At 34.3% G+C, this 72,089-nt stretch overlaps 1 long non-coding RNA gene across 1 annotated transcript; it reads left to right on the forward strand.

The window, feature by feature from the left end:
- The first annotated feature begins 8,568 nt into the window (after nt 1–8,568).
- Nucleotides 8,569–56,815, forward strand: LOC121489231. The gene is made up of 5 exons (XR_005987301.1): nt 8,569–8,614; nt 26,719–26,869; nt 47,685–47,845; nt 56,395–56,476; nt 56,778–56,815. It is a non-coding gene; the product is annotated as an uncharacterized LOC121489231 (long non-coding RNA).
- The last annotated feature ends 15,274 nt before the right edge of the window (nt 56,816–72,089 follow it).

The following is a 72,089-nucleotide window of genomic DNA, read 5'->3' on the forward strand; positions in this document are numbered from 1 at the left end:
GCCCATACTAAAGTATCAGCAGATCTCTAGCATATGCTCTGAAAAGCATAGACACGTAAGAATAAGTGTGTATGCCCACACACATTAAGTGGCTTTTTGCTTCACAAATTAGTTTTCTCATGTGTTCCATCAGACGTCTACACCTGCTGTTCTAGTGATCTAATATGATCTACCTCCAGATAGTTTCCTGCAGTCTCCTTTGTCCCTCCAACCAGTTGTTTGTTGTTTGTTTGTTTTTTGTTTGTTCCAAGCTATTATTTAAATTCTAGTTAATTAACATATAGTGCAATATTGGTTTCAGGAGCAGAATTAAGTGATTCATTGCTTACGTATAACCCAGTGGTCATCCCAACAAATGCCCTGCTTAATGCCCATCACCCAATTACCCCATCCCCTCACCCACCTCTCCTCCAGCAACCCTCAGTTTGTTTTCTATAATTAAGAGTCTCTTATGATTTGCCTTCCTCTCTTTTCCCCCTTCCCCTATGTTTATTTGTTTTGTTTCTTAAATTCTACATACGAGTAAAATTGTATGGTATTTATCTTTCTCTGACTGATTTATTTTGCTTACCTTAATACTCTGTAGCTCCATACACATCATTGCCAATGGCAAGATTCCATTCCCTTTTATGGCTGAGTAAACTCCATTGTACATATATACTTCTTTATCCAGTCATCAGTCAATGGACATTGGACTGTTTCTATAACATGGCTATTGTCAATAAACATCAGGTTGCATGTGCCACTTTGAATCAGTATTTGGAATCCTTTTAAAAAATAATTTTAATTAGTTAAATTGGTTAACATACAGTGCAATATTGGTTTCTGGGATAGAATCCAGTGATTCATCACTTACATACAATACCCAGTGCTCATCACAAGAGCCCTCTTTAGTACCCATCACTCATCTAGCTTATCACCCACCCACCTCCCTTTATTAACCTTAAGTTTGTTCTCTATCATTTAGAGTCTCTTAGGTGTGTTTTGCTCTCTCCTTTTATTTTTCTTTTCATATATATATATATATATATATATATATATATATATATTCTTCAATTGATAGACATTTGGACTCTCTCTATAGTTTGGCTATTGTTCATAATGCTGATATTAGGGTGCATGTACCCTTTGGAATCTATATTTTTGGTATCCTTTGGATAAATACTTAGAAGTGAAATTGCTGTATCTTAGGGTAATTCTATTATTGACTTTTTGAGGAATCTCCAAATGGTCCTCCATAATGGCTACACCAGTTTGTATTTCCACCAACAATCAACAGCACAAGAGGGTTCCCCCTTCTCCACATTCTCACCACCTGTTGTTTCTTATGTTGTCAATTTTAGCCATTCTGACAAGTATGAGATAGTATCTCATCATGGTTTTGACTCGTATTTCCCTGATGAGTGATGTTGAGCATTTTTTCATGTGTCTGTAAGCCAATTGGATGTGTTCTTTGGAAAAGTTGTCTATTCATGCCTTCTGCCCATTTTTTTAACTGGATTATTTGTTCTTTGGGCATTGATTTTGATCCAAAAGTTCTTTCTAAGATTTTGGATATTAATCCTTTATCAAATATGTCATTTGCAAATATCTTCTCCCACCCTGTAGGGTGTCTTTTAGTTTTGTTGATTATTTCCTTAGCTGTGCAAAAGCTTTTTTATCTTGATGAAGCCCCAATTGTTCATTTTTGCTTTTGTTCCCTTGCCTCAGGGGATCTATCTAGTAAGAAGTTGCTATGGCCAATATAAAAAAGGTTGCCACGTGTGTGTTCTCCTCTAGGATTTTGATGGTTTCCTGTCTCACAATTCGGTCTTTCACCATTTTGAATTTATTTTTGTATATGGTATATGAAAGTGATCCAGTTTCACTCCTTTGTGTGTCACTGTCCAGTTTTTGTAAAATCATTCTTTGAAAAGACTGTCACTTTTCCACTGCATATTCTTTCCTACTTTTTTGAAGAATGGTTGATAATTTATCTCTGAGTCCATTTCTGGGTTTTCTTTTCTGTTCCATTTATCTATGTGTATGTTTTTGTACTAGTACCACACTGCCTTGATGACTACAGCTTTGTAATATAGCTTGAAAGGTGGAATCATGATGCCTCCAGTTTTGTTTTTCTTCTTTGGGATTGCTTTGGTTATTTGGAGTCTTTTGTAGTTCCATTCAAATTTTAGGATTTTCTATTCTAGCTTCTTAAAAAATGTTGGTGGTATTTTGATGAGATTACTTTGGGTAGTATAGATATTTTAACAATGTTTGTTCTTCCAATCTATGAGCATGGAATCTTTTTTTTCCATTTCTTTGTGTCCTGTTCATGTCTTTCATAAGTGTTCTAGAGTTTTCAGAGGATAGAACTTTTACCTCTTTAATTAAGTTTATACCTAGGTATCTTACTGTTTTGTGTGCAATTGCAAATGGGATTGATTTCTTGATTTCTTTTTCTGCTGCTTCATTATTGGTGTATAGATATGCAAAAACTTCTGCACATTGATTTTATATCCTGCACCTGTGCTGAACTCACAAATTAGTTCTAGCAATTTCTTGGTGGAGTCTCCCTGGGTTTCTACATAGAATATCATGTTGTCTGTAAAGAGTGAAAATTTGGCTTCTTCCTTGACAATTTGGTTGCTTTTTTTTCTTCTTGTTGTCTGATTGCTGAGGCTAAGATATCCAGTCCTGTGTTAAACAGTAATGGTGAGAGTGGACATCCTTGTCTTGTTCCTGACCATAGTGAAATGCTCTCAATTTTTCCCCATTGAAGAAGATATAACCTGTAGGTTTTTTGTGTATGCCCTTTATGACGTTGAGCTACATTCTGCATATTTCTACTTTGTTGGGAGTCTTTTATCAAAAAGGGATGCTGTATTTTGTCAAGTATTTTTTTCTGGATCTATTGAGAGGAACATGTTTATTATCGTTTCTTTTATTTATGTGGTGTATCACATTAATTGACTAGTGAATATTGAACCACTGCTGCAGCCCAGGAATAAATACCACTTGTTTTTAGTGAATAATTATTTTATTTTAATGTACTTTTGAATTATATTTGCAAGTATTTTATTAAAATTTTTTGCACCCATGTTCATCAGGGGTATTGGCCTGTGATTCTTGTTTTTAGTGGTATTTTTGTCTGGTTTTGGAATCAAGGTAAGACTAACTTTGTAGAATGATTTTGGAAGTTTTCCTTCCACCTCTATTTTTTGGAACTGTTTGAGGAGAATAGGCAGTAACTCCTCTTTAAAAATTTGGTAGAATTCTCCTGGGACTCCCGCTGGCACTGAACATTTGTTTGTTGGAGATTTTAGATTACTGATTCAATTTCTTTGTTTGTTATGGGTCTGTTCAAATTTTCTCTTTGAGGAGGGCACTTGATGGGATGAGCACTGGGTGTTATACTATATATTGGCAAATCAAACTTCACTAAAAATAAAAAAAAATTGGGAAATAGTACAACAAAAATAATGAACGATAATAAACAATTTAAAAGAGTAAGAGTCAAAAAAATTTTCTCTTCCTATTTCAGTTTTGGTAGCTTCTAGTTTCTAGAAATTTGTCCATTTCTTCCAGGTCATGCAGTTTGTTAGCATATAATTTTTCATAACATTCTCTTATAATTGCTTGGATTTCTGTGGTGTTGGTTGTGATCTCTCTTATTTGCAATTTTATCTGTTTAGGTCCTTTCTCTGTTTTCTGGTTTTTGTTTTTTTTTTTTTTTTTTGGATATATATAGCTAGGGGTTTGTCAGTTTTATTAATTCTTTCAAAGAACTAGATTTTAATTTCATTATTCTGTTCTATTGTTTTTGTTTGTTTCTTATCATTTATTTCTGGCCTAATATTTATTATTTCCCTTCTTCTGCTGGCTAAAGCATAAAGACATTATTTACTGCTCCTTTTCAGCTCTTTTAGGTGGTACATTAGGTTGTGTATTTGAGACTTTTCTTGCTTCTGGAGGTAGGTCTGTATTGCAATATACTTCCCTCCTAGGACTGCTTTTACTGCATCCCAAAGGTATTGAACATTCATGTTTTCATTTTCATTTGCTTCCATGTATTTTTTTAATTTCTTCTTTAATTTCCTGATTAACCTATTCATTCTTTAGTAAGATGTTCTTTAATCTCCATGCATTTGTGGACTTGACAAATTTTTTCTTGTTTGACTTAAAGTTTCATAATGTTGTGGGGTCAAAATATGCATGATAGGATCTTCATCTTTTTGTATTTGTTGAGGACTGATCTGTGACCAGGTACGTGATCTACTCTGGAAATGTTCCAAGTACATTTGAAAGATTGAATCTTCTGCTGCTTTGGGGATGAAATGTTCTGAATATGTCTAAAGTCCATCGGATCAGGGTGTCATTCGAAGACATTGTTTCCTTGTTTATTTTCTGCTTAGATAATCTGTCCATTGCTGTAAGTGAAGTGTTAAAGTCCCTTATATTATAGTATTATTATCAATGAGCTTATGTTTATTATTGATGAACTTATTTGTTTGGATGCTCCCAAGTTGAGAGAATAAATATTTATAATTGTTAGGTCTTCTTGATGGATAGACCTCTTAATTAAAATATAATGCCCTTTTTCATCTCTTAATACACTCTTCTTTTTAATTTAGTTTATCTGATATAAGTATGGCTACCCTGTCTTTCTTTGATGTCTATTAACTAGTTAGATGGTTATTCATTCGTTCATTTTCAAACTTCAGTTGTCCTTAGGTCTAAAATGAATCTCTTGTAGGCAGCATATAGATGAACCTTGTTTTGGTTTTTTGTTTGTTTGTTGTACTTGTATTTTATCCATTCACATACCCTGTGCTTTTTATTGGAGCATGTCATCCACTTACATTCAGATTGATTATTGAAAGATAAGAATTTAGTGCCATTGTGTTCCCTGTAGAGCTGATGTTTCTGGTGATGTTCTCTTATCCTTTCTAGTCTTCATTACCTTGGGTCTTTTTTCTATCCTTAAAGACTTCCCCTTAAAATTTCATGAAGGGCTGGTTAGTGGTCAGATACTCCTTCAAGTTTTGTTTGGAAAATTCTATTATGAGTGACTGCCTTGCTGGAAAAAGAATTCTTGGCTGCATATTTTTCCCATTCAGCACATTGAATATTTCTTGCCCCTTCTTCTGGTTTGCCACATTTCTGTGGACAGACTTGCTGCAAATTTAGTTTATCTTCCCATGTAGGTTAAAGACTTTTGCCCTTGCTGCTTTCAGGATTCTTTCTTCGAATACTTTCTGAATTTGTCTATGATATGCCTTGGTGATGGCTGGCTTTTGTGAATTTAATGGAAGTTCTCCATGCTTCTTGAATTTTGATGTCTGTGTCCTTCCCCAGATTATGGAAGTTTTAAGCTATAATTTGTTTGAATAAACCTTCAGTCCCTTTTTTCTCTCTCTTCATCTTCTGGGACTCCTATGATATGAATAGTATTATGTTTTAATAAGTCACTGAGTTCCCTAGGTCTAGCTTCGTGGTACATTACCTCCTTTTAAGCTTCATTATTTTCCATAATTTTATCTTCTATATCACTATTCTCTCCTCTGCTTCATCCTGTCTCATTTTTATGGCCTCCACTTGGGATTGCATCTCAGTTATAGTGTTTTTAATTTCAGCCTGAGTAGAGTTTAGTTCTTTTATCTCTGCAGTAAGAGATTCTCTAGAGTCTTCTATGCTTTTTTCAAGCTCAACTAGCATCCTTATAATTGTCATTTTAAATTCCAGTTTAGACATATTACTTATATTTATATTGATTAAATCTTTGGCTGTGAGTTCTAATTTCCCATTCTTTCTTTGATGTGAATTTGTCTATCTCATCATTTTATCCAGAAAAGAAAGGAAAAAACAAAACACATACACACACACACACACACACACACACACACCAAACATGAAAATAAAAAACAGAAAAACAACAACAACAAAAAGATCTTGGATATGTTTTAATCTGCTTGTTAAAAGAATTTAGATCCCATAGTAATAGTAGTAGTAGGAAGAAGAAGAGGAAGAAGAAGAAGAAGAAGAAGAAGAAGAAGAAGAAGAAGAAGAAGGAAGAAGAAGAAGAAGAAGAAAGAAGAAGAAGAAGAAGAAGAAGAAGAAGAAGAAGAAGAAGAAGAAGAAGAAGGTAAAAAATAAATATATATAAAATACATACATTTTTTAAAATAATAAAAAAGAAAAAGGGAATTGAAAAAAGACAAACAAAAAAGTAATAATAAAAAACAAAGAATAATAGTAAAAAGGCAACTAGATCCTGTTTTCTCCTAGAGCTAAAGCTTTGCAGCTCTTTGTGGTCAGTAAAATTGGCGTGAGTTGTTCATGCTGGTCTTCTTGGGGAGGAGCCTGTTGTGCTGATTCTCAGGTGGACCTGGCCTAGTGGAAATGTGCCTCCAGAGTGCAGGAGATTTGATCAAGCATCCCAGCATCCACTACTGGCACTGACAGATGGGATGAATGTGGCAGCACCCTGCTCTCTAGTCAGCTGAAAGTTCACCCCCCCACACACTCCTCAAGTAAGCTCTCACAGAAGGCAGATCAATCACCCTATTTGAGTACCCTGTTTCCATTTGAACCCTGCATTCATTCACCTTTCCTGTGTCTAAGCTTTTTAATCTCAGGCACAAGACTGAATTTTAAAACTCCAAATTTTAGGGACTCCTGTGGTGTGGCCCAGACTATTCCTCCTCTGGGGAAGGATCTTGCCATGCTTTTGCTGTTTGCTAGCTTTTCCCAAGAAAGTGGTCACACAATCATGCAGCAGTTTGCAGTTTATGGCACCACAGTAGTGAGCTAGCACCAACATTCACTTTTCTCAGCTGGCTTGCATGCTCCTATGCTTGGGAATAATATAGCTCTTAGGTGCCACTCATTCTTTTTATGACCTGGGGGACCCCGGGACCATGGTGTCACACCTGGGATCCTGTCTGGCTTTGCCACCTAAGCACCTTTAAGTCAGGCATGTTCTACACTGTAGCAAACTTCTAAAACTTCAGATTTTGTGCCCTCCTGCTTATAATACTTTGTGGTAGCCTCCAAAAGCAGGCTCCCTCCTCACCACCGTATTAACTTCTGTATCTCCCCCAATGCAATTTTCCATGCCTCCTACCTTCAAAAAGGATGATAAATTTTTTACTTGTAGACTTGAAGCTTTTGTTCTCTCAGAGCTCCAATTGATTTGTTGGGTGTTTAGAAAGATTTGATAACTATCTAGCTGTGTTCAAGGGATCAGACAAATTTAGCATCCCCCTAATCCTCTGCCATCTTAACTCCTCTCCCAAATCAGTATTTTTTTATATCTTTTGGGTAAATATCTAATAGTCCAATTGCTGGGTCATAAGGTCTTTATAACTTTATAACTTGCTGGGTCATATTGCTCTTTATAACTTTTTGAGGAAACTCCATATTGTTTCCCAGAGTCACTACACCAATTTGTATTCCTATTAACAGTGCAAGATAGTTCTCTTCTCCACATCCTCACTAACATCTGTTGTTTCCTGTGTGCTCATTTTAGCCATTCTGACAGATGTGAGATGGGTATCTCATCATAATTTTGATATGTATTTCTCTGATGATAAGTTATGATGAGCATATTTTCATGTGTCTATTATCCATTTGCATGTCTTCTGTCTCCCCCAGTTCTTAAATGAAATGTCATCTTCTCAGAGATACCTCCCTTGACTCTCCACTCCTCCAATCCACTCTTTACTATATCCTCCAATTTTATTTTATTCCTACAATGTAAGCATCTGAACTTGTCCTATTGTATGCTTTATTTTAAAGCTAAGATTATTTTGTTGAGGTATAATTTACATAAGTTGAAATTTGCAATTTACATAAGTTAAAATGTGCAAATCTCAAGGGTCTACACTTAATTTTGAGAAATGTAAAAATACATGTAACAATCACAAAGAATAAGACAAATATTTCCGTAGCCTCAGAAAATTCTTTGTGCCTTTTCTAAGCAATTTAGCCCACTGGAGGCCTCCAAGCATCTGATTTCTATCACTGTAGATCCATTTTGTCTACCTTTTAACTTCATATAACTGAAATCACACAGTATGCATTATTCTGTAATCAGCTTTTCCTAAATATAATGCTTTGGGCAGAAGCTTATAGAGCAATTTTAGTTTTTCCCATCAATTTTTAACATCAGTTTGCACAGTTTCAGCTTATAAAATCAGGACTGTCTTTTATTCACATGATTCCCCACCACCACCAAATTCTGTGCTATTGTTTTCATATATCTTATTTTTGTGTATATTATATACATCGGAGTACATTGTAATTATTTTTTAAATATTTAGTACTATTTAAAAAATATTTACTATTTGGGATTCTCTTGGTTTTCTTGATATTTCAACTTCTACCTTGATTATTTCTTTTTAACCCTTAAACTGACTTTTTCTATACCGTTTAAAAATTTAATTTTAAATTAAAAAGAGAAAAGAAAAATGTAAATTAGTGCTTCAATTCTTATTTATCAAAAAATGTATATTTATTTTACTGAAATTTTGAAGTAGATTTTCACTGAATATGGCTTTCTAAATTGACTTTTCTTTTGGCACTTACAGATGTCATTTATTATTGTCTCCTGGCTTCCACCGTTTTAGAGAAGGTGAGAGTTATTATTCATAGTATTTTCCCCTTGATTATTTATGAATTTTTTAAAAGAAGTTTCTTAGAATATTTTTATCTTAATTTTTAGCAATTTATTTTGTGCCTGGGTGTGATATCCATATTTATCCTTTGGGATTGTAATGAGCTTCATAGATCTGTGGGATTGTATTTATTAACTTGGAAAAAAAGAACTAAATGGCCATTATATTTTCATGTTTATTTTGATCCATTCAGAATATTTCCTCTGTTTATTTTTCACAATCTACTGTCCAGTGCCTGAAAATAATTCCTTTGCATATTTTTCCCACTATTACACACATTTATGTATATGGTGTATGTCTGATGCCAACTCTTCCATCATGGCCAGAAATAGTGCTTATTATGTGTTAATGGGTTTATTTTTCTTTTATTCTACCAGGGGAAAGAGTTTATTTATTTTGTTTTTGTGTATTTTCTTGGCATCAATATAAGTGAACATATTTATTTTTTAATTTTTATTTTTTTAAGATTTTATTTTATCTATTCATGAGAGACATGGAGAGAGAGGCAGAGACATAGGCAGAGGGAGAAGCAGGCTCCATACAGGGAGCCAGATGTGGGACTCCATCCCAGGACCCCTGGATGAGGAACTGAGCCGAAGGCAGAAGCTCAATCACTGAGCCACCCAGGCATCCCACTGAACATATTTATTGAAGAAGAAATTATACTATTATTTGAAGACATTATCTCATGCACCTGTTTTCAGATGACTCAAAGCATTATAAGCGTAGGTGTTGGAAAATATATCAAAATTCTCTAAATCCCAGGACTGGAATACAATTAGTATACACTGATACATATATGATCTTTAGAGTTCTATCCTCCTTTAAATTACTGTTTCTTTCATATTGTTTATGTAAGAAAAATAATTCCATATAAATTTGCATTATTTATTCTTTATTTCCAATTTTTAATAGGACATATTTTCCAATAGTGTACACTTATTTTTTTACACTGTTAATTATATTATATTCATTCATATTCACAGTAAAATTAATTCCAATTAATTATAGTATTTTGTTATATAGCACTTATAATTTTAATAATTACCAAGCTTCACTACTGAGAAGATAATAAAGCTCTTTTTATAGATGAGTATTAATGAAATAATTATACAAAATATGTATTTGAAATCCTCCATACTACATGCAAAATTGCCAATTTCTGTAATAATCATCACACTCTTCATTATTAAAATTTTGAATCACTTCAATTTTTTCCATGCTTGTTTTGATTTATTGTTCATTCTCAAGTTTCAAGTAGCTTTGCATTCACTGTTCTGATTATAGAATTGTTGTATCATTGAAAACAAATAGTATTACATCGTTCAGAGGGAAGAGAGAAGAAAGACAAAAATGCCTTATTTCTCACACATCTTATTGGCTTATAGTATCTTTTCTTCCTTTATTTTTGGAAAGTCTTGATATCAGAGTTAAACTAACTTGATAAGTAGAAAAGCTGTCTTTCTTTTATATTCTAAAACTGTTCAAAACATTAGAAAAATATTTCCTTTTGATGAGTTGAAAATACTCATCTGCCTGTTAAATGATCTCTTTTGTTATCTTTTATATCTTTTATATATGTTATAGTGTAAAAATATCTTCCAATTTTTATTCAGAAAAGTTAACTCAACTGTGACTTACCTATACATAATAGGTGGTCAGTAATAAATTAGGAGTCTAATCAATAGTTATCTCAGTAAAATCCATGAACTCATTATTCTTATCTTTACTATAGAGCCAGAAACACATTCTTAACATTTTGTCTTATTAATGCACATACGTCAATCATTTTCTTAAAATATATTCTGTAATTCAGACTTTTCATCATTTCAGCACTACAGGAGTTCCCATTTCTCTTCCTCTACTCACAGCTTTCTTGGATACATTACTGAGCCTTTACAGTAAATAAATGTGGTAATATCTATTTTGGACTTCCAGAATGTAATCACCACAGCTGTGTTTTATTTTTGAGAGGATTTCATTTTTCAGCTTATGAAATTGTAGGGAAGATGATGAGATAAGTAGAAAGCAAGTAAAAGCTCCAACTTAAGGATGGGAAACATTTTGCTCTTGCTCCCTAAAGATAATGATAAAGAAAATTTGTTTTACTCCTGATGGAATGAAATTTTAAGATAGAAACAATAACAAAGGTATTTATTGATAACCTCCTTCATGCATATTCCTTGAAATCATTTCAATAGCCATCCCCTAACCATGATGTTCAGGGATATATGGATCCCTAAAAATAGATTAGAGAAAGAGATGATAGAGATAGAGATAGAGATAGAGATATATAAAGATAGAGATAGAGATGATAGAGATAGAGATAGATAGAGATAGAGATAGAGACAGAGACAGAGACAGAGACAGAGATAGAGATAGATCTTTTTAACAACTTTGTGAATTTGGGGACAACACATAATGACGTGTATGCAAATTTAAATTAATAATACAAAATTATATAGAAAATATAGATTAAATAAGTGCAGAGAATTTATGCTTTATTTTCCAGAAGCAAAATAAACTGTGTACTAGAAAGTATATATTTATAAAAATGTTATCACATCTATCTTACACCTTTCATATCTGTTTATTTTTTATTATTGAATCTCTGTTTCCTTACCCATATTTTCTCCTGTCAATGTCTTTGGGACATGATTACTCATGTTTAATTTTTAATTAATCAAACAAGTCATAAAAATATTTTAGATCTTATAGGATCCTTTGGAAACTTGTCATTCCATAATCAAGAGGTGGAGCATATGTCCCTTCCCCTTGAGCCTAGGCTGCTCTTTGTGATTATCCTAATAAGAGTGGCAGAGGTGAAGGTGTATAATTTCCAAGGCCAGTTTATTAAAATCAATTGAGCTCCCACCTGCCTGTCTCTCTTTCTTGGGATAACTGCCCTTGGAATATAACCATCATACCTAGGAAGTCCAAACTATGTGAATTGGAACCAAGGCCCCAGGCCTTCAGCTTCATTTTAGATCCCAGCCAATGGCCAACACCACCTTGCCAGTCCTGTGGGCAAGCCATCTTGGAAGTAGATCCTCAATCCTTCGTCAAGTTGCCTCAGCTGACACTGCATGAAGTAGACAAGCCTTTCCCCCATGTTGTGTCCAAATTGCAGATTTGCAAGCCAAATAATTAACTGTTGTTTCAAGCCACTAAGCATTGAGGTGGTTTGTTGTTCAGCAAAAGATAACAAAAATCACTGAAATGAGAAAAGTAATAGTTGCTAACTTTCAGCAAGATGTACAAATAAAGACACAAATAAAAGATGTTTTGAACTCTGCCATAACTTCATTAAATCTCAGCTTTGTCTTCAAGAATCTAATTACCATTTTTGTGAACAGTCTACCATTTGCCTAGTTTATATGTAAAAAAATGTGGGTTTTGTGAGACATTTCACATTAAATTTGAAATATCAAACTCTGTAAGTCAACAATAAAAGTTTTGACTCCAAATTCGTAAAAATGGAACTGACAATGTTTAACTTTACCTGAGACCTGTATTCCTCTAAAAACATGCACTGTCACCAAACTTTCCACTTCCTAATTTTTTCTACAAACATTTTTATCACAAAGAACCACTCTTCTCACATAACTTGATAAGATATTCTTGAATTACTCCTTGTTTGTGACAAGACCAGACAGAGACCCTCCAAATATTCACTTTGTGTTTCATAAATGATTAAATGCCTTGTTTGACTTCACCAACTAATCAGGACATAATTCTTTCCATGAACAACCTTTCCTCAAAAGGGCCTCCCTGAGAATCTGCTGACAGCAGAGAAAAATATTTTCTGATCAGCTGTCCAATCACACCATTCCTGCTTCCCCAAATCCAGTTCTTTCTAGCTTTGTTTGCTCCTCCTCAAAAAATAAAAATATTTTTCTGCTTTACTTTTGATGCTTGTGCAGAACTTTGGGTAAGCTGGAACTTTCTTCTGCTGCATGAGTTCCTTTCCTCTATTACAATAATCTTTTTAAATAAATTCTCTCATTACCCACATCTGGATTTGCTTTTACTTGACAGAATCAGTAGTGATAATTTGAGAATCTTTGAGTTTTATATCAAGAGACATCAAAAAATTATCACTTCTATCTAGTACTACATTCCACCTCATTCTATCTAATCTCTACATTGCAATAGACTGTGATCTTAAAGGAAAAAGGTTGATGTTTTTAACTTCTGTAACTGAATGTTGTGATAATTAAATTCAAATAAAATCATTCTTATGATATTGAAGAAATAATAATGTAAAAGATATATGTGGAAACTCTCTGGATTTTCTCAGCACCACTGATCTGGAATAATCCTGCCCATGCTTAAAAGTGCTTTGTATTCAATAGAATAATTTCGCCTTAAAAAAAAAAAAAACTCATAAACTTGAAAAGAAGGTAACATTGTATACCAGGAATAATCTGTGAGGATCTAAATATCCTAATCAGAAAGAGAGAATTAATGCCTTAGATAATTTCTGTGGAATATGTAACCTACCAAGCATAATGGTCTCCTCTGAAAGAATTCCTAATAAACGACCAATGGCCACTGACATGTGAATTGGGGATGTGTAAGTTGCTCTTCAATAGAAGGCAGCTCAGCATAGAAGTCACACCACCTACTACACGCTGAACAAAGGATTTGAGCCCAGGACCTGGAGCCACCACTTGCTAGATGTTTGACATCAGAAAAGTACTAAATTCACTAATTATTTCATGAAATAGTTAATATTTGTGATCAAAAATATACATATTAGTTTCAAATAAATTCAAACAAAATTCTATGTATACAGTGGCAAACTAATAATGTCTAACTACTAGCTTTCTGAGAAAAAAGAAGAAAATAAATAAAAGCCCACAACCCTGATTTTTAATGTTTTCCAATTTGTGTGATGTAAATACTCCTATCATTGCTAGTTTTAAAATACCAACTGGAGGGATCCCTGGGTGGCGCAGCGGTTTGGCGCCTGCCTTTGGCCCGGGGCGCGATCCTGGAGACCCGGGATCGAATCCCACATCAGGCTCCCGGTGCATGGAGCCTGCTTCTCCCTCTGCCTGTGTCTCTGCGCCTCTCTCTCTCTCTCTCTCTGTGACTATCATAAATAAATAAAAAAAAAAAAATTAAAAAATAAAAAAAATAAAATAAAATAAAATACCAACTGGAGTTTGATTGAACCTAGCATTCCACTCAATATATATGTGCATTTTTATATATGTCAGTGTGTATGTGTTTACCTACACATATCTATGTCTACTCACATATATATTCAGTTCATATATTCTATATTCTGTATACATGTTCAGTATATGTATATATTTTATATATACTGAAAATTAATAAAAAAAAACAAAAATCTATCTAAAGTTGGAAATATAGTGATACATTTTGAATAAAAGATTAGGCATGACATTGAAATGCAGAACCTCAGGGAACTAATAACCTTTAAGAAAACTTAGAAAATAACAATACAAAAAGTTTTGTAATTACCATACTTCTTTAATATTTAACATATATAAATGCTGAAAATATTTTAAATATTCTATTATTTATATTTCTAAATACCTAGATACAAATAGTTTGATCTCCTGCTTAAATGTCTCACAAATTCCATGTTCTATATAAATCCATTGTTATTTTGGCCTAGATTATTGTAGTAAATTTAACTACCTTTAATGGCAACATAATCAGACAGTGATAAAAAATGGCCCTTTTGCATTTGCCTTCCAGACAAAAACATGCAGAACTTATAAAACCAGGCAACAGGTTGTGGCCAATAGAGCTTTACTGCATGTAATTAAATCAGCATTGCCATTATGATAGCCAAGTGCTTTGGAAAATTGAGTGGATTTTTTTTTTAAGAGAGGGAAATCGATAAATCTTTGGAAAGAGTATGGTAATCAGTACTATAATAAAACATATTCATCCAGATGATTGATTTCAAATGGATTTACAAAGAATGGCTATAATTCCATTGCATGAAATCTGAGCAGATGTATAGAGTTAATATGGCTCATGAAAAATCTACACTTACCATGCAAAAAGCAAGGAAATGCTTTTTTCTACTCTGTATCTTCAAGTAAATTAGGAAAATATCATTATGTCTTTTTTGTCTCTCTCAATCTCTCTCAATCTAAAGGATACCTTTAAAAAAAAAGAGTTGAGATCAATCTGAACTAGAAAATGAAAAAAAAAAGGTGATCTGAATTAAATATTTTTTTAATCACTAAAAAATCACTTTTAAGTGATTTAAGGGATACATAAGCCCCCTTGTTTATAGCAGCATTATCAATAATATTCAAATTATGGAAAGAGCCCAAATGTCCACCCACTGATGAATGGATAAAGATGTGGTATGTGTGTATACATTATAACTTTAAATATATATTTATATATAATGTGCATATATGAGATTATATATATTATATATGTTTGTATTACTCAGCCATAAAAAAAGAATGAAATCTGGCCATTTGCAAGCATGGTGGACCAAGAGAGTATTATGCTAAGTGAAATAAGTCAGAGAATATATATATATATATAGATATATATATGTCCAAAATGATGAGATTTCCTTGTTTCTCATGACTGAATACTCATACTGAATATATATATATATATATATATAACCTCTAACATAGAAGAATATTGGAGTAACCTGTCCTGTGCTCATTACAAATTTGTAGGAATGTCTCATTAACTTTCTTCCACAAACCAGCTTTAATACTAGCGAAATAATTTGATTATTACAAAATATGGCATAGATGGAAGATTATGTTTTTTCTTCCTTTTAACTTAGAGGTAATTAATACTTAATTTTTTTCACATTCAAATGCTTAATGAAAATTATTCATTCACTAAAATGTAGCATAAGATAATTAATGAACATCTTAAGTGCCAGAATTCCTAGGTTTTAATCTAGATTGGGCACTAAGTAACAGTTTCACCTTGGGCTGTTTGGTTAAATTTTCTCTTTTATTTTTTTGAATATATAAATCATACATTAATGTTATCCTCTTTAAAAAGGAAAATTCAAATATTATATATGAAGCTCAATTTCCTTTTGACAATCATCCACAATTTTTTTTTCTTCCCAGAATTAGCAGCTTTGGTTTATCTCCATCCAGATAAATATATGTAGATAGATGATAGGTAGGTAGATAAATATGTATTAATACAGATGAATATACATATGCAAATATGCAAATGCATAATTACATTGTATGCTTTACAGAGGGCATATTACTGTACCCTTTGCCTATAATTTTATTTTTCCATTGAACCCTATATAACCTCAATTTTTCTATTTTAGTCCATTGAAAAAATACTCATATTCTTTAACTGTTGTATAATATGCTATAACACGGATATCATAGAAGTTATTTGTTCATTTCATTTCTGACAGCACTTAGAATCTCTGTATTTTCCTTTGTTTTGTTTTTACTTTTTGTTGTCATTATTAATATAACTCCTATTTCATATAATATTCTTGTATGAACTTCCTTGTTAACATAGATAATGCTCCTCCAAGGTATACATCACAATCTGGAAAGTAATTCCAGCTATGTATCAAAAAAGTACATGCATTTCATTTTTCCCCAACTTTATTGAGATAATAACTGACATATAACATGGTTTAAGTTTATGTTGTGCAATAAGTTGACTTGATACATTTATATCTTGCAAAATGATTACCACAGTACTATTAGTCAACCACTTCATCTCTTTCATAACGCACATAATTACCAGTAATGGGTGAGAATGTTTAAGATGTACTCTCTCGGCAGCATTCAAATATACAATATAGTATTGTTAAGTGTAATCATCATATTGTACGTTAAATATCCAGAACTTACTCATCTTCTAACTGTAGGTTTGTACCCTTTGACCAATATCTCCTCACTTCAGTCACCTCCAAGCCCCTGGCAACCTCATCCTATTCTTTTTATGAGTTTAGCTTTAGTTTTCTTTTTTTTTTTTTTTTTTCTCCTCTCTCTGACTCATTTCACCTAGAGCAATGCCTTCAGGGTCCATCCAAGTTGTCCAAAATGATGAGATTTCCTTCTTTCTCATGACTGAATAATACTCCATTATATACCGCATCTTCTTTATTTATTCATCCATTGATGAACACTTAGGCTATTTCCCTATCTTGTCTATTGTGAATAATGCTGCAATTAACATGGGTGTGCAGATATTTCTTTGATATCCTATTTTTGTCTCCTTTGGAAATATACACAGAAGTGGAATCATTGAATCATATAGAACTATTTTTACTTTTTGAAACAACTCCATATTATTTTCTATAGTGGCTACACCAATTTACATTCCCAGCAACAGTGCACTAGAATACCCTTTTCTCCACATTCTTTGCCAACTCTTTGTATTTCTTGCGTTCTTAATGATAGCCATTCTAATATGTTTGAGGTGATATTTCATTTTGATTGGATCTGCATTTCCCTAGTGATTCGTGATATTGAGCATCTTTTCATGTACCTGCTGGCTATTTGGATATCTTCTTTGCAAAAATGTCTATTCAGTTCTCTGGCCATTTTTAAAAATAAGACTATTTGAAATTTTTTTTGTTATTGAGTTTTATACAGTCTTTACATATTTGGGATACTAACCCCTTATCCAACAAATGTTTTGCAAATATTTTCTCCCATTCCATTGGTTATCTTTTTGTTTTGTTGATTATTTCTTTTGCTAAGGAGAAGCCTTGTCATTTCATGTAGCTCCACTTGTTTATTTTTGCTTTTGTCACTTCTAATTTTTGTGTCATATCCAAAACATTGTTGCCAGGACCAATATCAAGGAGATTTTTCCCCTATGTTTTCTTCCAAGAGTTTTATGGTTTCAGGGCTTATGATTAAGTCCTCAATATATCTCATTAACTTTTATGAGTGATGTAAAATAAGGGTATGATTTTATTATTCTAAATGTAGTTATCCAGTTTCTCCAATACACTTTATCGAAAAGAATATACTTTCCCCATTGAGTATTCTTGATTCCTTTGTCAAATATTAATTAAGTTATAAGTAGGATGTTACTTCTGGGCTCTCCATTGTGTTCCATTGCTCTTCCTGTCTGTTTTTATTGCTACAGCTTTGTATTTTTGTTTCAAATCAGGGCATATAGTGCCCCCAGCTTTGTTCTTCCTCATGATTGTCTTGGTTATTCCAGACCTTTTGTGGTTCTATACAAGTTTTAGGGTTGTTCTTTCTAGTTCAGTTAAAAAAATAAAAAATGCCTTCAGAGTTTTGATAGTTTACAGATAGCTTTAGGTACAATGGAATAACAATAACATATTTTAACAATATTAGATCCCCCAATCCATGAACACATGGTATCTTTCGACTTGTGTCTTGTCACTTTCTTTCATTAAAGTATTATGGTTTACAGTGCACAAAACTTTCACTTCCTAAATTTATTTCTAAGTATTGTATTGTTTTTACTGATACTGTGAATGGTACTGGTTTCTTTCTTAGATATTTTGTCTTTAGTGTATAGAAACAGAGCTGTTTTTTTTTATATGTTGATTTTGTATCCTGTAACTCTACTGAATTCATTGAAAAGTTCTAACAGTTGTTTGGTGGATTCTGTAAGATATTTTATAAACACTGTCATATAGGATCTGCAAACAAAGACTTTACTTCTTCTTAGATGAAAAAGTCATTTTTTTCCCAATGTTACTTTAAACAGATTTAGCTCCCGGAATCTTAACTGTACAACAATGCACTCAGCTTGTTCTTAACTGGATCAGCAGCAAAAATTATTCCAAAACAGTTACATAATTCTTACTTAGAAATTTCACTAGTAGCTTCTGAACATTTTGTATGATTGATTTCCAATTCACTGGCATGTATATGTTTACAATGTCAGGTTGTGTACCTGCTACTTCATACTTTCCATATTCAATATTAAGCACTATGTCATCAACTCAGTGAATCAATATGGTATCTTTTGAATTTGGAATAAATTATGGTCAAGAGTTAAGAGAGCTCATGCATGTCTAAGGTAACATTATAGGTTACACATTAGAGATGTAAACTATCTGGGCCTGATGAAAACAAAATTATGTAGGATATTTTTAGTCTAGCTAAGTGTAGTGGAAAAATAATTTCCCTGTTACTATCTGCATTCCAATTCTCATAACCTGAATTGACTGAGTACAATAAAGACACCACGTTTGAAATAACAGCAAACTATTCTTATTGTATTTATTACTCCATTACTTATTTGCATTGGTCAGCTAAGAGAATGAAAGGTGGATGTGAAGGCAATCACCTTCCCAGCATTATTAAAACTTTCCAATTTGGCATTAACTTAGCCATGGCAATGTTTTTCTTCTTGCAAGCCTCACTCAAAATTCAATTTCTTAGAAGTATTTTTGTTGTTGTTGTTGTTGTTGAGTTGAAGTTACATAATTGACTGCTGGCAGATCTAAGGAAGTAAGAGCAGGAATCCATCCCATCTTCTAACCTAGTTGGAGGCACACCCCTGGATATATCATTCCAAAATGAAAAATGACATGCTATCAAAAGGAGGAATGGAGGCTTTTGACTATGAAATCAACAAAGTCAACTACCAACTTCTCTTCATGGCATTCTCTTCACATCAAAACTTGTGAAATAATGATTATATACCTACTTTTGTACATGAAGCCCATGCTATATTATCAAGCAGATGTGAGTTTTGAAGACAAAAGAGAAAGGATGTACAGTTGAGGCTTGTTCTCTTACCCATTTTTACTGAGAAAGAGAAGTAATGGATTGAGATTTAATCATTTGGAGAATAAAACCTATTTTAAGAACTTTTCCCATCAAATTTTGACCTATAGCTACTGAAATGTTGACCTGTCTATAAGTAAAGGAAGCAATAACGTGCTGTCACCTTAGAAGATAGGGTGATGAAATGTGTTACCTCTAAAGCCAGCAGGAGGGCAGCCCGGCGGGGGGGGGGGGGGGGGGGGGGGGGAGGAGGCTCAGCGGTTTAGCGCCCTCTTGAGCCCAGGGCCTGATTCTGGAGACCCGGGATCGAGTCCCATGTCAGGCTCCCTGAATAGAGCCTGCTTCTCCCTCTGCCTGTGTCTCTGTCTCTCTCTCATGAATAAATAAATATAATCTTTTAAAAAATTAAAACTAAAGCTAGCAGGAGAATAACATTTTTTTTTTCATTAGAGTACCAACTCACCTTCAACCAGTGAGTGGAAAGAATGTTGCTTTTCTAAGTAAATAGTGTCTATCCTTCATATACATATTAGTCATATATTCTTGTATCGATTTTACACAACTGCATTTTTATGCCGGATTAAATAAAATATGTTTAGCTATGGATTTCTGAAGAATAAAATTTCATGTCAGCATTCATTTTCTTCCTTTCCTTCAAACACTGGAAGTTACTCTATTAGAATATACTGAAAAGAGTCTTGAGATGAAGGAAACTATACCAATTACAATTGCTGCATAAAATTAAGCATATTGAAGACAATTAAAACCACATATTTTCATGATAGTAGACTTCTTTAAATTAGCATTTGAGTCTGATTTGAACAAAAGGCTCTTCCTATTTTGTGAATATATATTGCTGTTGTAAATAAAAATATACTTTTTATTATATAAACAATATATTGTGGAAAATTATGAAATTGAAATAAGCCAACATTTTAAAAAATACAACCATGTATAAAATTCTACATATTTAACATCCTATAGTGTATGGATCCCATCAATCATAATGGACACTGTAAATAACATCACACCATTATTATCTGGCTAGATTCAGCTGTGTCCAGAATATCCTCCTGGCATACCTGGCTTTAAACTATGGTTGCAAATCTCATGAGACTCATGGGTATTGGGTAATTCTGAATATTATATTATTTTAGAATATGTCAAAAGCCCTCAAATTTGTTTCTTTTTTTCTTATGCAGGGAGATTCTATTAGATGCAAAACAACAAATAACTATAATAAAATATAACAGCTTATTTTTCCTGTTAATAACATACAGATATATAAATAATAGGTAATTATTAATATTTCTATCATAATATACCACTATATGGAATTACTTAAACAATCCCTCATTCCTCAAATTTTAATTCTTAAAAATATTTTGGTCTTATAAACAGTTTTATGAATATTGTTGTTAAGTCATAGTCAGACTTGTTTACATATTTTCATAAGGACATTTCACCAGAGTAAATTTACTTTGTCAAAAAGTATTTAGTTCAACATTGTGAATTGGGTGCATTGCATCTATAACAAAGCATATGACGCTTTAGTGTCTTTTGTAGTATTATTTTCAAATGTCCTTCCAGTAACATTACACCATTTTCCCCATCATTACAAAAAAAAAAAAAAAAAAAAAAGTCATTTCTCCAAACCCTTGCTCCATTAGTGGTGTTATTGGTGCTCTGTATGGACTCCCACCAACAGACAGTCAGATGCACACATTACCCAGCTGCTATGACTGTTAGTACTGAAGGCTCATAACCACCACTTTCTCTGGAGAATTGACACCAGAGCCATCTCACCCAGATTATGATTACCCTCTTCTTCAGACAGGCAGGCTAATGACTTATTGAACTGAAAGCGTGGTAGAAATTTTACCTCTCTCTCTTTAAGGTGAGGCTAACTCTGTAGTGAAGTTTGTGCAACAGAAATTTTCATGAAATCAGACTGAAGCCAGTCTCCAGCTGAGATCATTTACCTCTTTCAACTGTTTTCCCTTGTTCTCCCCTGCTTCTTACATTCCCCGTCTTATGAGAGAATTTCTTCAACACTTCCTCCAAGAACTCCTGTCTTAAGCTCTGCTTCTAGAGAACTTAACCTCATATAGTTGGGGCCATGATGATTCTATGAAGCAGTGTCTAACAATGGTATTCTGAAAAAGGCCATTCAGTGGCCATATGGCAATGAAGACTCCTTTATTGATGGTAGGTTGATTACTGATAGTTCTTGGAAAGTTGTAACAGTGGTACTTCTAAAATTCTTACCTGTGGTGAGTGGAGATGGGAAGCAATGAGAGTGATGTATAAAGTGGAATACCATTGTTAACACTTGAGATTTAAAAGGAAATTGTAAAAAAAAAAAAAAGGAAATTGTAACCTAAATGACTATGAAATTAGGTGGCTATTATTAAGTAATGTTGGGACACCTGGGTGGCTCAGCGGTTGAGCATCTGCTTTTGGCTCAGGGTGTGATCCCAGTTCCGGGATGGAGTCCCACATAGGGCTCCCTGAAAGGAACTTTGCTTCTCCCTCTGTCTGTGTCTCTGCATCTCTCTCTATGTCCCTCGTGAATGAATAAATAAAATATTTTTAAAACAACTAAGTAATGCTAATGCATGAAGCAATCTATTAATTAGGAAAATGCAATGCCAGAAAGCCTCTTATCAAGTTAAGGAGGCACTCATCTTCTACAGATGGAACTGAAGACCTAAGTGTTAAATGTAGTGAGCACATCAAATAAGGTTGAAATCTCAGAGGAAAGTAATCTCCTAGGCCAAAGTCAGAGCACTCATGAGTCATGATTTCTTTTTTTTTTTTTTTTTTTTTTTATGAGTCATGATTTCAATTTAGTTTCTTTCTTTCTTTTTTTTGGTTTATATAAATTTTATAATTTTTCCACAGTATAGTATTAGGTCATAAAAAGTTTCCTTTAATTTTTATTTATTTGTTGTTATTATTATTATTTTATTTTTTATTTAAATTCAATTAATTTACATATAATGTATTATTAGTTTCAGAGGTAAAGTTCAGTGACTTATCAACTGTACATAATACCCAGTGCTCATTTGCCTGTCATTTGGTTACCCTATTCCACCATTCTCCTCCCCTCCAGCAACCCTCAGTTTGTTTCCTATGATTAAGAGTCTCTTAATTATTTGTCTCCCTCTATGATTTTTGTTGTTTTATTTTTCTCTCTCGTCCCCTATGCTCTTGTTTTGTTTCTTAAATTCCACATATGAGTGCGATCATATGATAATTTTCTTTCTCTTATTGACTTATTTGTAGCTGAAATACATGTCTTTATATCAAAATAAGGAGGAAGCTTTTTTCTCTAATCAGAATCATATGTTTAATTGCTTAAATAAATATTTATTATTGTAAAAAAAGGTCCTAATTCTACTTAACATAATACCACTGTCTTTCATACAACCAAAAGTGTACTAACCCTCCCTCAGCAAAAGAGATAAAGTTCAAGAAAGATGATCGGTTACACTACTACATATCTTGTAGCTTAAAACTATGATGTAAATTAGCTAAAATACTATTTAGAAAGTAAGTGCATCTTGTATTACATGATCAGGGAAAAATAGAATAAGGAAAATAAATATTTGCTATACACACATGTGCAAGTGCACCAACACATTTAAAATGAGAAATAATCATGACATCACCATTCTTAATTCTGTAGCTGGTCACGTGATCATAGTCAATATTTATAACTTCATTTTTCCACTACCCATTCTTGTTTTCAACAAGCACCTCAGCTGGTCATTGTCCCTTACCAATCTTCATTCTTGAAGGGCCTGGGCCATTGGTAGTTGTGCCTAGATTGGTTTGTTTTTATTTTTCATTGACCTTAATCACAAGGTATGGTAATACTCAGAGACATTTTAAGGGATATTCTGTATTCTACATATAATCTTCTTTACCTCCATTGTGGAGTAAGAGTTCAATTTCTCCTTGATAGTCAGGATCAATCACCCCAGCCAACACTGCAATGCCCTCCTATGCCTGTTGATTCAGTGGCATGAAGACTTTTAAGTGGCTGAGAAGCAATCTTAACTTACAGTGCAGTGGCAGAATCACTGTTTATATCTCCTGATGTAAGTATTCCTCCCTCTGGAACTAAGACATCTAGGCCAGCATAACATAAGATCATGCGAACAGGAAGCAAAAATTTTGTGAGTGGTGTCACTCTCACTTCTACCCCTAGATTCCTATGCCTATGAATTCTGGCTACTGGAGAAGCACCATATATTAGACACTTATTTAGAACATTTGCAGTTTCCTAGAAAACCTGGCACCAGCCCTGCAAAGTATTGCCACCCACTTGGCTCTGTAACTAAGTCTCCAAAAACTCATTCCACTCTTCTATCAGAAGGACTGCTTTAGGGTGGTGGAGAAAATGGTAAGATCAGGGAAAATTCTATAAGCATGGATCCATTGTTGTACTTCTTTTCACTGTGGGGTTCCTTGATCAGAAGCAATGTTGTATGAATAAACATGACTATGGATAAGGCATTCTGTAAGTCCATGGATAGTAGTTTGGCAGAAGCATCACATTCATGGAAAAAAAAAAAAAAAACATAGCCAGAGTAAGACTCTATTCTAGTATGAAAAAATGCTACCCTTTGCATGATGGAAGCAATCCAATGTAATCTATTTGCCACCAGGTAGCTGGCTGAATATCCAGGGAATGATGCCATATTGGGAGCTCAGTGTTGATCTCTGATGCTGGCAGATTGGGTGCTCAGCAGTGGCAATAGCCAGGAGTCCATATTGCTGTGCCCAAGCATAATGTCCTTTGCCACCATGACCACTTTGCTCGTGAGCCCATTTGGCACGACAGAGGTGGCTGGAGAAAGAAGAGTGACTAGCCACAAAACAGGACATCCTATCTACTTGGTTATTAAAATCATGGTTATTAAAATGTTACACTGTTGAAGTTACCCTTCCTTTGACATTCACATGGGACAGAAGTTCCTTCATGTTATTGTCTATTCAGAGAGGTCTCACCCCATACTTCTCACCCAAACTTCCTTGTTAACAATTTTACAACCATGTTCCTTCCAAGTCCCTGACCAACTAGCCAAACCATTAGCTAGATCCCATATATCAGCACATAATCACATGTCTGGCTATTTCACCTTCTAAGCAAAGTGAATAATCAGATACACTGCTTAAAACATCTGTCAGTTGGAAGATGTTCATTCACCAGTTTCCTTCCAGGATGTTCTAAAGGGGGCTGTAATGCTGTATCTGCTCACTTGCAGGTGGTGCCTGTATATCATGTGGAATCTGTGTAAACTGGGTTTGAGTCTTCTCTTCCACTGTCAGTTGATCACCAAGAACTTCCCATGAGGCCATAGGTACAAGCTGAGAGATAGAAAACACTGTAGCAGGAGCAGAGACCATAGGTATTTTGGCACTTCTTTAACTTTTTTGTGCTTAAGGGCCTATTTGGGCTCAAACAAGGATATAACACCCCCATCTGATAATGGACTGTTGCTGTGAAATTTATGATTTTATGGGTTAGATAACACTCAGCTTATGATTTAAAGTTCAGGTTGCATGGCAACTTGGTGGCCATGATTAAGCATTTGATCCATTCAGTTCCTACTAAGGCATAGTAGCAGGCCAAGAGCTATTTCTTAAAAGAAAAGTATTTATCTGTGGAGGACAGCAAGGCTTTGCTTGCTGTTGTAATTCACAAACTGGGTCTGCAAAAGACTGCAATGAGAATTTCTGTCTGCCACTGTCCCTTTAACCATCATTGCATTTGCTGGATCATATGCCCTAAACAGAAGAGCAGCAGAGGAACTTATACAGCAGCCTGGACCTATCACAGAGCCTTCTCTTGTTCATGGTCCCACTCAAATTCAGCAGCTTTTGAAGTCATCTGGTAAATAGACTGAAGTAACACCCTCAAATGAAGAGCATGATGCCTCCAAAATCCAAAGATGTGCCTACTAGGCATCGTACCTCTTTTTTGTTTGTAGAAGGGCCAGGTCTAACAACTTATCCTTCACCGTTGAAAGGATATCTCAAAATAAAAATGACCCACATTACTTGACCCTTAGAAATATCACTGAGGTCAGCCCCTAAATTTTAGTCAGATTTATTTCCCACCATCTGGCATATAAATGTCTTATCAATAAGTCTAGAGTAGTTACTACTGATTGCTCTTTTGATCCAATTATGATAATGTCAGCAATATAATAAACCAGTGTGATTTCTTTGTGGAAGAGAAAGGCAATCAAGGCCCCTGCAAACTGAATTATGACATAGGGCTAAAGAGTTGATGTACTACTCCGAAGGTAGAACAGTGAAGTGTATTTTTGGCCTTGCCAGCTTGAAGCAAGCTACTTCTGGTGGATCTTTTGACAGGAATAGAGAAAAATATATTTGCCAGATTAGTAGCCACATACATGGAATGTGTTAATTCACTTAACAATAAAGCCACATCTGTTATAGCAACAGAGATTGTGATTACCATGTGGTTGCATTGGTGGAAATGTACTGTTATTCTCCAAATTCAACCATCTTTTATAAAGGCCAAACAGGTAAGTTCAATAGAGATGTGGTAGGAATCATTACTTCTGTATCCTTTATGTCCTTGGTGGTAGCATTAATCTTTGCAATCCATTCTGAAATGTGGTATTGCTTCTGGAAGTAGGTTCAGGACAACTTTGGACCCACTGTGAGAGGAACCTGAGCAAAAACTCCATTGATCACCTGGCCTCCATAAGCCCCTACCTTCACTGTGGACCACAGTGCATTTCAAGACTCCCAGAATTACTGTCAGATCAGAGCCAGTATCCAGTAGTGCCTGTAAAGTCTGACTATTTCCTTTTCATCAATGTACCACTACTCAAGTAAAAGGCCAGAGATCTTCCTTTGGGGAAGGCTAGGAGAAAGGATAATAGCATAGAATTTTGGAAGCGTACCACAATCCTTCCTCAAGAGAAACCTTCCCTTCATTTAAGGGGGTTCTGAATCTGTAAATTGGCTCAAGTCTAGCAATTGATTGAAGGATTAGGACTCTCTGTTTTTATGACTCAAGTTTGACTTTCATTTGCTTCACTTAGAATTTTTATGCTTATACAGATTGGTAAGAATTTAGTAGGTTTCTTACCTAATTTACTACTAGGTACATCATGAACAAAGAGCAATGCCAAACATAAGTCTGTGGGAGTCAGATTATTCTGATTGCTGCTTTGGCTACACTGCCCATCACACTAATCATACATGCTTTGCCTTTGGTAGTTGAGTAATCCCATTAGACCCCTGCTATCCTCAGATCCAGTTGTTTCTATTGCACTTAGAATTCCCCATTTGTGGCTGCTGTTCCCCCTATAAAGTATGGCCAACGGAGAAGTACAGTCATGAAGATCTTCAAGGATGACTGGAAAGAACTAAAAAAGTACATCTCATAATACTGGTGAAAGATATGCCCTCTGGACACCCCGAGTGCTGGTGAGTAGGTCTTAAATGACAAATCCACTCTAACATTCTGGTCTCTCTAAGCCTTTGAATTCTTTCCTTTAGATTAAACTATGGCAGATCTGATATTCCAATTTATTTTCTGTGTGCCAGCTTTTGGCCCGTGTTTCAGCTAGCCAAACAAATTTTAGATCTAACTCCCCAAGCTGCAGCATTAAATGTAAAACCTCTGCTTAGTAAGCCCAAATAAATAAATTTGGCCTGATCTAACTTTATTTCCTTTCTACTATTATTCCATACCCACTCCCACATGTTTTCCAGATTTCTGTTTGAACAAATTAGTTCTTTTGGAGTATAGCGCACCTTCTCATGGGTTCCACTTTGTACCTTACCTTAAGTGCCTGCTGGAATTTATTCCAATTATAGATCTAGAAACAGGTGGGGATAGGTCCTGAGGAAAGAATCAGCACCTCTTGCAATTGCTGTCAGGTAAAGATATTCCAGTCTCCTCAGGCCAGGCAGATTTAATCCTTTCAGATGGGTTTGGAAAGATAATATTTCTGGGGCTGGGGAGGCCACTTCCATTCACCAAGAAGACACAACAATACTTAGGGGCTCAACATCCCCAGCTTTATCAAAGTCTTCCCTCATGCTGCTATACTAACTTAGGACATCTCATTCTCTCCCCATGTTCTTACTTTAACACTAGATATCCTAGTATCTACCCTAAAGGCTAGGACTTTAACTTGCATTTTAATGGTGTGATTCTGTGTTTGATTTTCACCAATCATAGCCCTGCAACTACAGGAGACAAGGATTTCCTTCAGACTACATGTAGATGTGTTAAGTTCACTTATACAGCACTTTAACTGGGAACATAAATCCTTGAGTTCACACTTTTTTCACCACTTTGTCCAGCATGATTACAATTAGCCACCTCGTTATATTTGTTAGTTTTATTAAAATGTCCAAAAGCAACCAGTCACTAGCTCCCTGCTTCATAAGTGGTTGATTAGGAGTGCCCAGTGCAGATATTTTGTGTGCCTCTACTGCCAGTTCACATCACAGTGCTCCTTTATTACTGGAAATAGAATCATTGTCAATGTAATCATTGACATCTTTGCATTTAATCAAATCTGTTCCAGAAACCAGGAACTAAATCATAAAACTCATTCTTAAAATTCTGTTGCTCTAGAACTACTCACATACCAAAATCTGCATTAGGATTTCTTAGAGAAACAGAGTATATATGTTACTATATGTCCTATATATTATATCATCTAGCTATATTCTATCTATCTAATTATTCATCTATTTATCATCATCTATCTATCTAGAGATTTATAGGGAATTAGCTCATATGAATATGAAGGCTACAGGCTGGAGGACCAAGAAACTGGGTGCTGTAGTTCTCATCCAAGTCTGAAGGCCTGAGAACTAGTGGAGACAGTTATGCAAGTCCTATGCAGAGTCCAAAGGTTCAGGAACTAGAGGATCCAAAGGTGAAGTCTCAATCTGAATGCAGGAGATGACTGATGTCCCAGGTCAGGAATAAAAAATTCTTCCTTCCTCTACATTTCTGTTCTGTTCAGGCCCTGAACAAAATGGATACTGCCCGCATACCTTCAGGACAATCTTCTCTACTCAGTCAATTCAAATGTCAATCTCATTCACCAAACACCCTCACAGATGTACCCAGAAATAATATTTAGCCAGATATCTGGGCACCTCTTGTCCAGGTCAAACTGACACATAAAATTAACCATTAGAGAAATCTCTGAAAAAGTTCTTGGTGACACAGTCTAACTTAATCATGTATTTGAGAAAATTAAGAAATAGGATATTCTTTGGGAAAATATAACTAAATCCTTAATTAAATTAAAACTAAATAATTAATTTTACATTAAAAAAGCTAAAGATTTCTGTGCAATGTTTCTTCATGATTTAAATGGAAATTTTCTAGTGATACATTATTTGTCTTATAAAATATTTATGATTTTTAATTCAATGCCTCCTTCAGCTTCTAACTTTGGACCATTTTATAAATCATCATCATCTTCAGATGAGGTAGATCCACTAAAAAAAGAGAGAAAATCTCAAATGAGCTAATGCCATGTTTTTGAAGATGAGGTAAATTTAAAAGTTTTCCATAATCGATAGATTACATATTTATGTCTTCTTCTCAGTCATGAGTTATCTTAATTAATCACTAAATCATATTAATTATATATTTTTAAGTACAGGAAAACTTTTCAGAGAAAAGAAAATTTAACTGTGTCAAAAAGAGAGGCTACTTCATTAAAATTCTGTTGATAAAACATGAAAGCTAGAGGCCACTGATGTCATGCAGGCTAAGTCATTAATAAGGTTACTTCTTCGTGTTATATTTTGTGTTGGTAGATTATTAACCACAGCTTCCATGAATTTCATCTAAGTAATAGTGCAGCATTAGCTACAATACAGTTAATGTTGGTAATCATTTTATATAGAATATTCATAAGTATTTATATTATTCTTTTATGAATAAAAATATAGTAATGCAAAAATATAAAACAGGTCATGATCATTTAATTAAATGCCCTTGAATTTGTGTATTTAAATTTCTCTTCAAGAATAATGAACTAATTTTTTAAATCTTCATCTGTATTATACTCCTGAATTTTCTTGATTATGATTTTTAAATTACTGAATATAAAAACTCTATATGTAAATTAGAAAGATTTAATTATACGTGACTTAGAAGTTTTATGATTATCACATACTTTCTATTTTTCACATATAGGAAAAGATTAAAAAATAATATACTTAGGGGCACCTGGGTGGCTCAGTCAGTTAAATATCTGCCTTTGGTTCAGGTCATGATCCCAGGGTCCTGGGATCAAGTTCTGCATCAGGCTCCCTACTTAGTGGGGAGTTTGCCTTCCCCTCTTCTTCCACCCTTCCCTCACTGCTCGTGCTCTGTCTCCCTCTCACATTCTTTTTCTCACTCTCAAGTTAATAAATAAAATCTTCACACTCTATTTCTCACTCTCAAGTTAATAAATAAAATCTTTTGAAAAATTATATACTTAATACCAATTAAATTAGATAAGTTTGCATGGAAATTTCACCGTTTATTTTTTTTCTCATTTTCTACATCATATTTTTAGGTAAGATTGAGTTGAATATGACTTTAAGTAGCTTTTGTTTCTGGGATGACCTTAATAATGGTTTATATTCTCACAACAATATAAAATTCCCTCTTCATAAAATCCAGATCCCCTGGTGTACAGATTTGATGAAGTTATGCACTCATAAAGACTTGCAAACACAGACTGTAAAATCTGTACTATATCCACGTTGTACCTGCTGGATTATGGCTTCCCTGGGGTTCCCAGGGAGCCTAGTAACACAGTCTCAAGAATGAATGAGTGGGAGAATTATTGCTTCATTGAGTAGCAGTTGACCAATAAAAGGCATAAGTTGAGCAAGAGGCAACAGACAAATTTTTGTATTTTGTGTCACCAAGAACTGTCCCTAGAAAAATAGTGTTCTACTGGTATCTCTAGAGACACTCAACATGTACCCAGGACCCAGCTGTACCTACTGTAAACTTTTGATGGGTTCTTTAACTTTCTTGCATTTGCTCTCCCCATCTCCACACCCCCACTTTCTTTTTGCCTTGACTGATGGTTTCTAGGAATTGCACTTCTAATAAAGTGTTAGCTCATAAGCTTTGTTTCAGACTTTGTTCCCTAGGAACTCAGTGGAAGACATTCCTTTAATGGGATGTATCATCTCACTCCCTTATCTCCTAAATGAAAAGCCCTGCTTTATGGAGTTGTATTTCACACAATGATTTCATAAAGATAATAATTTGATAATATATTTAGTTGATCTTCACAATAAGAATTTTTTTCTTCTTAATATCATAATAACTAGAAAACAACAGCTTAAAATTACAGTATATTTAATATGTTTATATTCAGATCACATATATAATAATGATATAAATAGCAATGTATTAGACACTCTGGTAAGAGTATATGACTTTCTGAGAACTGAAGGAACATAGATCCACATAAGGCAAAATAAAACTATCTTACATGAAGTAATTATTGAACAATTAAACATTAAAATTTGAGAGATTAGCTATAACTATTGTGGGGATTAAGATAAAGTAGTGATCACTTAGCTCATTGGAAATGACTTAAAAGGGAGTAAAATGATTCAAATCTTTCTAAATTAATAGTTGCAAAACAACTAGAATGAGAATAGTTGAATCCTTTTGCCTCTAATGATAAGAAGCATGACCAAGGAAGGATGGATTAAAATTAATAGGAAACAATAACTTACTTGCTAGAATCATTTAAGTATGTGAAATAACTATGATCATTTAATTAAAAGAGACAATTAAAAATTTAATTCCAATAAAGGAGTTTAGATAAGCTAAAGTCTTCAAACCATTGTTTAATGTCATATATAATTGCTATTGATTCTGAACCATCTCAAATTGATTTATACTTAATGCTGACATCAATTATCATAATACCCTTAGATTCTGTTTTTTATTCAAATAATTTAATTAATTAGTCTTAAGCAATAAAAATACATGATTAATTATTTTTCATTAATAATAATTAGAGCTCCATTGTTTGAGTCCCTATTAGTCTTTTACTGAAGCTAATAATTCAAAAAATTAGCTTAATTTTAAAATACCATTTAAGTACCATTATTATTTTCAAATTAAGAAGCTGATGACAAAAAAAGTAAACTACTACCTACATAAGAAAGGTTAAGTTTAGTTTCTATTTTCAAGTTTTCTTGATTTCAAAGCCCAAGTATGTCATCAACATTCCATACTAGCCATAGGTTGAAATTATGTCAAATATACTATTCTTAAGCATGACAAAAATTAATGTTCTTAAATGAAATAAACAAGTATCTTTAGACAATAGAGGAGAGATTAATAATGCTGAAGCAGATTTCAAATTTTTAGTATACAATGTGGAGGAAGTAGTAAAGGTCACAACAAATACTTAGGAAATAAAAATGCTTAAACGGGTTAAATTTTTTAACATCAATAATTTTGGGTCAGAGTGTGACAGAACATGAGAGACTCCTAACTCTGGGAAATGAACAGGGGTAGTGGAAGGGGAGGTGGGCAGGGGGATGGGGTGACTAGGTGATGGGCACTGAGGGGGGCACTTGACGGTGTGAGCACTGGGTGTTATACTATATGTTGACAAATTGAGCTCCAATTAAAAAAGTAATAAATAAAGGGAAAAAAATAATAAATACAATAAAAACAAGACCTATCAGAAAAACAGTAGATAGATATAACACTACTCTAAAGAGACAAAAATGGGAGATACTCACTTAAGATATTAAAAAAATAGATATTCTATAAACCTTCAGGCTATACAGGTTACTTAATTTCAACTTCCATTATAAAATTATAGGTCTCCAAGGATATATTGTTTTTTGTTTTTTAAAAGATTTTATTTATTCATGAGAGACACACAGAAAGAGGCAGAGAGACACAGGCAGAGGGAGAAGCAGGCTCCCTGTGGGGAGGCTTATATGGGACTTGATCCCAGGACCCCAGGATTGTGACCTGAGCCAAGGGCAAACTCAACCACTGAGCCATCCAGGCACCCCTCCAAAGATATATTGTTATAGGCAGTTGGGGTAATATTGAGCATCAGTCTTTACTGATGGTATTTCAGCATATGAAAGTCAATAATGTGATACACCACATTAGCAAAACAAAGCATTAAAAAAAGACTACAGGATTTTAATAGAAAACATTTGAAACAATACAGGATTCTTCCAGGATAAAAGCTCTCAGCAGTTTATGAATAGGAGGAATATATTTCAACACAATAAAGGCCATATAAGTCAAGCCCATAGCTAAAATCATACTCAATGGCAAGAAGTGAAAAGGCTTTCCACTAAGATCAGGAACAAAGCAATGGTGTCCATTTTTATCCTTTCTCTTCACCATACCAATGGAAATTCTAGCCAAAGGAATTAGGCAAAGAAAAGAAATATGAGACATCTAAATCAGAAAGAAAGAAGTAAAATTATCTCTGTTTGCAAATGCTATTATCTTATACATAGAAAACCCTAAAGACTCCAACACAAAATTATTTTAAATAGTCAATGAATTCAGTAAAGTTTCTAGATACAAAATCAACATACAAAATTCAGCTTATTTTTTAAAGTGAGAAATAATTTATATAAAATGTTATATTGGTTTCAGTTATACATAATTAAATATTTGTATATATAGCAAAATGATCACCAAATTAGTCTAGTTAACATCCATCACCATACACAGTTATATTGTTTCCTTATGATAAGAATTTTAATATTTACTCTCCCAGAAACTTTCAATATACAACAGTATTATTAACTCTAGTCATCATGCTGTACATTATATTCCCATAACTTACTTATTTTTTAACTATGAGTTTGTACCTTTTGACCACCTTCATCCATTTTGCTCACCTCCCCATCTCCTGTCTCAGACATCTATCAATATATTTTCTGTATATTTGGGTCCCCCACACCGTTTTTTGTAAGTTTCCACATATAAGAGAAATTTTTATTTCTTATAAAAAAACAGTATCTGTTTTTCTTTTATTTATTCCACTTAGTATAATGCTCTCAAGTTTTTTCCATATTGTTGTAAATGCCAGGACTTCTTTCTTCTTTACAGTTGAATAATAATCTGTGAGACATACATATATGTATGTGCACATGTATATATAAATATATATGTATATACATATATATGTATTATTTATCTATATATGTGTGTATATATGAAGGACAAAATATATACATATATATGTATATATATAATCTTTCTATATATGTATTTTCTTCTTAATCTTTCTACATATGTATAGAAATACATACATTTGTATGTATATATATAATCTTTCTATATATGTATGTATTTTCTTCTTGATCTTGCTATCTATATGTATATATGTATGTATTTTCTTCTTCATCCATTCATCCATTGATGGACACTAAGTAGTTTCCATGTCTTGGTTATTATAAATAAAGCTGCAATAAACATGGGAGTTCATATATCTTTTCAAGTTAGTTTTTTTCATTTCTTTCAGATAAATACCCAGAATTAGATTGCTAGATGACATGATAGTTCTATTTTTATTTTTTGGAACTTCCATACAGCTTTCAGTAGTAGTTGCACCAATTTACATTCCCACCAACATAGGACAGCGTTCTCTTTTCTCCACATCCTCTCTGAAATGTTTTGGACCTTAACTCCTTATCAGATATATGATTTGCAAATGTGTTGTCCCAGTTGGTAGGCTACTTTTTCATTTTATTGATGGCTTCCTTTGCCGTGTAGAAGCTTTTTTAGTTTGATATAATCCCACTTGCTTATTTGTGCTCTTGTTGCCTTTACTTTTGGCGTAAAATACAAAAATCATTCCTAATACCAGAGTCAAGGAGCTTATCACAATGTTTTCCACTAGAAGTTTTATGTTTCTGGGTCTTACATTCAAGTGTTGGATCCATATGACTTAAGTTTTGTATACGGCCTGAGATAGTGGTCCAGTTTCATTATTTTACATGTGGCTGTCAAGTTATCCCAACACCGTTTATTGAAGACATTATCAATCAACTATTGATTGAACTATTACAATACATTTCTACCAAATTTTCATGATTTTTCTATTGTCCTATAACAAATACTGATGAGAGGTTGAATATGAGGATGGAGAAATAACCATTAAATTTGGAAATAAGGAAGTGTTTGATATACTGCAAAAATTGCACTGGAACTGACTGGTCAATGCTGAAAATTTCAGGGAGCTTGGTAATGGAATATGCCTTTATAAAAATAGACAATTATGAATTTAAGTTCTGTTCTGAAGTAAAAGGGAATATGAAAAGAAGTAAAACTGAAGTATTTATTAATCTCCTTACTGCAAGTTTCAGCTAGGTTGCTGAGTCTATTGACCTGAAGTCACAAATCCTATCATGTAGTCTTTTTTGAACACCTACTGTTTTAGTTATGATAACCATTTCTACTCTACTCTTTGTGCCTTCAGACTCAGTAGTGGTAAGGAAGTTGTAGTGATACTTGTCGTAGAGATCTCTAGGGCCTTTTTAAACTGGAATAATGAGCCCAAAGGAACATACATGGTGTGGTTTCTATCTATGGCTAGTCTTGGCACAGTGTACTATATACTTCACTGGTTTCCCTAAACCTGAGCTCTCTTCAAATCACCCAATTTGAATGTGCCATCTATCTCCCAGGATCCTGACTGGTACAAGACAACTAAAATAAAATGGTAGCATCAGTAGATTAGTTTCAACATGGTCAGATTATTGATAGATTCAGGAGCAAATGAATTTGGTACTACTTCAGAATTTTAAGTATGAAGAAGAGCAAAAAAGGCATAAGAAAGGGGACCGGTGATAACTGAATTGGGGGTGGCTTATTCTAGATGACATGGAAAAGGAGTATCTTTCTGAATGACATATGGGAAGAATGCTACATTCTGAGGAGGAATGAGCTGCTGTAAGATCTGGGCCTAAAGTATTCCAGCTTTCCCACCATTCCAAAGGGAATGAAGAAGGGCTCACAAATAATTAATAACCTGGTAATTTAATATCAGGAGATGAAAGATCAGACAGACAGAAGTTTAATGAGGGAGATAAGTAGGAGATAAGGTGAGAGGCTTATAAAGAAGCACATCGAGCAGATTCATGTTGGCCATAAGAAAGAGTTTGGAATTCTAGGAGTAATGGGAAACTATTAGAGTTTTTAATTATGGAAGGATGTGCTCTAATCAGCATTTTAATAGCTGGCTGCTATTGGATTGAGAGAGGGAAAGACCGAAATTCATAGGTGAGCTAGGATGTTACTTCTGTAGTACAAGTGAGAGATGATGATAGAAATAGGATACTAGTGATAGAATAAGGACTTTAACAATTATTTTGACAGTAGAGCCACAGGACTTTTTGATGACAATATGTGGAAAGGATAGGAAATAAAGGCTTGAACACCTAAACATGTGACAGTGTGATTTATAGAACAGGAAATATTAGGGGGGGGGAGATTTGTTGAAAGAAAAAGAAGTTATAGTTAGGAGTTATATCTTGGTTGTGTTTATTTTTATAAAATCCTATTAGAATAGGTAGAAGAGGTCAATGACATCTTTGTTACATCTGAAAGAATTTCTTAGCATGGGGATTAGAAGGAATTCAAGAAGAAATCTATTTAGATTCTAATAAATACTAGTGGTTGCAATTAAGCGAAACTCTGCATCCTTCTAACAATTTTAGCAACTATACCACATGTGTTGTTTAGCGTACGCTATCCTGGTTTAAGAAAGTGCTAGAAAAGACACTAGAGAAAGCAGCACTGTAGTTTCCTTCTAACAAGGGATGGGTGTAAGACAAAAAACACAGCTAATGTGTAACTGCCACAGCAAACAAGGGAAAGAGGTTTTCAGCTCAGAGACAAATTTTCTGATGTGGATGCCTCTGTTTCTAGCCTCCTTCTAGTAAACCCTCAAGCTTCCAGTTTGCAGGACTACAGAATACAACTGTAGGAAACTTTCTGATCAGCTTTTCTTTGGGCCTTAAAGATTCTGAATCCTATTATCAATTCTAATCCATTATTTTGCCTGTTTTCATTTAGAATCCTTTCCCTACTAATGCCAAGGGTTTTCTCAGTGTCTTCAATACTGTTTTTTGCCCCCTTAGGTTTCAGATAACTCTTGTATTCAGCCTTGATCTCACCTGCACCTTTAGACTACGTCTACCAGCCAGAGACCAGTCTAGTCACTGGTATATGCAGCTTCAGAACAAGCACCCTTATAGGAAGGGGTAGGTTATAATACAGCTGCCGGCTCTAACCTTCTGTGATTCTGTGATCTGAGCTACTGCCTCTAGCATGCTATGTATTATAACTAAGCTTTGTGCTATTCTGTTGTTTTTCCCTCCTACCAATGAAGTTCACATATCTTTCTGGCAAAGAAAAAGTTTATTTTAAAATTCACACACACACACACACACACACACACACACACACACACACTGAACAAATCAAATAAAATCCACACACTAAAACTCTGTTTACTGTAGAGAGAGTTACAATTTCAGCCTCAATTGAAATATAACTTTATATATGTGAGAATTTTGAGCTTGGTGATATGTTCCTATTAATTACAGGCAGTGACAAGACCCCAATTTGTTTTGCTCCAAAGTTAGAATTCTGAACTAAACAATGTTCATATTTCAAAGTGAGAATCAGATTAATATTTGCTTTATTCAACCTCTGGTGCCAGGATCTCTTTTCTTTTTCACATGAAATATAAAAGTGAATCTCAAAAGACTGATCTCCACAACCACTTATACAGTGAATGTGTGACCACAGACACAATCCCAAAGGTCATTAATCAGTCACAGCTTAGCATTTTATCAACATCAGTACAAATTTCTAAGTACCTGAATCTTATGCTGCCATTTGCCAGGATTAATAGATCACAATGTTCCTACTCCTAATACTCCAAAGGGATGTAGAAAATAGGAAAGTAGATTTTCAAGGAAGAAAAAGGAAAAGGAAAAGGGAAAAAAGAAATTACACAGAGTTAAAATAAGTGAGTGAAATAAAACAAGAAAAGGATAAAGTAAAAAAAAAAGAAAATGAGAGCTCCTTGAGTCTTAAGGGAAAAGTGCATAGATTCTCTTCCACACTGAAATTGAATTCCATGACTTCTCCACACTGAATGTTGTCTTTCTTTCCCAATCCTCACATAAAGTATTTCAGGATGACAAATTGTGCCTTTGAGTAACATTTTAAACAGGTGTATGACTTTCAGATATAGCCAAGGTTGATTCTAGGAAATATTGTGATGTGAGAGAAATGTGCTGGAGCCACACTTTTGCCTCTGAGCACTTCCCCTGTGTCCCTGTACATTTTCATTTCTCCCTGACCTGTAGCCCTCACAGTCATCCTCCTGCCTCAAGCTCAAGACACAAGTCACTTAATACCCTCAAGCAGGGACACATGGAGAGTCCATAAAATTAAATATAAAATATGAAAGCATATATGTGACAGCCGTGGAGAGGTGGCCTTCAGATCTGCTGTGCAGATACTACTTTACTGAAGCCTCTAGCTGTTGCACCTTTGGACTCAGCACTGCATTTCTATTGAGGTTATGCTGCCACCAGGCTTTTCTGTGTCAATGACTAAGCACAACATGGATACTTAAGCAGACTCATTACAGGGAGATATAGAAGCTTTCCAAAAGGAGATTGTGGATCAAAGACTCCTTTCTTATTTGGCCAGAATTTTGTTGGAACCATGTCACATGCAAGAATCTTTTTCCAGAACCCTCTTCCCCTCTTTCTTTCCTTCCACAGGTCTCAGATCCATTCTATGGTATAAATTCTCTATTCTTCATTTCTTGCTCTCTTCTAGAGTATATCTAGTTCTATTTCAGTTAGTTCTATTTATATTTCAGTTCTTTTTTTTTTTTTTTTTTTTTTTTTTTTTTTTTTTTAACTTTTATTGGTGTTTAATTTACCAACATACAGAAAAACACCCAGTGCTCATCCCGTCAAGTGTCCACCTCAGTGCCCGTCACCCATTCCCCTCCAACACCCTATATTTCAGTTCTATTTCAGTTTTTACCACTTAGTGGTCCTGATGCAAATGGTACTATTTGAGAAAAAAAAAAGATAGAATGAAGATTTTGGACTTGGTCATTCATTCCCTAGAAGAAAAGGATGTAATCCTGAATCATAAGAGGGAAACCAATAGAACACGATGTAAGATAGCATCCTAACTCCTATAGATTTCTCCTGTAGCTACCTGGGGGAATGGTGGAAGTGCACTGATTCAGGTATTTTAAATAATTGTTTCATGATAAGGGTGACAAGGTCTAACAAAAAGGCAAAATTGGCTAGTTATTGCTAACTTGAATTAACTCACTGAAGAGGGATAATGAGGCATGGTTAATAAGCAATTAAAGGCTGTGAGAGCAGAAACTTCTGAGTATCAGAATGAGCACCTGATAGAATCACAGATATCCAGAAGCACTTTAATGCTGGTTCAAAGCAGATCTTTTATGTTAACGTCAGGGTCCTAGTTGGGCCCCTACCGCATAGGATGGGGACATATGTAATGGGACATCTCTGGATATTGGATTTGCAGATTCCCTCAGGCCCTCAGAACTTGCAGAATTAAGGCTTAACAGCAGCCTGTGATGAAGAGGCCTCTTTATCCTATCACTAGGAACCCTCAGAAGCTGCACTTACTGAAATTAGTGTTAATTCCAGTGTAGCCTGGCTAAGGAAATGATAAGGGAGGAAAAAGATTATAAATAAATGGGAAAGTAAGAGTTATTCAACACATACTGACAGAGGGCAAGGCGGTCATCCTGGGATTGAGTTTTTAGTGTGTGATCAACGAGACCAGAATGCAAAACTGGATAAATAAGAATTAGTTGACTGGGAGTACTTTATCAAAGCAGAGACTTCAGATAAGGGTGCAAACTCACCAGCAGGGGTCAATTAGAGGTTGAGTGAAGTGGAGTTGTCCAAGGTGTCCTGCAGACTAGAAAAGTAGAAATAAAGAGGTTAAAGGAATTGGTCATGGGGCAGCTGAGTGGCTCAGTTGGTTGAGTATCCAACTCTTGATTTTGGCTCAGGTCATGATCTCAGTATCCTGAGATCAATTCTGGCAACAGACTCCACACTAACTATGGAGCTTGCTTGAGATTCTTTCTGTCCTTCTCTTTCTGCCCCATCCCTACTTGCATTCTCTCTCTCTCTCTCTCTCTCAAAAGAAAGAAAAAAAGAAGGAAGTGACCATGTTGAAATGGTACACAATGTAAGGCCAGATAAGCAACCAGATGATTATGTTTTACAGGGTAGGCCAAATGGGCCTTCACTAGGGCCATCTGCAATGCACTTGTAGGAAGGACACTGAGATCACTAAGGGTTTCAGTGATGATTACCCTCTGTAGGTCCAGTATGAAGGTAAGAGACAATCACAAAATGCAGCTCATTAATATCCATTGCAAGGGATAGGTCTTGAATGAACAGAGGCCAGGTGACAACACTTAATCTCCAGGAAATGGAAGATTATACTTAGTTCAATGACCAGTCAAATTGGAGGAAAAATAAAAAGACATGACTCATGAGGGGTCTTAGTGATGTTAATAGTGTATGTTATGCCTTAAGACAAGATAGGTTGGCAGTCAACAGGGGTGCTACTTAACATATGAAATTAAAATAAAATTGAGATTGAAGTAACAGGAGGCTGAGGCAATTTCCCCAATAAAATAGCTACAGTCCTTTGCTCAGTACTTGAATCTGATCTAATTTTTTTTATTTTTTAAGATTTTATTTATTTATTCATGAGAGACACAGAGAGGGAGAAAGAGGGAGAGAGAGAGAGCATGAGCAGAGACACAGGCAGAGGGAGAAGCAGGCTCCATGCAGGGAGCCTGACATGGGACTTGATCCGGGGACCCCAGGATCACACCCTGGGCCAAAGGCAGGAGTTAAACCACTGAGCCACCCGGGAATCCCTGATCTAATTTTTTAATCTGGAACCCAATGACTGAAGAAGTGGTTGCTTTCCTAAAAGTAAGGGATGTAACACAGCAATAATTATACACAGAAAGGAGCTTCACCCATGTGCCAAGTAATATTGAACATTGAGGGAAGGGAAATACCCAGACATTTTAAGGACAAAGTATACAGCATCAGGGTTGTCATTAATAACCTGAAACTGACAATTCAAAGTGACTCCTGTTGCAATGTTGACTAAGAAGGGCCAGATTGTTTTTTTTTTCTTTATTTAAATTCAATTTTCCAACATATAGTACAATACCCAGTGCTCATCACATTACATGCCCTCCTAGTGCTCATCACATCATGTGCCATCCTTAATGCTCATCATCCAGTTACCCCATTCTCTCATACACCTCCCCTTCAGCAACCCTAAGTTTGTTTCCAGAGTTAAGAGTGTCTCATGGGTTGTCTTCCTCTCTATTTTTTCTCCACTGATTTTCCCCCTTCCCTATGGTTCCTTGCACTATTTCTTATATTCCACATATGAGTGAAACCACATGATAATTATCTCTCTCTGGGATCCCTGGGTGGCGCAGCGGCTTAGCGCCTGCCTTTGGCTCAGGGCGTGATCCTGGAGACCCGGGATCGAATCCCAGGGAGCCTGCTTCTCCCTCTGCCTGTGTCTCTGCCTCTCTCTCTCTCTCTCTGTGACTATCATAAATTAAAAAAAAAAAAATTATCTCTCTCTGATTGTCTTTCAGTCAGTATAATAAACTCCAGTTCCATCCATGTCAATGTAAATGGTAGGTATTCATCCTTTCTGATGTCTGAGTAATAAGCAAATAATCACATCTTCTCTATGCATTCATCTGTCAAAGGAAAGGACATCTCGGATCCTTCCACAGTTTGGCTATTGTAGACATTGTTGCTATGAAAGATGTCCCATCTTTCATAGCAACATCTTTTCGCTACATCTGTACCTTTGGGGTAAATACCCAGTAATGCAATTGCTGGGTTGTAGGGTAACTCTATATTTAACTTCTTGAAGAACCTCCACACTGTTTTCCAAAGTGGCTATACCAGCTTGCATTCCCACCAACAGTGCAAGAGACTTCCCCTTTCTCCACATCCTCACCAACATTTGTTGTTTCCTGCTTGTTAATTTTAACCATTCTTACCAGTGTAAAGTGGTATCTCATTGTGGCTTTGATTTGTATTTCCTGGATAGCAAGTGATGTGGAGTATTTTTTCATGTGCTTGTTGGCCATGTGTAGGTCTTCTTTGGAGAAATGTCTGTCCATGTCTTCTGCTTATTTATTGACTGCATTGTTTGTTTCTTGGGTGTTGAGTTTGATAAGTTCTTTATAGATCTTAGATACTTGCCATTAATCTGATGTCATTTGCAAATATCTTTCCCCATTCTGCACATTGCCTTTTAGTTTTGTTGACTGTTTTCTTAGCTGTGCAGGCATCTCAATAGTTCATTTCTTCTTTTGCTTCCCTTGCCTTTAGAGACGTGTCTTGCAAGAAATTGCTGCAGCTGATGTAAAAAAGGTTGCTGCCTGTGTTCCCCTCTAGGATTTTGACGTTTTCCTACCTCACATTTAGGTCTTTCATCCACTTTGAGTTTATCTTTGTGTATGTATAAGAGAATGGTCCAATATCATTCTTTTGAATGTGGATGTCCAATTTTCCCAGCACCATCTATTGAAGAGACTGTCTTTTTTCTAGTGGATATTCTTTCCTGTTTTGTTGAAGATGAGTTGACTATAGAGTTGAGGGTCCATTACTGGGTTCTCTATTCTGTTCCATTGATCTTTGTGTCTGTTTTGTGCCATGCTGTCCTGATGATCACAGCTTGAAGTCAGGCATTGTAATGCTTCCAGCTTCGGTTTTCTTCTTCAACACTCCTCTGGCCATTTGGGATCTTTTTTGGTTCTATACAAATTTTAGGATTATTCATTCCAACTCTATGAAAAAGGTCCATGGTATTTTGATAGAGATTGCATTGAATGTGTAAATTGCCCTGAGTAGCATAGACATTTTCATAATATTTATTCTTCCAATCCATGTGCATGAAATGTTTTTCCATCTCTTTGTGTCTTCCTCAATTTCTTTCATAAGCATTCTGCAGTTTTTAGAGTATAGATCCTTTTTGGTCAGGTTTATTCTTAGGCATCTTATGGTTTTCAGTGCAATTGTAAATGAGATCAATTGCTTGATTTCTCTTTCTTCAGTCTCATTGTTAATGTGTAGAAATGCGACTGATTTTTATGCACTGATTTTGTATCCTGTCACGTTGTTGAATTGTTGTATGAGTTCTAGCAATTTTGGGGGGGAGTCTTTTGGGTTCTCCACATACAGTGTCATGTCATCTGCAAAGAGTGAGATTTTGACTTCTTTGCCAATTTGAATGCTTTTTATTTCTTTTGGTACCTGATTGCTGAGGCTAGGACTTCCAGTACTGTGTTGAACAACAGTGGTGAGTGGATATCCCTGTCATATTTCTGACCTTAGGGGAAAAGCTCTCAGTTTTTCATTATTTGCTATGGGCTTTTCGTAGATGACTTTTATGATATTGAAGTATGTTCCTTCTATCCCTATACTTTGAAGAGTTTTAATTAAGAAAATATGCCTCATTTTGTCAAATACTCTTTGTTCAATTGACAGGATCATATAGTTCTTGTCTTTTCTTTCATTAATGTGATCTAATAAAATTGATTGATTTGTGAATGTTGAACTACCCTTGCATTGCAGGAATAAATCCCACTTGGTCATGTTAAAAATCCTTTTAATGTATCATTGGATCCTATTATCTATTATCTTGGTGTGTATTTTGACATCCATGTGCATCAGGGATTTTGGTTTGTAATTCTCCTTTTTGATGGGGGTCTTTTTCTGGTTTTGGGATCAAGGAAATGCTGGACTCATAGAACAAGCTTAGAAGTTTTCCTTCCATTTCCACAGCCTTTTAAACAGTTTCAGTAGAATAGGTATTATTTCTTCTTTAAAAGTTTGGTGGAATTCCCCAAAAAATGCATCTGGACCTGGACTCTTGTGTCTTGGAAGGTTTTTGATGACTACTTCAATTTCCATGCTGGTTATGTGTCTGTTCAGGTTTTCTATTTCTTCCTGCTTTGGTGTTGGTACTTCATAAGTTTTCAGGAATGCATCCATTTCTTCCAGATTGCCTAATTTGTTTGCATGTAATTGCTCATACTATGTTCTTAAAATTGTATTTCCTTGTTGTTGATTGTGATCTGTCCTCTTTCATTCATGATTTTATTAGTTCGGCCATTTTTTCTTTTCTTTTTAATAAGTCTGGCTAAGGATTTAAGTACCTTATTAATTCTTTAAAAGAGCCAGCTTCCAGTTTCATTGATCTCTTCTACTATTCTTCTGATTTCTAGTTCATTGAGTTTTGCTCTAAACTTAATTATTTTACTTCTGCTGCTTGATTTAGGCTTCTTTGCTGTTCTCTGTCCATGTCCTTTAGGTATAAGACTAGTTAGTATATTTGAGATTTTTCTAATTTTTTGAGAGAGGCTTGTATTGAAATGTACTTCCCTCTTGGGACCACCTTGCTGTATCCCAACCATTTCGAACAGTTGTGCTTTAATTTTCTTTAGTTTGTATAAATCTTTTTAATTCTTCCCTAGTTCCCTAGTTAACCCATTCATTCTCTAGTAGGATGCTCTTAGCCTCCAAGTGTTTGAGTTCCTTTCAAATTTCTTCCTGTTGTTGAGTTCAAGTTTCAAAGCACTGTGGTCTGAAAGTATGCAGGGAATAATTCCAATATTTTTGTACCAATTGAGACCTAATATGTGACCCATTAGGTACATTCTGAAGAAAGTTCCATGTGCAGTTGAGAAGAATGTGTATTCTGTTGCATTAGAATGGAATGTTCTGTATATATCTGTGAAGTCCATCTGGTCTAGTGTATCATTCAAAGCCCTTGTTTCTTGGGTGATCTTCTGCATACATGAACCTTCCCTTGCTGTGAGTGGAGTGTTGAAATCTCCTACTATTAATATATTATCTATGTGCTTCTTTACTTTGGTTATTAATTGATATAATTGGTTGCTCCCACATTAGAATCATAAATATTTACAATTGTTAGATCTTCTTGTTGGATAGACCCTTTAAGTATGACATAGTGTCCCTCTTCATCTCTTACTACAGTCTTTGGTTTACAGTCTAATTTATCTGATATGAAGACTGCTATCCCAGCTTTCTTTTTAGGTCCATTTATATGATAAATTTTTCTCTACCCTCTCATTTTAAGTCTGAAGGTGTCCTTATATCTAAAATGAGTCTCTCCCTCTTTTTTTTTAAGATTTTACTTATTTATTCATGAGACACATATATAGAGAGAGGCAGACATAGGCAGAGGGAGAAGCAGGGTCCCCAAGGGTAGCCCAATGTGGGACTCAATGTGGGACTCGATCCCAGGACTCCAGGATCACACCCTGAGCCAAAGCCAGATGCTCAACCACTGAGCCACCCAGACATCCCTAAAATGAATCTCTTATAGACAGTATATGGATAGGTCTTTTTTTTTTATCCAAACTGAAAGTATATGGATAGGTACTTTCTTTTTATCCAAAACTTTATGACTTTTGACCGGAGTATTTAGCTCATTCACATTCAGAGTAACTATTGAAAGATATGAGTTTAGTGTCATCGTATTGCATGTCCAGTCCCAGTTTCTGCAGACTATCTCTGTTTCTTTGAGTTTCCTCTTCACTTATAGGATCTCCTTAATATTTCTGGTATATCTTGCAGAGCTGGTTTGGTGGCCATATACTCTTTCTGTGTACTGGAAGCTCTTTAGCTCTCCTCCATTCTGAATGACAGCCTTGCTGGATAAAGTATTCCTGATTGTATATTTTTCTCATTTAGTACCCTGAATATATCATACCAGCCCTTTCTGGCCTTCCAGGTGTCTATCAAGAGGTCTGCTATTAATCTAATATTTTTCTCTCTGTATGTTAGGAATCTCTTGTCTCATGCTGTTTCAGGATTTTCTCTTTATCTCAGATATTTGCAAGCTTAATTATTACATGTTAGGAAGCTGATATATTTTTATTGATTTGGGGAAATGTCCTCTAACTCTTGGATATGAATCTGTCTCCTTCCCCAGTTTAGAGTAGTTCTCAGCTATGATTTGCTCCAATATACTCTCTCTCTCTCTCTCTCTCTCTCTCTTTCTCTCTCCAGGAACTACGATATTATGGATTTTTTTTTCAAACTATTACTTATCTCTTAGGGGTTCTTGTCATGGGCTCTTAGTTTTTCATTTCTCTTTTCCTCAGCTTCCTTCCTTCCCATCAACGTGTCTTCTATGTCACTTATTCTCTCCTTTGTCCCATTTACCCTAGCTGTTAGAGCATTCAGTTTAGACTGCATCTCAGTTACAGTATTTTTAATTTCAGCCTAAGTAGATCTCATTTCTGCACTAAGAGATTCTCTAGTGTCTTTTATGCTTTTTTCAAGCTCAACTAATAACTTTATAATTGGTATCCTGAACTCCATCTCTGACATCTTACTCAAGTCCACATCCATTAGATCAGTGGAAGAGTATTACTTCTGGTTCTTTCTTTTGTTATGAATTCTTCCTTCTAGTCATTTTGTCCAGTGAAGAATGGCTGTAGGAGTTGGCAGAATCAAAAATATCAACTACAACCCAAGAAAAATAGACACTAGATAATTCTGAAGAAGTCAGGAATGAGAAAATAAAAGAAAAAAGATGTAGACAAAAAAAAAGTAAAAAAAGAGAGGGAAAAAAGAGAGAGAAGAGAGAGAGACAGAAATAGAGGGGAAAGAACAAGGAAGGAGAGAGAATATAATCTCACAGAGTGAATGAAACAGGGTTATCCACTTGGTCCTGAGGATATTTTGGTCTATTAAAAAAAGGTACTAAATTCCAAAATTATTAAAAAATCAATATATATATATACAAAAAATGAATACATTGAAAAGAAGACAAAAATGAAGAATTTATCTACAACATGTACTTGTAAAATATGAAAGTTAAAAAAAGATCAGTTATGTGACCTAAGTCAAGGTCACTCATGCCTAGGATCTTTTTTTTCTTTTTTTAAGATTTTATTTATTTATTTATGAGAGATACAGAGAGAGAAGCAGAGACACAGGCAGAGGGAGAAGCAGGGTCCCTGAGGGAAGCCCAGTATCAGACTTAAAAATACAGATTTAAAAAAATAAGAAACTAGTTGAAATGATTGCCTGCCTATGTGCACACCTGTCCCACCCCCTGGAGGAAGCAGAGGATCACCCCACTTATGTCTGTTGCAGGGCCCTGGCACAGAGAGCATTCATCTGGTCGAATGTACACTTACCTCACCTCTCCCACAGCAGGGTGAAGGGTTGCTGTGTTCCAGTCCTTTGCAGGGACCCAGCATGGGGAGCAGTCACCTGATACAACTGTGATCCTCAGTTTATGGCAAAACAAGCTGAGCCTTCTCCCAGGCTCACTGACCTAAACCGTTTCTCTACTCCAATGCCTGGGAACTCTGCTGGCTCAGCTTCCTCTATTCTTTTTGTGCCTCCAGGAATATTGAGACACCACTGTCCCACCTGGGATTCTTCCCCATTTCACCACTGAGCATGTGTCAGGCAAGGAATACTCTTACAGGAGCAGATTTCTAAAGGTCCTGATTTTGACCCCCAGGGCTGCATCACTTTCCTGAGGCCTGCTTATGAAGGCTCCCACCCCTGATCTTTATTTTCTGATATATTCTCTGCATTTCTCTTCTCTGTACTCCTACCTTGCAAAAAATGCTCACCTTTTTATTTGTAGAGGTTCCCCACATTATTTCCTTATATTTCAGGTTGAATTGATAGGGTTCAGGTTGATTTAATAGTTATATAGCTAAATTAAGAGGATCAGATTGATTGAGGATGCCTACTCTTCTTCCATCTTGGCTCCTCTCTAAATTATTAAGTGGATTTCTGACTAAAGTCTGGTTCATAGTGGACTCTCTGGTCTTTCAGGCCCACCCAGTGGTCCCAAAATATATAATGAAATTGAGGTGCTGAGAAAGTGAGTAAGGTGAGCATTTACTCCTTGGAATGTGGAATAAGTTAACAAAGTGAGAAAGACCAAGTAGAAACCTCTGAAGCATGATGCCTCCTTCTACCCAAGACAAAAAGTAAAAAACTTTATTTTATCCTATGTATGATGGCAATGATTAGTGCCACCATTAAAATTTTAGTAAGTGCAGGGGTGAGTCAATCATATTTTGACTTTTTTTTTTTTTTTAACCAGTCAGCCTCCAGAAAAATGCAGATGACTCCTGAAGAACTGTAGACTATCACAGGCACAGTCATGCAGTAAGCGATCATCACAGCTATGGTGCCAGATATTTCACATATTATTCAGCAATTTATTGAGGAGTACTCTCTTCTCCATTACAATCAATCAAGAGGGTAAGGAACCATTTACATTTATATGGGAGTGAACAAGAGTATCCATTTCTGATTTTCCTTCAAGTCCTGTTAATTCCAACGGTGGGTGTCATAGTATAACCTAGAGATATCTGAACCACTTGAACAAACCATCAATCTCCTGCTACATGATCCTCTCTTAGTGAATGTGTCTTGAGAATTCTGAACTAAAACTAAGGCACTATATAAAGTATTTTTGTTGGAGAGGGTCATTTTTTGCCATGACTTAAAAAATTACTTTATCAAAATATTCTATTATTCAAAAATGGTCTGTTTGCTGGCCAAAATCAGGTGTTGTCCAAAGATTTTGTTCATAGATCAAGTCTTCAGTTAAAAGATAAATAACTTTCAGAAGTGTTCTATAGTTTTTAGGGTATAGATCTTTTACCTCTTTGGTTAGGTTTATTCCTAGGTATCTTATGCTTTTGGGTGTAATTGTAAATGGGATATGTGGTCTATGTATACAATGGAATATTACTCAGCAATTAGAAATGACAAATACCCACCATTTGCTTCAACGTGGATGGAACTGGAGGGTATTATGCTGAGTGAAGTAAGTCAATCGGAGAAGGACAAACAGTGTATGTTCTCATTCATTTGGGGAATATGAATAATAGTGAAAGGGAATATAAAGGAAGGGAAAAGAAATGTTGGGAAATATCAGGAAGGGAGACAGAACATAAAGACTCCTAACTCGGGGAAATGAACTAGGGGTGGTGGGAAGGGGAGGAGGGCGGGTGTTGGAGGGGAATGGGTGACGGGCACTGAGGTGGACACTTGACGGGATGAGCACTGGGTGTTTTTCTGTATGTTGGTAAATTGAACACCAATAAAAGTTAATTAAAAAAAAAAAAGATAAATAACTAAGTAAGAAGGAAACCATAGATAAACAGTTTAGAGACAAAATATAAAGTAGTAGTCAACATGTTGCTAACATTTATATCATCCACACTATAAATATATCACACCATGATGTCTGCGAAATCGAATATATCTCACTAATTTTCTTAATTGTACCATGATTGTCTGTTGCAGCTTATACAGTTAGGTTAAATTGTTAGGGAGCATATTACATATCAAGTGAAATTTATGAGAAGCATTTAGGAAGTGTCACTGATCAGGAAATTGGACAGATTGGACTGTATATATGTGTGTGTCTATCTTTCAATATGTCCTTATGCTTTGGTGACTAACAATATAAAGGAGTTTTATTTCAAAAGTAACATAAATTATGTTTTACTGTTTTTGGAAAGCATAGGTCTAAAGTGCTATAATGTAAAATATGCTTACAACTGAAATATTCAATAAAAATAGTGAATACTTATTAAAGTTTTTGTTACTATTATGAGTGCTATTCTCAGTACTCTATATATATATTGATAAATTTACTCTTCATAAAAATCTTGAGGTAAAAACAATTATTGTAATAGAGTCCTGGCAAAAGATGCAATACTCAAAACTGAATAATTGATAGCATATACATCAAAGGGAGGGGCATTTAAAAGTCCATGGGTATAGTAAAAATATAAGAGGTGGTTCTACATCTTGGAAATTCATGACAGTGGTTTAAAAATTTGGAAAATGCCTGATAGCTGCAATTGATAAAGAGATATCTTAGATATCAAGAGTAAGTGAAAAGAAATGATTCCTGTGTTTTCCTTATGCACTTAGAGGGATGCATATCTGATTACTTGAAGTAAGTAACATGGGGCAATAATCAGATTAAGAACATTTTAGTTTGAGGCAAGAGAGAGAGGAGAGATTAACAGTCAGTTGCATGTGAGGTTTGGAATTCATAGATTTCTAGGTCAGAGATATACTTTGGGGAGCTAACCTGCACTTTAAAAAATGGGGTAAAAGTTGAAGGTTTGCTCATGCACTCCATGCTATCCTAAAGCAAAATAAGAAATATTTTAAGATTTAAAAAGGGCATTTCAACTAATCATTGAGATTGACTTTAAAAATATTATACAATGTAATCTGAATTCATGTCAGGGCTTATATTTTTTGAAACTATAAATTGAAATTTATGGAAATATTTAGGGATATAGTTATGATGCCTAGCTTTTTTAAAAACAAATGTAATATATAGATTTTTTTCTTTCTTTCTTTCTTTCTTTCTTTCTTTCTTTCTTTCTTTCTTTCTTTCTTTTTTTTTAAAAGATTTTATTTATTTATTCATGAGAGACACACAGAGAGAGAGAGATGCAAAGACACAGGCAGAAGGAGAAGCAGACTTCATGCAGGGAGCCTGAGGCGGGACTCCAGGATCATGCCCTGGGCCGAAGGCAGGCGCTAAACCGCTGAGCCACCCAGGGATCCCTAGATTTTTTCTTTAATATTATTATTAAGATTTAGCAATACACAATATAAAATTTGACACATTGGTGGAAATTATGTTTCTTAAAGTTACAGAAATTATAAGAGTTTTTGAGAAATCATTAGGCTATAAAGAAATAAATATTCCAACTCTTAAATATATAAAATATAAATGTATCACTTTGGTTTCATGATTTTTCCCCCACTATTTTCAATCACTTTTTTTGTTTAGATTGAGATAAATTGGGTCTATTTCTTTAAAGAATAGATAAATTTTTTCTCTGCTAGTGGTTATTTATGTAGTCCTTCAGGAACTCTTAATTCAGCATAAGTACAAGTTGTTCAGATATATATCCAATGTGATAAAGAAATTGACAATGAAATTGTCACCGAGATGTTCCATGATTGATGATCCTTCTTAACATAAGATATCATTATCAATTCAGGGTCACCCAAAAGGAAATCACAGAACTGTCAAAAGCTTCACACTACTACTTTTCTCAAAAGAGACATTGCCTAAGTTTTGTGTAGTTAATAAGTTTTCTGTTTTGTTGGAAAAATAAAATAAAACCTACATAATAAAAAGATTTTTTTAAAAATAACTAAACTCACTGATAACTCCTAAGGTAGAAATATCTTTCACTTTTCTTTCTACATTTAAACTGAAAACTCAATGGAATTGTTTTTATTATTACACTTTAATTTATAGGGACTATATTAGACTTGAACATTTGATAATAAAATAATGCCTATTATGTGGCATAGGCACTTTCTAAAAAAACAAAGTCTCTCTTTCTACTGCTGTAAATATGTGCATGCATGTATTAGAGTCGATATTTTTTAAATCTGCACTTTTCACTTGTATGTGGAACCTAAAAAACAACAACAAATGAGGAAGCAAACAAAAAGCAGAATGAGATATATAAATACAGAGAGCAAATTGATGGTTGCCAATGGAGAGGGGGATAGAAGGATGGGTAAAATGGGTGAGGAGGAGTAGAAGTTACAGGCGGCTTCCAGTTATGGAATGAATAAGTAATGGTAATAAAAGGTTCACAGTAGGGAATATGCTCAATGATATTGTAATAGCATTATACGGTAACATAAGAAAGCTACACTTGTGGTGAGCATAGCATAATGCATAGAGATGTTAAATCATCATGTTATACACCTGAAACTAATATAACATTGTGTGCCAACTATACTCAATTTAAAAAAGCATAAAAGAGCATTTAAAAAAGTAAAATTATTAATTCAGTGGACTTTCAGAATGACATTCATATAAATATATGCAAATTTGTATATATACACATTACGTATACATATTAGCTTAGGGTTAGAAATAAACTGATTTATTAATTCAAAATATAACACATGGGATATTTGTGCATATCCATGTTGAATGCAAATTGTTTTAATCCTATTATGTCAAGATGCAGATTTCCTCTGGCTTTAATTATTTTTGGCCAAGAGAAATAATGTGTGTGTGTGTGTGTGTGTGTGTGTGTGTGTGTGTGAAAGAGAGATTTCCCAAATAAATTGGAGTTAAATTCATTTGAGGAAGAATTTGAAGGATTTGCAACATAGTATTATCAATTTACCACACAGTGTAAGTTAGATGCTCAAAGAGGCCGTTTTGGGTCATTTATAGCCCTACTATTGATTAAGTTTAAGTGTAGAATAAAATGATTAAAAAAAAAATAAAAACAAAACATGATGCTCAACCCCAGGCATTTTCAAGGAGCTCCTTAAGATTTCTATAAAATAGAATGGTGTCTTGGAATATTATTTTACTTACGAGGCAAGTATGTCTTTCAAAGCAGGTATTTACAAACTTGTTACTGCCTTGAATATTGTTTTAATTCTGAAACAATTGTGTCTATCATCAGCAAGAAGTTACAAAAATGCCCTATTTGTTCTGTTATTAAGGCTGCCACTTGAATGTGCTATATTCTTATCTTAGCGACTTAGGGTTTTTGGACCTTCCTGATTTGTTAACACTCTATTTGAGAAGGTGTTAGTCTTGGAGATACTTTTCATATTACTAGATGTATTAAAGAACCGATGACTTAACAATCAGATTTTTTTGGATGGAGAGCTATCTCAAGGAAAAATCTGTTCATTTGGGTTTAGGCATGATTGCTTATTTTTTTAAAGATTCATGAGAGACACAGAGAGAAAGGGAGAGGCAGAGACACAGGTAGAGGGAGAAGGAGGCTCCATGCAGGGAGCCTGATGTGGGACTCGATCCAGGGACTCCAGGATCATGCCCTGGGCCGAAGGCAGGTGCTAAACTGTTGAGCCACCCAGGGATCCCCATGTTTGCTTATTTTTAACTTAATCAGTAATTTGAGACTATTTTAACTGAATTTTAACAAAATTGGTTTTGATTAAAAATAATCAAGATGTGTTTATTTCTTTCACTCTTTTATTACAATATGAAAAACTAATTTCTGAACAACCATCATATACCAAGAAATTGAGTAAGTACAGGATAGGCAATGCTCTAACAGACTAGGCTTCTGAGTACTTGCAATAGCCTAATTTGCTGAATTACATATATAAGATTCTAAACAAACAAAAGGAATTACTACCCAATGTTGTTACCAATAACCTGAAATGTTTCCAGGGCTTTCATATTATTATCACTGTAAACTCAAAGCTACCTTACTACATTTTGGAAATGAAAGAATATTGTTTATATCATTATCATCTGGAATTTCACTTATAATGTATTTACCTGGATTTTGGATAATATTTCAAAAACACTATGAATAATATGTTTATCTCATTAAAACCTAATGAGGTTCTTCTCAACATTCACATCAGATCTTCACCATCAGTTCTATGCCTGTCTCATTCATGAAAAACAAATGCTAGGAAACATAGAATGGCTCCCCTAAGATTCAACTTCTTTTACCTGTTCCATTCAAAGGATGAAATTGAGTCCTCTTGTCCTAGATCTTAGGTTTTTGAGTTTTTGTTTTGTTTTGTTTGTTTGCTTTTAATGCCACAAAGAGACTACTCTACAAATAGCCATAAAATTTGAAAGCTATTCTTGTTTTCTTAATCATGTTTTATTCAATTATACAGACCAGTACTTCTTAAACCACACTAGAGTTATGCTTATATATCTAGAGGCAACATTATATGAGATTAATATTTTTGAACCATTTATATCCAAGTATATATTTTATGTGATTAAGCTTTTGAAGAAAATATACTTGTATTGCTGAAGGTGAGAAAACATTCAGTGAGTGTACCATACTTCAGCATTTCCTGATGGCATCATCTTCACCCAACCATCAATATTAGTTATCTAAACCCTAGCTTAGCACAGGAGACTTTAAGAGCTTTTATGCATGTAGTAAATGTCCTGCTATACATATACATGTTTGTGGTTTATAGAGTAGTGAATTCTTTTTTTTGGGGGGGGGGGGCTGGAGGGTGGATCTTTCTGCTTGAGGCATGATCTAATGCAGTTATTGAAATTATTATTTTCTCAAGATGCTGTGGAGTGGCCAGTTTTGCTTCTTTCTTTAATTCCAACATGTTTTTTTTTTTATTCAAATAGATATATCCTATTTAATCTATAATAATATCCACTTCTCTCTCTCTCTCTCTCTCTCTCTCTCTTTCTCTCTTATCAGTATGTGGTGCTTCTGAGGAACTATAGGGCGATTGTGGAGTTTTGAAAGCAGATGATGAACTCAAATGGCACTGGGCCCCTAATCTACTTTGCAATATGCTTGAGTAGGTGATCCAATTCTCCCCATTCTGCTCTTCCTTCTCTTTCTCCTTTTCTGTCTTCCTCTCCCTTTCTCCCTCCTCCTTATCTTCCCTGCTCTTCTCTCCCTCCCTCTCTTACAAATTTCAGATCACAGGTTGAGTAAAACTGTGATAATCAGGTAGAGTGGAGTCTGTTGATGTTTTGAAAGGACAAGGAACTCTGATTCTTATAGATTGCCTCTAGCACATTCATCTCTCCTCTCCTACAAACCCTCTTCTTCTTTTGTCAACCTTCTACCTCCTTGTCTCCTTTGTTATACTGTCTCTTTGTATTGGTATATCCTAATCCAAATTAGAAGTCCTCCTAAAAGGGATGCCTAGGTGGCTCAGCATTTGAGCATCTCTCTTCGGCCCAGGGCGAGATCCTGGAGTCCCGGGATTGAGTCCTACATTGGGCTTCCTGCATGGAGCCTGCTTCTCTCTCTCACTGTGTCTCTGCCTCTCTCTCTGTCTCTCATGAATAAATAAGTAAAATCTTAAAAAAAAAATAAAGTTAAAAAAAGTCCTCCAAAAAGAAGGGGATTGAAGAGTTGACCTTCACAGAACATTATTTGTCCTGAGAGACTGCTGCACAAAGTCAGAAAATACGTGAGGTGAATATCTGTCAAGAAAGAAAAAAAAAAAATAAGAGTACCTTTTTATGTTGTGTTTTGGGAATATATTTATCCCTTTATTTACTAAGGCCTTGTTCTGCTCTTATCTCAGAAATCATCCAAATAGTACGTATTAATGCTTTATGCATACCAAGGACAATATAAATTTGGTGAAATTTCAGAGATTGCTGGCAGTTAAGTGCCTTCTTTTTAAATATCAATTGTACTCCAGCCACTTAAAACCAATAGCTATGTATGTTGTTTTTATGGTGCATATAGGGTTTTTTTTTTACATGAAAGTCTTAGACTTCTTTTTATTTTTTTATTTTAATTACTTTTTTAAAAAAGATTTTATTTATTTATTCATAAGAGACAGAGTGAGAGAGAGAGAAAGGCAGAGGCACAGGCAGAGGGAGAAGCAGGCTCCATGCAGGGAGCCTAACGTGGGACTCAATCCCAGGTCTCCAGGATCACGCCCTGGGCTGAAGGCAGCGCTAAACTGCTGAGCCACCCGGGCTGCCCTTAGACCTCTTTTTAAAATAACTCTGAAGAAGCAATATGCATATATTTTTTCACTCATTGGAAATCAATGGAACTTCTTTAAAAAGATTTTATGTATGTATGTATGTATGTATGTTGAGAGAGAGAATCAGGGGAAGGGCAGTGGGTAAAGGGAGAGAGGAAAACTCAAGCAGACTCTGCATGCAACATGGAGCCCAATTCAGGGCTTGATCTGGTTACCTAGGAGATCATGACCTGAGCTGAAACCAAGAGTGGGATGCTTAACTGACTGAGCCACCTAGGTGCCCCTCAGTGAAACTTAAAAAAAAAATTTAAAAGACAGAGAAAAGCAGAGAAGAGAAGAAGATGAGCTGGCAAATACAAAATAGCAATTTAAATAGTGCATACTACGTACCATTGTATCCAATGAGTAGATGTCTCCTAATGAATGCGAGATGGTAAAAGTGAACTCACTATTCCTTCTCCAAATTTCAGTACCCAACTGCCACTTGCAAAACTGAATTGAGTAGTCTTTGAAGGTAACATATATTCTTATTTCTTGGCCCTTGAATTCAAGCAAGTTGGTACTTCATTTAGTATTCAACTGGAAAAAATAGTAAGGAAAAATTCACTGTGTTGATTTACTTAAGAACTAATATCCAATCCCCAGTATGATAGCTAACAGATTTCCAAAAGTAATTTTCACTTTATGAGATATTTGTCTCTTGTTGTCTTTAGATATAAACTTACATCAAAATCTAACTCTATTTCTTCCTTGATGCCCCTGAGTTCTGTACTGATTTTGTTGTTTTTGTTTTGTTTTATTCGGACAGTAAATCATCTGAAACAAAGGATGTTTTCTTTCTTAGTTCTACAGAATATAACATTACCATGAACATAATATGTGCTCAATAAAAATGTATGGTTTGATTTCCTTAATGAGTGGATAGTTATCAATGGACTCAAACACTTTGCAATTTGCAAAATTTATTTTATTTTTAATAAAAATAAGTCAGAGATAAAAATGGAAAATCGCCATGAACATCATGGATATACTCAGTAGTATATATTATAACTAATTACGTATAGAAGTACTATAATTAATTTATTGTTAAATGGGGAATAGGTAGGATCCACATTTTCTGATTTTAAAATAGTCTAAGAGCACAGATATTTATAGTGTACAAATCGTATTCCCCTGACTCTGCAACTTGGGTTGTAGAAACATTAACTCCATTGTCTGGATCAAATAAAAAGTGATTTTCTTATCAGTATCTTCCAACCTCTACCTTGTCTCCTTACTCAGCAGCTTGGCTTTCATTTTTGTAGTGATCTTCCTGTATAGAGGGCTCCAAGCTGGGGAGTGGAGCACTGGAAACTGAGGGGGACTCTAAGGACCCCTATGAATGAGGTGAGTATCCTTATAAGAGGCATTCAGAGAGATTCTTTGTCCCTTCTGTCATGTGAGGACACAGTGAAAAGATTACCATCTATGAACTAAGAAGAAGGCCTTCACTAAACACTGTGTCTGTCAGCCTCCAGGTCTATGAAGAATAAAATTCTGTTGCTTATAAACCACCCAGTTCATGGTATTTTGCTATAGTACACCAAATTTTTCTTTTTCTTTTTTTAAGTTTATTTTATTTTATTTTATTTTATTTTATTTTTTAAGTTTATTTTATTTATTCAAATAATCTCTACACCCAATGCAGGGCTCAAACTCACAACCCCGAGATCAAGCATTGCAAGCTCTTCCAGTTGAGCCAGCCAGGCACTCCTTACTAAGTAAGTTTTTTTTTTTTAAGATTTTATTTATTTATTAATGATAGACAAACAGAGAGAGAGAGAGAGAGAGGCAGAGATACAGATGGAGGGAGAAGCTGGCTCCATGCAGGGAGCCTGATGTGGAACTTGATCCCAGGTCTCCAGGATCACGCCCTGGGCTGAAGGCTCTCTTCAGCTGAGCCACCCAGGCTGCCCTATAGTACACCAAACTAAGACAAATCTTAATGTGTTAAACATGTAGCATTTATAAAAGATAGTCCTCCTTTCATATTTACTATGGTATTTATTTCTTACCAGAGATCACTGAGGAATTGCATAGGGTAGGGGCACCTGAGTGGCTCAGTTGATTAAACATCTGCCTTTGGCTTAGGTCAAGCTCTCAGGGTCCTGTGATCAAGCCTTCCATCAGTCTCCCTGCTCAGTGAGGAGTCTGCTTCTCCTTCTCCCTCTGCTGCTCTCCCTGCTTGTATGCTTGCACGCTCTCTCTCACTCTACCAAATAAATATATTTTAAAAATCTAAAAAAAAATTGCATGTGGTAGATTGACATTCAGCATCAATCTGGATATGTCTTAAAAAAAAGACTTTATTTATTTGTTCATGAGAGATACACACACACAGAGGCAGAGCCATAGTCAGAGGGAGAAGCAGGCTCCCTGCGGGGATCCCGATGTGGGATTCCACCCCAGGACCCCGGAACCACAACCTGAGCTGAAGGCAGATGCTCAACCACTGAGCTACCCAGGTGCCCCTGCCATATGTCTTTTCTTGTTCTCTCTATAAAATACACATTGGACCATCCTTTAGTCATAAAACTTCAACTCAGAAGGAGGTAAGTAAAACAAATGAGAAGTTAAAGTAACAAGCACCTAGTAAAGGAACTAGTAACAATAAATAGTATTTTTTTCTTAGCCAAATACTGTTTATTCTGGGCCTTTTAGATAATGCAGAAGTCACAAGGTTTCTAACCGGGGCACAACAGGTAGCTCTGCTGCTGCTTCTGTTTCCCAGCATTCCACAGCTTTACCATATGGTCAAAAGTACACCAGGGCCTTTTAAAGCACATCCTTTAGCTATCCTGCCTGTGGAGGGCTCACCACAGCCCTGTAGTCTACAGATGACTAAAGGGGCCTGCTGTTTCACTTCTTCACATGCCCCCAGCCCAGCAGATTTGCAATGCAGGAAACATTGCTGCAAGCCTAGAGAACTGGCTGCTTTCCAAGTCTTCAAATTTACTCCTCAGGCTGTATCATTTATGGAAATTGATTCTTTTTTATTTATGTCTGGGAGGTGCCAGCAACTCTCTGTGGAATGCCGCCATAGGAACAGCATTAAGAGAGCTAATAAGAGAGGCAGGACACTTGCATATGTATGGAGAAGTACAAGGAAAGGGACAATTTTCTATGCAAATGTCAAACAATCCCTTGGTTTTATTCAATACCTCAGAACTAGTCAGTATCAGACCAGGGTTTACTGATTATAAATGTAGTGCTGTTTCCAATACACTGCAATCTTGTTAGTAAAGATATTTCTGTTAACCATTATCATTACTATTGTTTGAATTAAACCTCCTCCAAACATGAGGTTTAAAAGGCTGTGATTTGCTCACTCAATGACTTCAGATACTCAGTGTACCTGGCTGGCTTAGTTGGTTAAGTGTCTGCCTTCAGCTTGGGTTATGATCTCAGGGTTCTGGGATCCAGCCCTGAGTTGGGCTCCTTGCTTGATGGGGAGCCTACTTCTTCTCCCTCAGCTCCTTCCCCTGCTCATGCTTTCTCTCTCTCTCTCTCTCTCTCTCTCTCTCTCTCTCAAGAAAAAAAAAAAAAAAAGACTTCAGATACTCATATGGGTAAGTAAAATCTTAGGTTCTCACTTCTTGTAAACTCACACAGTCTTGTTCTGGAAAACAGAAAGAGCAAGAGAAATGGTGAGTTTTAGGAGCACCCAGAAAGTCAAAGGTCAAAAGGTCACTCAGAGCTAAATGTTTTTCTCTTTTCTGAAATTGTTTACATTCATCTAACAACAACAACAACAACAAAGAGTTTAGGCAGTTTTTGACATGGAAAAATAAGAGATAACAGAAGAATATTTTTTGCTCTCAACATCTTATAAGCTCAAAAGAAGGAAGATAAATAAATACTGGCAATAAAATTTGGTCACTTCTAAGAGTGAGGTCAGCCCAGAATGCATATAAAATGAGCACGAACCTAGACTAGAGGGAACCAGTAAACATTCTGAAGAAAATGACATCAGATTTCCTTTCCCCTGTCTCCCCTATCAAATAAAACATAAAGTTCTATTAAAATATTCAGCAAGTCCCTTCTTTCTACCGCCACTCCCACATCCTAGTTCAACTCATCATCATTTCTTATCTGAAGTCTGTAATAACTTCCTAATCTGTTTCCTTATATACACTCTTGCGTATTTGTAGTCCAACTGTTCTCAGCAACATTTCAAATTATGTTTTAAAAATTTATGTCTTATCAAGTCACATATTTGCTTAAAAACATATAGAACATTTTCCTCTGATCTTAAAGCAAAGAACAACCATATATTATTTTATTTTTTATCAGGGCTCATAAACCCCTACATAAATAATTGTGCCCTGATTTATATCTCTAGCCTAAATTCATGCTACACTTTCTCTGTTAAATTTCTTTCTGATATTCTGGCCTTCTGTACATTTCTCCAATCCTTAGAGATCTAATTTCATCTTTGAAGTGTTTGGATTGTTCTCTTAACAGTATTTCTTCTAAATCCTTTCCACTTTGATTTTGCTTCTCAATCAAGTTTCATACTAAATACTATTTATTCCTGATTCTTGAATATTTCCAAAGAGCTAAAGCATTTTACTATACATTTTCATGGTATCCTATAATTTTACCTCATTTTAATGGTACTTGTTAATTAAATTTAATAATATACATTTATAAAAACCTGTTTTTTCTTTGTTGTAACACCACCACTTATTTTGCTCCATAAATTTCCAAGGGAAAAATTAGAAAAAAGCTATTTTAATTGGTCTGAAATAAAGGATTAGGGAAAAAAGTGGGATAGAAAATTTATGACCAAAAGTTAAGACACTGAAGTATATACTCTCTAAATATATCTATTTATATATATACTCTTATTATTATTCACAATAAATATTGTTTAATAAATGAATAATCTAAATTCTAAAGAATGAACCAACCTGGTGAATAGGGGAAGAAAGAGTGTTTCAGGAAGAATAAAAAGCTGTGTCAATGTTTCTAAAGTCTATACATATAATCATCTATAGAAAGATTCCAGAAGGCATGTCTGAAGACCAGATGGTAAAACGTAGGCCTGAAGTATTAGTAAGGGACTCATTAATTAAAGACATTTTATTGCATTGTACAAAAAAATGAATTTTAGTTCATAAGGCTTTAATGACAGACTTTATATGTTGGTAGTTTTGTGTTTTAGATAATAAGGTACTAACTGTATTAGAAAGCAGCAACAGTGAGCTGTGGTTGGCACTGGAAATCCAAAAGCAGTGGATAGTAGAGGAAACTAAGAAGTGCAAGATTATCCATGTCCTTCTGAATTGGAATCGCTGACTCATTTATTCTTTTCGAAATGTAATCATTTTACATTGATTCAATCATAAAAGAGTAAGTACAAAAGAAAGATATAAAAAATAAAAAAGCTTCCTTTGACCCTAAATACCCATTATCTACAGTCCTATTTATCTGTTCCAATTAATAATCAATTCTTGAACTATATCCACTTTTTCTTATCTTTCATTCAACCCTGAGATGATTTCAGTATGATTTCTACTCACCGCTAATGAAAATGCAGCAGTAACATCACCTTTATAACAAATCCAATGAACATTTTAATCACATCATATTTTATCATCTAAGGCACTTTCAAATTCTCAGAATCTTCACCATTTTAAATGCAAATGAAAAAAAATTTTGCAAAGTCAATTAATAATGAATCATCAAAGAGAATGCAGCCACCCAAGGAAACAAAGTTTGAAGAAGTTGGGAAAGGTTAGCAGTTTTGGTGTCTACATATGCCAAAAAATAATTGAAAAGAAAATATTTAGCTAATAATATGCCATTGTTTATGTGCTGCCGAAGTGAACACAATAATATGCCATTGTTATCAATGTAAGCTAGTTTCAGGAAACCATTGAAATAGGTAATTGGTAGATAAGCAAGTAAATACATTTATCTTGGAAGCACATATCTAAAAGGAAGGTTGATATGGGTAATAGCTAGATATTAAGAACTAGAATTAGTAAAAGATGGGTGTTTATTATGGCTCTTATTATAATCACTATCACTATATTTTGTCCAATTTAGAAGAGCATAAAAGATAGAAAATGAAGAAATCTCTTGAGGAGATAGAGACAGAGAATAGACACAGTAACAAGCCTTCCATAGGAGAGGAAATTCTGCTTCTACTGAACTCCAAAGAAACATGTCTATAGGTATAGATAGCATCATTAGGCATAGAATGAAGTAATGTGTAGTTTCCTAATATGCTAATTTCCAAGAGAAATTACACATGGATATATGTTCTAAGAGCTGTGTTTATGTTGAATTATAATTAAGAGTGAAAGGTAGAAATAGTTTTTGTGGGGACGGGAAATTTCTTAGGAACATTTGAAAATTTCAAGGCAGTTTCACTACAAAGTGTATTTTTGTGTGTTTTATAAAGTTATTCAGCTTTTTGCGCAAAATGGAGTCATAAGGTAGTGTTGAATTCAAGTTCATGTTTTTCCACAGAGACATAATAAGGGAAAGTATTGCATCCTAGTTTGTCTAGGTTGCTCTAACCAGTAGGTATTATGTCTGATGAGATCCCACTTCCTGGTTTATAGACAACCCTCTGCTTTCAGGGACCTCAGATAGTGCAAGGAGTGAAAAGGTCTCTAAGGTCTTTTTCATAAGGGCACTAATCCAACTAATGATTTAATCACATCCCAAAGGTTCCATCTTCAAATACCATCACATTTGGGGGGGTTAGAGGACATAAACATTGTCTATAGTATACAACTGCAGTGATAAAAATGAGTAAATAGGATGAAGACAGAGAATAAAAGGGACCATTGTTTCAAAGGAAAAATTAGAAAAAAAACTATTTTAATTGGTCTGAAATAAAGGATTCTAGGGAAAAAAAGTGGGATAGAAAATTTATGATCAAGAGTTAAGACACTGGAGTATATACTCTCTAAATTTAAGCAATTTCTAGAGATGATGTTAAGGTAGGAACTATCTTAGATATCTAGAAAATGTGCTGAAATTGAGGTCAACCAGACTTTTTCTTATCCAGAAAGTTACCTAATTATTTCTGCTGAAGAAGTTTGTCATTTATAAAACATAAATATACAAGAATTTGTCATTTTGTAATATGATCAAATGTTTTCATAACACTCATCCTCCCACCCATCTCTTCCCTGATAACCATAAGTTTGTCCTCTGTAGTTATGAGTCTGTTTCATGGAGTTTCCTCTCTCTTTTTTCTCCCTAAGATTCTTCTGTTTCTTAAATTTCATGTATAAGTGGAATTATATGATATTTGTCCTTCTCTGACTGACTTATTTCATGTAGCATAATACTCTTTAGCTCTATCCATATCCTTGTGAATGGCAAGATTGTATTCTTTTTATGGTTAATATTCCATTATATAAAAATACATATATATATATTCATATATAAATAAATATATATATATATATAAATTCTTCTTTATCTATTCATCAGTCAATGGACTTTTGAGCTATTTGGGATCTTTCCATAATTTGTCTTTTGTTGATGATGCAGCATTTATCCCTTCAAATTAGTATTTTTGTATTATTTGGATAAATACCTTGTAGTCTAATCGCTGGGTGGTAGGGTAGTTCTATTTGTAGCTTTCTAAAGAACCTCCATACTCTTTTCTAGAATGATTGCACCAGTTTGCATTCCCATGAATATTATAAGAGCATTCCCCTTTCTTCACATCTTCTCTAACACAGGATATTTTCTGATTGTTAATTTTAGCCATTCTGACTGGCATGAGGTAATATCTTACTGTGGTTTGGATTTGCATTCCCCTGATGACGAGTGATATTGAACATCTTTTCTTCTGTCCGTTAGCCACCTGCAGGTCTTCTTGGGAGAAATGTCTATTCATGTCTTCTGCCCATTTTTTAACTGGAGTATTTGTTTTCTGGTGTTGAGTTTGGTAAGTTCTTTGTGTATTTTGGATACTTTATTAGATATATCAGATCTTTATTAGATTTATTAGATATATCAGATATATTAGATATATCTCCCATTTGGTAGGTTGTCTTTTGATTTTGTTGACTGTGTTCTTCCCGTGCAGAAACTATTTATCTTCATGAAGAGATTTTTGCTTTGGTTTCCCTTGCCTTTGGAGAAATGTCTAGCAAGAAGTAACTGTGTCCAGGGGCAAAGAGGTTACTGCTTGTGTTATTCTCTAGAATATCTAGAAAACAGTTGCTTCGGCTGATGTCACAGAAATTACTGACTCAGTTCTCCTCTAGATTTTGCATGGCTTCCTGTCTCACATTTAGGTCTTTAATGCATTTTGAATTTATTTTTGTGGATGGTGAAGAAAGTGGTCCAGTTTAATTTTTTTACATGTTGCTCTCCAGTTTTCCCAAAACAATTTTTTGAAGAGACTGTCTTTTTTTACATTGCATGTTCTTTCCTGCTTTGTGGAAGAGCAGTTTGCCATATAGTTTTGGGTTTATTTCTAGGTTTTGTGTTCTGTTCTATCAATCTTTGTATGTGTTTTTGTGTTAGCAGTATACTCTCCTGATCACGGCAGCTTTGTAATATAACTTGAAGTCCAGAATTGTGCTGCCTTCAGTTTCCCTTTTCTTTTTCAATGTTGCTTTGGTTATTTGGGGTCCTTTATGATTCCATACAAATTTAAGGACTGTTTGTTTTAGTTCTGTGAAAAATGCTGGGTATTTTGATAGGGATTGCATTAAATGGGTAGATTGCTTTGGGTAATACTGACATTTTAACAATATTTTTTCTTTTAATCCATGAGCATGGGATGTTTTTCCATTTCATTGTGTCATCTTCAATTCTATAGTTTTCAGCATACAGATCTTTTACCTCTATTGGTTAGGTTTATTCCTAAGTATCTTATGGTTTTTGGTGCAATTGTAAATGGGATTGATTCTTTAATTTCTCCTGCTGCTTAGTTGCATGTGTGGGTTTTTTTTCAATATTTTATTTTTAAGTAATCTCTATACCCAACAATGGCTTCAAACTCACAACCCCAAAATCAAGAGTCACATACTCTAACTGACTTAGCCAGCCAGATGCTCTTATATGTTTTCTTTAAAACAGTTTATTGAGATATGATTTATATGTAGAAAATGTACATCATCTACCAAAGTTTGAGTTTATATATGACTCTGTTATACATGACTTTTTATTCAGACCAAATGACTCTTCCTCTAAGTTAATTCTGCTCATTTTCAATGCTAATTTTTCTGATGCATACAGGAAAAGAAAACTAAAATGTATTAATATCTATAATGTTTAACAGAAAAAGAAAGTAAAAAATGTCTATTGGTGTCATTAGTTACCTCAAAAAAGAATTTACTTAATTTTAAATATGGTTCCTTTTTTTCATGCAATTTTCAGATTAAAATTTAACTTTTATGTTTATTATCTCAAAAAAGAAATACATGACATTGTGAAAGTTGTTAAAATTCAGTTTCATAGGCCAAAGTTGAAAATAAAGTATTTGTTTATGCAGATTACTATGAATACAAATCCATGCTGCCACAATTAAAACATTATTCTTAATAAATTAAGCATCTATGGAGAAGGGATGTGCTTGGAATTGGTGAAAATAACTAAAATTTATAGTTGTCAAATTTTACAAGTGTTTTAAACATTCGCAAAATAAATCATATAAAGTACATACATTATGTAAAATTTGTACAAATCTGATATTGAAAACAAAAAAATAATTCAGCAAGGCAATATGCAATTTCTCCCTCATTGCCTATCAACTGAAAATACTTTAGCTTTTGAGAAACAACTTAATAAATTAGCATAAATACTCTATCGAATTGTAGCTTTTTGCAAATGAGTCATATAAAGTGTAATTACACTTCCAAAATAGTTGGGAATTGCTAATTTTAACAATAATGAATGAAATACCAACAAGAAAAACCATTTTTCAAGTCCTCAGAAAATTGGAATTATTTAAAATAACTCATAAAGTTAAAAATTAATAAAAAATAAAAACAAAATAAAAAGATTTAGAAATCTATACGGAGGCCCTAAACAAATTAAATAATGATATGGATCAAATAGTACACAATATTTAATTTTGAAATATTATAAGAATTTTTTGAAGTGCTTCAACTTGTGGAAACAATTTTATTCCTGTTTTTGGTTTGATAAACAAGATTTCCTGTTTTAAGTTGATAAATTTTTAATTGGTAACATGTTGAAAAATGTATTCTTCAGAAAAAGAGACTTAGTATTAGAATCAGTGCAATTAAGGAATTAGTTAAAGTATATAAATATGTAACTAGAAATATTTTTGTATATAAATGTATAACTAAAAATATTTTCTTATGACAACATTGAGAAATATAAATAAGATTTTTGCTTAATGTATATGTATATATTTATACATTTAATTTTTTTGAAATATATTTTAGAAAATAATTATATTTAGGTCCTCTAATATACTATAACCAATTTGTTACTTAAGATGTGAATATGCAAAATTATACATTTGAAGTCTTTTTATACTCTTTCATAGTCAATAGTATGCCTACTTGGACAATAAATCATATTGTCACACCCTCATTGGTGATACTAAAAATATGGGATCAAAGCATAAAATTTAGACAGGATGGAATATTATGGAACAAGATAAACAGAGCCTGCTACATGATCAGGACACCAGGAAAAAAGCAGATTCTGCTGCAGTTGACCTGTCAACAGAAGACTTGCTGTTGTAGTATTACTGAGTGCTCTGGTAGGCTAAGGGATGATAGATATTTTTTTTTAAATTTTCTATTTATTTATGATAGTCACAGAGAGAGAGAGAGGCAGAGACATAGGCAGAAGGAGAAGCAGGCTCCATGCACCGGGAGCCCAATGTGCGATTCGATCCCGGGTCTCCAGGATCGTGCCCTGGGCCTAAGGCAGGTGCCAAACCGCTGTGCCACCCAGGGATCCCGGGATGATAGATCTTTATTATGTATTCTGTAAAAACTTACACTCAACAAAATGTAATTATTATTATATATCATCAATGTATCTGGAGACTTGTTAGCTATTTTTACATATCTCGTTTTAGTAGGAATAAAGTTTTGCAGCATGAGCAAAAGAATGAAAAAATGAATTACAGAATCACCCAGATGTCATTAGAGAAGAGATTAGGATTGTGAAAGCATTAGTAGAAAAAAGAAGTAATGAGATACCAGTTTAAGAATTGGGGAAATTTTATATTATGTTATTAATAGTGTCCCGGAGATGGATTTTAAAGTCCTTAAATGAAAGGGCATGGGAAACACTTGAAAAATTTTGTGTTGATTATAGAAAAAACAAGAGATAAAAATTAGGGAAAACGTAAGTAGAGAAAATTTACTAAGAGAAATCAGTAAGAAAAATATAAGAGAAAATAAAAATGGAGAGAGAGAAAGTCAGATAAAACTAGTTTAGGAAGATATGTAAAGTACACAATAATAAATTTTATACAACATGGATGGAGCTAGAGAGTATAATGCTAAGTGAAATAGCAAGTACAGTTTCCAAGTGAAAGACAAATACCATGTGATATCAATCATATACATAATTTAAGAAACAACCGAACAAAGAAAAAGAGACAAAGTATAAAACAGACTGTTAAATATAAGGACAAACTGGTGGTTGCCAGACTGTAGGTGGGTAGGGGATTGGATGAAATATCAAGAAACATATAGAATTGTTGGATCATTATATTATGCATATGAAAATAACACAACACTAAAAAAATGCATATCTATGTCCATGCAAATCCAGATAAATGTCTCCCATAGGATTAACAACTCGTAAGCTAGTCATATTACTTGTAAACTAGTTCATATTACTGTTAAATCAATTAAGTATTTAATTTATATTGCACTTATTTATCTTACACTGACATACATTCTTTTGTCAAGTTAAAATGAACTTAAGCAAAAAAAGTGTTCATAATTTTAGGCCATTCATCTACATTAAAATGTGTTCTAGACATCATGATTTTGTGAAACAGAAAATATGACAAGACCACAATGAATTAGCATTTAGTTGGAAATAATTAACTCATTCATCTTTGATAATTGATTAAAAACTCCTACTCTGAATAGTTTTAAGGAAGTAGAAATTTCTGCATCTAATAAAAAGCCTCTAAGTGTTTTCAGAAAATATGTTTGCTTTGCTCTATTTCAGAGATTCAAAATGAGAAGAAAAAAAAAGCCATTCCCTCTGGATATGTGAAACATAATTTAAAGTCCTGCAAATATGTTATAGAAATAAGGAAGAAAATACATTAACATATAATGTTTCAGCTAAACATTACATTGTGCATTAATAGCAGATCATTATCATATAACATAAAATTATTGTAAATTCAGTGTTGAAAACTGAAAGTAACATTTTTATTTAGATCCATATTTTACTTTCATTTTCTCCCATAAATGTGAAGTGATATTCATTCCCATCACTTTTTTTTAGAATTCATTATTTTCAGTGTCTGCAATATAACCCAAAACTAATGATCAAAGTTATGAATTTAAAAGTATTTTTCTGCCAAAATTAACATTGAAATGTACAATGTAAACATAAATATTATATCACTGATTTACATGAAATCAACAAATAAGTAATAATCACTTGTCATGCACAAGAGAGTTAAGATTTTCTAGAGAAAGATGGATGTAAAAGTCATTTTTATGGGATTTAAAATTTGAGGAAATAATAAAGTAAAAAATAACGATAATAATTACGTGGAATTTCAAAGTAATAAGAAATATGTTTTTTTAGGAGAAATATATAAAATAAAATTACTGACTAGGTTTATAGGAGCGTAGAGTTCAGAGAAATTGTTTCAGTCACTGGTGGTTTGAAAGTGTGTTTTAGGATTTATACATTTATTAACATTCTGTCCTCACCTGTACTGAAAATATTGTCATTGACTGAGGATGTACAATTAAAGCAAATGACAAAAATATAATGTATATTTTATCCAATATTTACAATTCTGAAAAGCAAGTATTATTTCAAAGGTGAAATAGGAAAATGGATTTTAAATGGCTTTACCAAATTCATTACTCTTAAGAAATTAAACTGAAAATAAAACCCAGGTTTATCTGATTTCAAAGGTCATGTTCCTTTTCTTACACTATGATTTCTGTTTAATATTTTCTTTCCTAATTAAAATTATCTTTTTACTCTGACACTTTTTCATTAAGAAAGGAATTAGAGGAGTTCAAAAATTAAGAATTGGAAGCTTATTGATAAAGTTACTCAAAGTTTTATAAATATATATTTTATATTATTTTTTGTGACTATTACAATTGACATTACTTTTTTGTTTACCTTGTATGGCCTATTCCTACATTGAATGCATTCATAGTTAATCTAAGATTTTTCAGCTTTTTTTTGCAGCAATTTTTGCCTATTTGTCTTATTTTTTGACTCATAATTCACTGTCAGAAAACAATATTATTATCTGTTTTGCTGTCAGGTTCCTTCTACTTAAGCAACTAGTGCAGATCAAATTCAAAAGATAAGGTTTAACAGATAAAAAGAAAAAGAATCAATAACTCTTTTCTTAAAAAATATTTTATTGATTCATGAGAGACACAGAGAGAGAAGCAGAGACATAGGCAGAGGGTAAAGCAGGCTCCCCATGGAGAGCCTGATGCAGGACTCAATCCTCAGAACCCTGGGATCATTACCCCAGCCAAAGGCAGATGCTCAACCCCTGAGCCACCCAATAGCCCCTCAATAATTGTTTCAATTCAAACTTCCCACTGAATTCAATCCATAAGTAATATACATATTCTATTTAGTGATTAGTACATGAATAGTTGTTTGCTTTCTATTTACTCCCAGGCTAGGCTCCAGGTGAATATAGGAGAAGCTAAATTTGCTTAGTTTCACTCTTCCTAAAAAAAAAAAAAAGATTATTAGAATCCAGAATTTGAGAACCACATGAAGAAAGCATCATCATGGAACCTCTATGTAACACTTCATAAGGTATTGAGTGGCAATCACAGAAACATTTTTTTTTCACAGAAAATTGATCAAACTCATTCTGGGGCTGGTAAATGATGAGAGGATAGAGTAGAAGAGCATTGTAACATGATCTCTTTGAGTATTTTCAGATAATGTCTTAATTAGAACACAAGAGCTTAATTTTCTTAATTAGAATAGGCTGAGATTGTTCAATACTTTGGCTACTTTGGATTGAAAATACATCAGGAACATTTATGTAAGTTTTTTTTTTTTCTTTTCTTTTCTAATAAACAGCGTGGTTACCCAATTATGTAGAGAAGTTTTTTTTTTAAGATTTTATTTATTTATTCATGACAGATACACAGAGAGAGGCAGAGACATAGGCAGAGGAAGAAGCAGGCTCCTGCGGGGAGCCTGATGTGGGACTTGATCCCAGGATTCCAGGATTATTCCCTGAACCTAAAGCAGATGCTCAACCGCTGAGCCACCTAGGCATCCCTGTAGAGGGAAATACATACGATAGCTGGGGTATTTTTGCATTTGTCAATTGCTGTAGTAAATACAGTAATACATATACATATACATTCTTTATTAAAAATATCGTACTGTTTTTCCATTATAGGGTACAAAACCAGATAAGCAGTCTTCGATTTGCACAAAAATATGTTGATTATATTAAAGTTCACAGGGTGTTGTTCTTTTTAATACTGTAATTAAAGGAATATGTCTTAGGGTTCCATTAGCTAACAGTTACAGACTGGTAATCTAATGATACTTTGTATTATGTCCATTTCCTTATTGTTTTATGTTTAACATAAAGCAGTGTGAAACACTATCATCAGAATATTTTAATTATAAAAGCTTGCAATTTGCAAGGATAAAACTATATATCAGCAATTCATAATACTGTTATTGAAATACCAGAGAAAAATCAATGTAATACCTATATGCCCACCATAGCAGGATAAAATTTTAGCTGAATATTTCACTTATTATTTCTTCTAATTTTTAATGAGATTATTTCAGTACATACATAACTTTCAAATTGGTAGAATTATACATTTAATACCTAGGATTAATATTTCACTGAAAACTTTTTGGAAGTAAGTATAATGATAATGCTTACTTTAATTGCCTCCATCTTTGGTCTAAAATACAAATGAAATGCATCAAATATACCAACCAAAGAAAACAGAAAAATAATACACTTTCAAGAATTCCTCAGCTGGCAATTAAAATGGAATATTGGTTTAAACATTTTCTCTAAATACATTCTCAGGTGGGAGGCCTTTGCCCAACATTATACTAATAATGTTATCCTCTTTATGCATGGTAATATCACAATCTCACAGCTGGAAGCAAAGCCATATAATCTCTTAAATAGGTCTTGGGTTTAAATCTGTTATTCGGTATCAGACAAAAATAGAGTCAAATAATATGACAAAAATACTAAGTCTGTAGCTTTCAGGATCCATTTATCTTTGTAATCATTTAACTTTGTAATATTACTTAGCTTTCCCTTTTTAAAAGTTGGTATCCTAAAATAAGCCAATCTCATAACCTATAAACCAGGGAATTATAAGTTTATAAAGAGATTCCTTAGCTCATGGTTACCATTTTGTTTCTGAAGAATTATGGTTTCATCTTTTTCACAGATAAATTTCTGTTCTGTATGATTGGTTATGGCATAGATATTTTTTCATATGGAGGTATGCCTACAACAAATAGGCATAATCAATTGATAATCAATTTTTGGATACTACTCAAATATTACACTACTATATATGTAAATATTAAAATTTTAACGAAGCTATAATGAACCATATTATAAGCCATCCAACATAGAACTATGTTATTAATATTGGTACTAAAAAGCAAGATAGATACCAAAGTTACTCTATTCCTGAAAATCTAACTCCTAAAAGTAAAATATTTTCTTCATTTCCTATTTTGATATAGTAACTAAAAATAGGCATTTAATGTCTCTTAGCCTTAAGCTGTATCAAAAAGTCCATGAAATTGTCTTTACTCTTTAACTTACTCTCTTCTTCACCCAATTATAACCTATCAAGTGTCAAGTCTGTTCTTTAAGCTAGGTTTTGAGATCTAGCAAACTCACAGTTGTTTCACTTATCTCTAACTCTCATATTTTCATAGACTGACTCTCCTTTTAGGTTTTTTTTTCATGTTTAAGGATTTCTTATCATTTTATCTTGATTTTCCTGTGACTACTTCTTAACAGGTTTTTTTTTTAAATGTAGTTATCAGGGTGCCTGGGTGGCTCAGTCAATTAAGCATCTGACTCTTGATTTTAGCTCAGGTGATGATCTCAGGATCATGATATTGAGCCCCATATCAGGCTCCATGCTCAGCATGGAGTTTGCTTGTCCCTCTCCCTCTGCTCCTCCCCCTGTTCACATGCTCTTTCTCTCTCTCTCTCTCAAATAAATTAATTAATTTAAGAAAATTGTAAAAGATGCAGTTGTCATGTATGGTGTTATGTTTGTTATACTTCAAAGATTACAACCAGAATTATGCAAAGTATTCCATATGTGCCCACTGTATAATATTATCCAAGAATAAGTTAGCTTTATTCTTTCCATTGCCCTTTTTTATCATAATCAATTTTTGATTGACTTTTTATGCAGGGTAATCCAACATAATCTTGTTTTCTTAAATAACCTATAGTAATTCCATTTAAAATTTTTAGCTTGCAAATGACAACTGAGAGACTATAATTATATAAACTGTCCAATGGTAGTTGATCAGCAACTACTAGATTTTTTTTTTTTTTGGCAGCCACTAGTTTTAATTCCAATACAACCCAAAGTATTTTGTCACCGGATGTAAATGATAGAATGAATATTCTCTATTGACTGCTTTCTTAACTTCTCCTCTTAAAATGTGAAACTATGTAGCTAATTCCCAGGAAACCTTTAAAAATTGTACCTTAGAAAAAGTGAAAAATTAGATTATAAAATTTTTGTTCTAGGAATATGACACACAACACAGA

Source organism: Vulpes lagopus, chromosome 4, assembly GCF_018345385.1.
Source record: "Vulpes lagopus strain Blue_001 chromosome 4, ASM1834538v1, whole genome shotgun sequence".
Classification (NCBI taxonomy): Eukaryota; Metazoa; Chordata; class Mammalia; order Carnivora; family Canidae; genus Vulpes; species Vulpes lagopus.